Below are 72,089 nucleotides of genomic sequence, written 5' to 3'. Positions count from 1 at the left end.
GGTGACTGGGGTCCAAATTCACTAAAGGGGCGGGGCCACATACAGCCAATCAGATTTCCTTGGTGGATAAACTGCTTCAAATCACACATTTTTGATGCCAGGAACCTGAAAACTCACACACTTGGTCATTGGGTGACTGTGTGTCAAGGTTACAAAAAGTGGGCGGAGCTAAAAACAAATTTCACTGGAAAATATAAACTGCAGCCATTCTTACACCGTTAATAGCAGGGTTCTCAAACTTTGCACAGTTGGTCATTGGGTGACAGATTAGGATTTTGGAAGGTGGGTGGAGCCTACAACAGCCAATAAAAATTCACCTTTTGATTTTCAAAGGGAATGTTTCATCTGCTACCATTCTCTTATACTGGTAATAGCAGATGCCTCAAACCTGGTACAGTTGGTCACTGGGTGACTAGGGTCCAAATTCAGGAAGGGGGCGGAGCCACAAACAGCCAGATTTGTTTGTTTTTCAATGGGAATATGCAAAGTATTGATACCAAGGACCCCAAAGCTGATAAACTTGATGATTGAGTGACTGTATGTCAAGGTTAGAAAAAGTGGGCGGTGCCAACAACTTCATTTTTTACATTGCAGGGTTCCCAAACTTTACACAATTGGCCACTGGGTGACTGGGATGAATATTCAGAAATATGGGTGGAGCCTACAACAGCCAATCAAAATGTACCTATTGATTTTCAAGGGGAATATTTACATTGCTATCATTCTTACACTGTTAGTGGCAGAGGCCTCAAACCTGATACAGTCAGTCATTGGGTGACTGGGGTCCAAATTCACTAAAGGGGTGGAGCCACAAACAGCCAATCAGATTTGTTAGATTGATTTCAGCTATTCTGTTATTGGCAGGGTTCTCAAACGTGACACAGTTGGCCACTGGGTGACTGGGGCTAATATTCAGAAAAGTGGGTGGAGCCTACAAAAGCCAATCAAATTCCACCCATTAATCTTTAAGGGGACTATTTAATTGATGCCATACTTGCACTGTTAATGGCACAAGCCTCTTGCACTGTTAATCACCTGTACCTGGTACAGTTGGCCATTGGGTGATTGGGGTTCAAATTCAGAAAAGGGGTGGAGCCACAGCCAATCAGATTTATTTGGGTGGAGCCTACAGCAGCCAATCAAAATTCACCTTTTGATTTTCAAGGGGAATATTTACATTGCTGCCATTCATGCACTCTTAATGGCAGAGGCCTAACATCTGCTACAGTCAGTCACTGGGAGACTGGGGTTTAAATTCTGAAGGTAGCGGGCCAAAAACAGCCAATCAGATTTGTTTAATTTCAATGGTAAAATGCAACTTATTGATGCCAAACACCCCAAAGCTCATAAACTTGGTCATTAAGTGACTGTATGTCAAGATTAGAAATAGTGGGCGGAGACAAAAACAACTAACTTTTTACATGGGGAAATGCAAACTGCAGCTTTTCTTACACTGTTAATGGCAAGGTTCTCAAACTTCACACAGTTGGTCACTGGGTGACTAGGATTAATATTTAGAAAAGTAGGTGGAGCCTACAAGAGCCAATCAAAATTCACCTATTGATTTTCAAGGGGAATATTGAAACTGCAGCCATTCTCACACTGTTAATGGCAGAGGCCTCAAACCTGCTACAGTCGGGCGTTAAGTGTTTGGGGTTCAAATTCAGTAAAGGGGCAGAGCCAAAAACAGCCAGATTTCTTTGCTGGATAAACTGCTTCCATTAGCACAATTTTGATGCCAGGAACCCAAAAACTCACAAACTTGGTCATTGAGTAGTGACTGTGTGTCAAGGTTACAAAAAGTGGGTGGAGTTAAAAACAGATTTTTCTGGGAAATTGTATACTGCAGCCCTTCTTCACTGTTAATGGCAGGGTTCTCAAACTTAGCATAGCTGGTTACTGGGTGACTGGGATAAATATTCAGAAAAATGCCTATCAAAAATCACATGTCACTTTTCAAGGAGAATATTAAAATTGCTGCCATTCTTGTACTGTTAATGGCACAAGCCTCAAACCTGGTACAGTTGGTCATTGGGTCACTGAGGTCAAATTCAGAAAAGGGACAGAACCACAAACAGTTAATCAGATTTGTTTCATTTCATGGGAAAATACAAATTATTGATGCCAAGGACCCCAAAACTCACAAACTTGGGCATTGAGTAGTGACTTTGTGTCCAGGTTACAAAAAGTGGGCGGAGCCAAAAACAAATTTCACTGGGAAAGTGCAAACTGTAGCCATTCTTACACTGTTTATTTCAGGGTTCCCAATCTTTGCCCTGATGGTCACTGAGTGACTGAGATTAATATTCAGGGAAGTCGGTGGAGCCTATAATAGCCAATCAAAATTCACCTGTTGATTTTCAAGTGGAATATTTAAATTGCTGCCATTTTTACACTGTTAATAGCAGATGCCTCAAACCTGCTACAGTTGGTCATTGGGTGACTGGGGTTCAAATGCTGGAGAGGGGTGGAGCCACAAACAGCCTATCTGATTTGTTTAATTTCTATGGGAATATACAAATTATTGATGCCAAAGACCCCAGAGCTCACAAACTTGGTCATTGAGTGTTTGTGTGTTAGGGTTAGAAAGTGGGCGGAGCCAACACCAGTCAAATACATACACAGGCAACGCCAGGTCATCAGTGGCTGGAGACAAATACAAATTTCACTGGGAAAATGTAAACTGCAGGGTTTTTAAACGTTGCACAGTTGGTCACTGGGTGACTGGGATTAATATTCAGAAAAGTGGGTGGAGCCTACAAAAGTGAATCAAACTTCACCTATTGCTTTTCAAGGGGAATATTTAATTGCTACAATTATTGCACTGTTAATGGCACAGGCCTCAAACCTGGTACAGTTGGTTATTGGGTGACTGGGGTTCAAATTCAGAAAAGGGGGTGGAGCCACACACAGCCAATTAGATTTGTTTCATTTCAATGCAAATTATTGGTGCCAAACAATGCAAAGCTCACAAACTTGGTCAGTGAGTAATTGTGTGTTAGGGTTAGAAAAAGTAGGTGGAGCCAACACCAGCCAAATACATACCCGGGCAACGCCGGGCAATCAGCTATAGGTAATATAATCTCTTATCCACCCTGTTTTAAAAGAACAGGCAAATGTTTGTGATGTCATGAGGGCAGCCATCTTTTTGGTTGAAAAGAGGTGACAGGGAGCATGAGACACAGTTCCAACTGTCCTGTGTCCTGATTATCCCTCCCAGTTGCTAGATAACATGAATAACAACATAGGAAATCCCATCATGCTTTGCACAGCATCAGGGAAAAAAGCCCGGGCAGTTTTCTTTGATGGGCAGAGCTTAAAGAGAAACTCCGACCAAGAATTGAACTTTATCCCAATCAGTAGCTGATACCCACTTTTACATGAAAAATATAATGATTTTCACAAACAGACCATCAGGGGGCGCTGTATGACTGATTTTGTGCTGAAACCCCTCCCACAAGAGGCTCTGGTACCGTACGGTACTCTGGGCAAACTGCCACAATGTAACAATGACACACACAGGAAATGGCTGTTTATAGCTGTCTGTTAAAGCCAGAACAGCTACATAATCTGCCCACAGTAACAATGTCACCATGTAATACATGTCAGAATGTGAATCTGGGAGAGGAAAGATTTTACAATGAGCAAACTCTGACTAAATCATGTATACATAATTATTGTAAAAATTAAGCACCTTTTTATATTAAATTATTTTCACTGGAGTTCCTCTTTAAGAATTTTGTGCAGCTAAAAATAAGGTTTATGTAAGAAAAACAAAGTTCTGATGCTGTGAAACTGTTAAAGAAACACCAACCTTTTCAGTGCTGCTGAGTAGATTTTTAGTCTGGAGGTTCACTTTAAGGGGCTCCCATACACATGCAAGATTCTTGCCCAAGGCAGTCTTTTTTGGCCACCCTGTCTCAATCTAATTCAATTTCATTAAAATGAAACACTTGTACGTGTGTAGCCTAGCTCCAGGCAAAAAGTTAAATTCCATTCCTGTATATAAAGTAAAGCACAAGTGGTAGAATACAGCATCAAGAGAGTTAAAGATGAGATACGCTCAAGTTTTCAACGAGTCATTTTTAAAGTTTAGAATTTTATCTGACTTAAATGTTTCATGTAAATACAAACTGTTTAGTTTTTTTTTTTTTTTTTTTTTTTTTTGTGTGCAATATTCACACTTTTGCAAAGATATAACCTTACTTGAAAATGTGGTTTATGCTTATGCCTGCTGAGTTACTCATGCCCTGTGACTTCAGTGTATTTGGCAAAAAGTGTTTCTCATGCCAATCAGTGCATTTAATGAAAACTTGTTTTGTCATTCTCATATACTTTCAGAAATATTCTCATCTTCTTGAAAATGTGCACATTTTACAAAAAATGGGCATGTTTCTGATAAACAGCTTTTCCCTGCTCTTCCTGCCCATATAACTTTAAAGTAAGTGACTCATGCTGCCAGTTCACATTTCTGGTCTATGAATGTTGTGGAAATGCAGTAGGGGTGAAGCTCTTCCCTACAGGCTAATATTGGCTAATATTGACTCCTAAGGCATGTAAGCCTGTACCTTTTCCAAGGGCCTCATCTGGGCCCTGTATTTGCTGCTGAATTAGTTCTTCATTGCAGTCATAGTGGCAGTGATCACCTCAATATCGTGGTAATTATTAGCAAAATGTTTTCTCTTTCTGCTTACACTTCTTGCTTTGGCTTTTCTTGGAAGGCCGGAAAGCAGGTTAGTGGCCCATATCCTGTAATTGTTTTCAAAAGGAACTTTACTGAACCTAAAGCGGTTGAAAACGCTGACAAAATTTTCAACAAAAATGTGTTTTCCTACTTTTTATAACCCATACAATTATCATATTTGCTTTTGTATTAATATTCATTTAGATATTATAACTTCCCAAAGTTCAGTTAATTTACTTTGAAAGCTGCTGGTGTATTTTATTTATGACTGCTGTCATTCTGTTGTAAATGCTGCCAGCAGTTATTTCTGACAGGGATGAGCCGAAACTACGCCAGTGCGAATTTACGCATCGTAGTTTGCATCTACGCATCGTAGTTCATAGGTGAAGTTTCAAAACTACGCTTACGAATTTACGCGTAGCGAAGAACTGCTACGCGTAGCTTACGCCCACTATGCGTAGTTAAAGAGAGTCTGAAGCGAGAATAAATCTCGCTTCAGACCTCAGAGTTGGCAGGGCATGTGTGCCCCTGCTAAACCGCCGCTATCCCGCGACTTAACGGGGGTCCCTGATCCCCCAAATCCCCTCCGTAATGCGGGGGAGCGCATCCTGGTTGGGGCAGGGCTAACCGCCGCAGCCCTGCCCCACGCGCGTCTGTCAGCGCGTATCTCCGCCTCTCCCCCGCCCCTCTCAGTCTTCCTTCACTGAGAGGGGCGGGGGAGAGGCGGCGATGCGTGGCTGATAGACGCGAATGGAGGCAGGGCTGCAGCCATTAGCCCTGCCTCCAGGAGCGACCAAGTCTGCGACCAAGTGTCGCAGTGGGGGGTTTGGGGGTCAAGGGACCCCGTTTTAGCGGCGCTATTGCGGCGGTTTAGCAGCTCTGAAACGAGATTTATTCTCGCTTCAGAGTCTCTTTAACATGTGTATTGCGTAGTGAACTACGAATGCGTTACTCGCATCTAGTTTTCCACATGCGGTTGTATGCTTACAAATTTACACATTGGAAAGGGGAATGTACGCATAGAAGAATTCCTGGTATAAGCATTTTAACAGAAATTAATAATAAGCATCCGCATACACTACGCTTTGCACTACGCGTAATTGCATATTTTAACGCACAGTCTACAAAATGCATACGAAGCGAATATTTGATTTCGAAGCCGTAGTTTGGTGAAGCGTAATTGCGTAAATCTACACGCAGTTCCAGCATAGTGAAGTTGGCTGACTACGACCATCCCTGATTTCTGATCTGTTTTTCACTTCAGCACTCATCAGCTGAAGTCCTGCACAGCCAGAGAATGTTTACATAAATAAGTAAAGAAGTAACAAGTAAAGAATGTGTACACAAGATAAGATTATAAGCAGTTCGGATGCGGGTTCTCCCTGCAGAAGAAAGAGTCAGCCCTGGGATGTAACCCTTTGAATGCTGTTTTACAAAAAAAAAAAACATTGTGTTACTATATTATATGCTGTAAATAATCTTTTAGAGCAAAGGCGAAATTCTGGGTTATATTCCGCTTTAATTACTGAAGTAGACTTTTTTTGTACGATATTACCTTAAAGCGGACCTGAACACAGAATGTCCTCTCTGTTCTAAAAGATACACAGCAGCTTAATAACCTTTACACAAAAAAATATTTCTTTGTTACAGCTGATTAAAATCCTAAAATAAATCTGCATAGTTTCTACTTCCTGATTCATGGAAGCAGACATATTGTTAACATGCTGTGCTTTCAAATGAGCTTATCTGCCATCTCTGCCATGGCAGTCATGTGACACTGGGAAGAAATCAAATTACAAATTGTGATTAGGCACAGATGAGGGGGATTAGACAGGCTAAACTCTCTAAATACATTCAAAGTGCATTTCTGCATGTTTTCCTTCTGCCCTGTGCAAGAGTTCAGTTCCACTTTAATACTTGTACAATATGCATATTTACTGCTGACAACTGGCAAGGTGCATCATTTTACCCCAGCCTCCGCCCCCCAAATCTGGGGCTGGCCAAATCTAGCGTTTACACTAGGACATATTGCTGTGTAGCTAATAATTACCCAGCTTTAAGGCTGCATTTCCACTTGTGCGGTGCGAATCGCCGCGGTAAAAATTTGCATGCAAATGTGAATTTCGCATGCGGGTCTATGCGAATTTTCATGCGAATTCGCATGGATGACGATGTATTCGAATTTAACCATGGCAGTGCTGGTGTGCTTTTCCATTGTTTCTATGTGAATTCCCATGAAAATTCGCATACCCAAACCTCATGCGAATTTCCTATTAAATACATTGTATGCGATTTGCATAGCGGTATGCGATATGCAAATTCTTATGGCTCTGCCATGCAAATTTTTTCTGCACAGAAAAACGCAAAGGAATCCTGACAAGTGGAAACAGTCCCATTCACTTGTATTGCTATGCGAATTTGCATGCGAAAAACGCATGCAAATTCGCTATAGTGAAAATGAGCCCTAAAAGGTTTAGGTGGGAAAATCCCAGATCTCCAGGATTGGAGGCCCAAGATAATTACCGAGGAGCAAGAGGAAACCCTGCAGGCTGCAGCAACTTCCTGGTTACATGAGCCTCCAGCTTGGAAACTGTGATGACTAACGCTAATGCAAATAGTGGTTATGAGGACATCTTGAGTCCAAATAGCAAAGTGAGAAGAATATGGAGGCTGCCATATTTATTTCCATTTAAACAATACCAGTTGCCTGGCAGCCTTGTTGGAATCCATTAGTCTGCTGTAGTGTCTTAGTCACACCAGAAAAAAGCATGCAGATAATCTTGTCAGATCTGACAATAATGTCAGAAACATCTTCTTTGCTGCATGCTTGTTCAGGGTCTATGGCTAAAAGTATTAGAGGCAGAGGATCAGCAGGATAGCCAGGCAACTGGTATTGCTTAAAAGGAAATAAATATGGCAGCCTCCATATTCTTCTCACTTCAATTGTCCTTTAAAGAGACACTGAAGCGAGAATAATTCTCGCTTCAGAGCTCATAGTTAGCCCCTGCTAAAACGTTGCTATCCCGCGGCTAAACGGGGGTCCCTTCACACCCAAACCCCCCCGCAAAATCAACAACCAAATTGGTCATAGATTTTGCTGCTCCTAGAGGCAGGGATAACGGCTGCAGCCCTGCCTCTAGTCGCGTCTATCAGCGGCGCATCGCCGCCTCTCCCCCGCCCCTCTCAGTGAAGGAAGACTGAGAGGGGCGGGGAGAGGCAGAGATACGCGCTGACAGACGCGTGTGGGGCAGGGCTGCGGCGGTTAGCCCTGCCTCAATCAGGAAGTGATCCCCGGCTGCACGGAGGGGATTTCGGGGGGTAAGGGACCCCCGTTTAGCCGCGCGATAGCGGCGTTTTAGCAGGGGCACACATGCCCCTGCTAACTATGAGCTCTGAAGCGAGATTTATTCTCGCTTCAGAGTCTCTTTAAGACTATTGCGATTAAAATCTAACCCCACTGCCCTTACCCTATATATTAGTGATACTTACCTATCAGGATAAATCATCTCTAATTGCTACAGACACACTGAACACCCTCAAATTCCACTGCTTCTGCCTTCGGAATAGAACCTTTCTTTATGACTATTTTATAATGATTTTGTTGTCACTATATTATTCTTCCTAAACTATCATTATGATTTATTAGTTTGTCACATTTTCCTGAGCCAACCTTGCTAATTTATTCATGAAATGTTGCGGCAGCCCAGAATATTTCCAAACCCATTTCCATGTCTTTATAACACGGTAATGTCAAAGCCATCATGGTAACAAATGCGTTTTGTGCAAGAGAGGATACAAGGAGCGCGACCTCAGAGTGTTTAATATTCTGCAATTCTGGAGTATCACTTCGACATGCTTTGTGTTCACCTGTCAGGAGTGGGGTAAACTGTCACTTTGTGTCACGAGGGCCTGTGTCATTCCGGGAGGTGAATTGTAGGTCACATTACCACTTCAGAAACATCATCAACAATCAGGATATATAGCACAAGACATTTCAGCTTGGTCAACAGTTCTGATTGTTATTAATTCTTTAGTAACTGCGTCCTTTGCAGCTCACTTAAAAGAAGGACGGGACTGCAAAATGGATGGCCAGGAATTTTATCATAACCATCTTGTCAATGGTTGTCCTCCTCAGTCCCCAAGGTTATCGCCTTACCACCAATAATCAGAAGCAGGACATTGTTGCGTCGGCTGCTAGTGGAGGATTTGGGTACCCCATAGGCACTAATGCAAATATCATTAATACAGTGCCCAAAGCCTAAATTTGGGTGCCCAATAAATATACGTTTTTTAAGTATGTTACCATTTTTAAACTTACATTGTTATATTTTTTGTCATAGTATTAAGTTTGTATGTACAAATATGACATTATCAAATGTGTTACCATTTCTACGTTTACAAGGATGTTTGTGCAGGGAGGTTGGTTAGGGTTAGGCACCACCAGGGAGGGTCTTAGGGTTAGGCACCACTACGCCACACCACTTGGGGGGTCTTAGAGTTAGACACCACCATGGGGGGAAGTCTTAGGCTTAGTCACCTCCAGGGGAGGGTTCTGTGTAAGAGTAGAGTTAGGTTAAGCTGTATTTTTGAATTATGAAAGTTTTAAAAATAAGTATCTTTTTGTTTTCATTTCCCATCTACCATAAAACGGTACTGATCATTTACATGTTTTCAGCTTCACTTTGCACCTACTTGAGTAGTGAGATAAGAAATGCCTCTCAGCTCACTCAGGGGTCAGATTACAACAGCAGCTAAAAGCAGCACCTGACTCCACTCATAGCTGATTAATTCAGTTCCTTCAGCTCAATGATTTAAAGAACCACAGTAATGAATGAGTCAGTGAGAAAAGGCACTTGTTCCAGCTCACTCAGTTCCAGCTCACTCAGTCAGGGATCCATCGGAGTACAGCATCAGCTTCTGAGTCCTGACTGATTAAATCAGTTCCTCTCTCTCTCTCTCTCTCTCTCTCTCTCTCTGCTACTGGTAACTCCGTGGATTTAGAGAGACTTAGTGTAGCAGCCAGGCATGGACTGCCCCCCAGGTCGCCTTTCATTCAGTGATTTAGGGCTGGTCCAGTGCCTGGTGTATTCAGGTTTGTTGTTGTAAGGCAATGTCAAACACTAAGCTAGCAGATAAAAGTGCAATTAGAGGGCAGGCAAGCTGGTAAATATACACAACATAATGCAGAGCTTGCCTGGAGGGTCTGTGGGAAAACATCTGTCTGGTCTCTCACCATTGTTAAAATGACTGCCTGTGCAGATAAAGTGTTAAACAAGTGGAAAAATGTTGACAGTCTCTACACTCCAGGAGGGCTGCTTTCTGACTTGTGTGAGAGACCGCCAGGGACAGGAATCCTATTACAGGTAAGTAGTCTCTGTGTAATGTAGGACTGCAATACAGATAAGCTCTCTGCTCCATCTCAGGCTATTCTAAGTTTCTCCACTCCGCCTCTCTCTGGGCTACTGCACAACAAAATTGCAATAGCAATCGCTAGCAGTTTGTGAATGCGACTTTGTGAAGCGATTTTTGAAAGAATCGCTCCAAAAAATTAGAAAAAATCCCAACGCTGCTGTGGGAACACCGTCATAGGGTAACAATAGCCCAGCGCTTTTCAAATCACTGTCGATTTGAAAAGTGCTCAGAAGCACTCTTGGTGTGCACCAGCCTCCTTCATTCACCTTTGTTTCCCTCTTCCCCTAGTGCTGGCTGGCTGTGTCTTCTTGTCATACAGGAAAGCTAAATAAAAGTGCAATCCTGGTAAGGCAAACATCTTCATCCCTCTCTTTCAGCTTTTCTCTCCTCATTATTTCTCTGCATAAGGGATCAGACACACTATAAGGTAGCGATAGCAGGGATTAGTAGAGATGGTGGTGAAGGGGAGGACATAGGTAGGTGTATGTGTGTGTGTGTGTGTGTGTGTGTGTGTGTGTGTGTGTGTGTGTGTGTGTGTGTGTGTGTGTGTGTGTGTGTGTGTGTGTGTGTGTGTATAGTGTAGTGTGCAGTGTGCGTGTGTATAGTGTGTGTGTACTGTGCGTGTGTATAGTGTGTATATAGTGTGTACTGTGTGTGTACGTGTGTATAGTGCTGTGTAATATGTTGGCGCTTTATAAATACAATAAATAAATAAATAAATAATAAATAGTGTGTGTGTGTGTATGTATAGTGTGTGTGTATTTGTATAGTGTGCGCATGTGTATAGTGTGTGTGTATGTATAGTGTATGTGCGCGTGTGTATAGTGTGTGTGCGCGTGTGTATAGTCTGTGTGTGTGTGTGTATAGTGTGTGTGTGTGTGTGTGTGGTGTGGGTGTATAGTGTGTGTCTGTGTACTGTGTGTGGTGTGTGTGAGTGCATGCCGCAATAAGTATATTTTATGGTGAAACGCTCTGCTGCATTACAACTATTTTCTGGTGAACCCATGCCGCAATAAGTGTATTTTCTGATTTTCTGGTGACACGCTGCTGCATTATGATTATTTTTAGGGGTTTTGGGGGTGGGGGAATGGGGCTGGGGGGCAATCACGGGGGGGGGGGCACAGGATTTCCCGCCTGGAGTGACAAAATGGCTAGAGGCACGCCTGCTCCCTGGCATTCAATTTTCCCAGGATTTCTTTGCAAAAAGTGATACAATTTATTTTTAAAACTTTTTTTTTCCAGTAACTTGCCAAAATGTGTCAAGCAAGGGTCTAGTATACAATGCAGGACAGTGTTGATGCGTATGCACGTTTATACTGTTCACAGCATGTTTTTATGGATGGACATTTCTTTCCATACCGCTGGGGAGGTTAAGAAGAGGGGAGCCTTTCAATCTTCCAGGGGCTTCCCATGTCCTCTTGGAGACCACTTTCCTTACCCAGGAACAGCTTGTAAATTTCAACCATTCTCCTCTTCATGCATGGTCAGAAGCTGTGTAAGTATGGACATGCCTGTGTAGAAGCACGGAGCTGCTCATGGATGAGAAGCTCACGATTACTGCACAGGTGTGGCCTTACTAGCTCAGGCACAGTACGCCCATGCTTGTGCAAAAAGAGGAGCATGGCTTCAAAAAGCATATGTTGTATCCATTCTGGGGGTCGGTGTGCAGCAACATTGGAGCCAGGAGGATGTGGGAGGATCCTGTAAGGCTTGGTGGTGTATTCTCCACAGTCAGCATGCAACGCATGAGCTGACGTGGAGGAGGTACACACACTAGCACAAGGAAACAGGCTATCCCTAGTATAGTGGAGGGAAGGACTGACTCCAAAAGGAGATTGTGGCGCACAGAGCCGGTGCAGATCCGACAGCCACAAACAATACTTTTGCGATAATGTCTCAGCGCAAGGTAGCGCTGAGCGCATAAACCAGAACTGAGGAGATCAGGACAGGTAGACAGAATGAACGCTTGCTAGCTAGCCGCTACTTAGTGACAGCAAGCGTCCACAACAAGACAGACTGGAATGAGGCAGCCAATGCGTTTGCAGCGATGGCGTGCCTCACAAAGACAGGACAGGATAGTCAGGAAATAGCAGGATCAAGATAGATGAACGTAACACAGACAAAAATACAATAAGTATGTTTTCCTAGCGTATTACAATTACAGCTATCAATGAAACTATTTGTAACGTCTGACTAACATATGTATATATTGGCAATGAACCGATATATGACATAAGCAGGAACACTGACTTAGACTGGAGCAATACAGGGAACAGGACTCAGAAGGATTCGCTATCTCTTCGCAGAGATGAACGCAATCCACAAATGGTAACAGAACAGGATTCAGAAGCATTCGTTATCTCTTTGCAGAGATGAACGCAATCCACAAACGGTAACAGAACAGGATTCAGAAGGATTCGTTATCTCTTCGCAGAGATGAACGCAATCCACAAATAGAACCAGGAGCAGGGTAACTACCTCAGCACGGGTGGTCACGGTATGCGCAACCTACCAAAACGTGCTGGAAAGCTGACTAACTGCACACAGGATATAAACAGTTCGTGTACGTATACATCAGCGACACTGATGTATCAACGTAACACGAATACAAGGAAAATAATAAACGTGCTGGTATGCATATATATTGGCAATGAACCAATATATGATGCAAAGACCAGCAAAGTATCTTTAGAACAAGAAACACGATCGGGGGCTGAAGCGACAGCAAGACAGGCTTAAACTGAAGCTATGAAAACCCGAGGAGTCCTGCAGGAAGCAGATCTTTATACTGAGGTCATCCAATGGGAGCAGACATGCAGATTCCCACACAGGTGAATGATAATCAGTCACAAGCTGACAGCAGGGAAAGACAGACAAAGCTATGCAGCTTGCATGGAAAGAGATCAGAACTTCCTGAGCTGCAGCACTACTATTTCCAGCAATACCTGCTGCATGACAGTACCCCCGCCCTTAAAAGCGGATTCCAGACGCTTTTCAAAACTGAAATTCCCAACAAAACAGTCTGACTGATAATTCATGATGACCGGGACAGCCCGGCAAGACCGAATTCCAGAATCAGTCCCCACAAGACTGGACCCATCAGAACCAGAACCTACAGAACCATGCCCATCAGTACTACAAGCCCCAGTGTGACACCCATCAGAACCATGATTTCCAGAAGAAAGCCCTCCGAAACTCCCTGAGCGATACCCACCGCCTTCCAGGAACCGTTCAAAAACACCAAAGCCTTTGCAATGCCCACCGGGACTGTCTTTACCAACACAAAACCAACACAAAACCCACTGTTGAACCAGTCCAAGGCACCAGGACAAGTTTTCTCAGAGACCTCCCAGAACACCTTGAAGCTCCAAAGAGATCCCCATAGGTCAGAATGCCCCTTAGGCTCACATGGAGAACTATCAAGAACCCCTATGGAACCTAGGGCAATTCCCGAGTCAGGGCCACAAGGACAAACATCAAGATCAGGGCTTTCAGGGACCAGAACCATCTCTGGGCATGCAGGCAGACTGGCAACATCAGAACATGTTCCCACTAAGGAAGCATCAGAGCATGCTAACACCTTAGACACACTTGGGCATTCTGGCACACAAAGAACATCTGGGCACACTGGCACAAGAGAAACCTCTGGGCATGTCAAGGAACTGTGAGCCTCAGGGTCAGCCAAGACAGGACCAAAACCAGGACTGGCCAAAAAAAAATCATCATGACTAGACTTCGCAACTACTGGACTTTTACACGAGAATGCAGGATCAGATGTCGCTGATTCCAGCAAAGTCAGTAACAAATCAGATTCAGGGACACTAACAAGACAGGACAAATCTTCTGATGTATGCACTGAACCAGATAGGGACTCCACAACTACCTCTGGACTGGACAGAGACTCATCTAATACACTGGATTGGAGCTCATGAGGCGCTGCAGAACAAGTCAGTATTGCAGCAGCCCCCACTGGACTAGGCAAAACTGAGGAATTCCCTGGACAGGAAGGGGACTCTGGAACCTCTGCCACAGCGGCCAGAGAACCAGAATCTTTCAGGATACAGGGCTGGGTTTCAGGAACACTCATTAGACCGGACTGAAATTCTGATATTTCTATTATTTTGACCAGAGAATCAGAATTATCCATGTTACAGGGCAAGACTTCTGAAACATTCAGAGGACAGGGCTGGAGTTCCTCGGCTGTTACAACACTGGAGAGGGACTCAACAACATTGGTTAAATCAGACTGTGTACAGGGCAAGGTATCTAACACACTTGCTGACGAGGACAATATTTCAATGTCTTCTGCTTTGCTGGGCAGAAATTCATCAAGTTTTATTAGAGCAGACTGTAATTCCAAAACAGCTGCTAGACAAGTGAATATTACTGCAACACCAACTGAGGTAAGCAGTGCCTCAGACTCCTCTTCTAGAGGGTTTGAAGTATCCAAAGTACTGGGTGAAGCATAAGACTCTGCGACCACAGCTTCACTGGACAGGATCACTGAACAGTCCATTTTGCAGGGCAAAACCATGGTAGCACCTGCTGGACAGCATAATGATTCTGTGACCTGAGTTTCATTGGAGAGATCTACTGCACAATTCATGGTACAGGGCAAATTTACTGGAACATTTTCTGAACAAGGTAATAATTCTGCGATTTCAGGTTCACATAGCAGATGCTCTGAGCAATTCACGATACAGGGCAAATTTACTGGAACATTTTCTGAACAAGGTAATAATTCTGCGATTTCAGGTTCACATAGCAGATGCTCTGAGCTATTCACGAAACTAGAGCGAGGTGTAGAAACAGGAAGATCAAGACACAATGTTTGTGCATCTGAATCACCATTCATTTGTAAAATTGGAAAATTCAGATGCTGGGGTTCTGAGGTTTCTAGACAGGATTGCTGGGACTCGGAAACTGATGTAGTGCATCTATTGGCATCTGCTGGATCAGACAGGAGTTGTACTTTATTAACACAGGTAATTTCTGCAGAAGTGTTTGCAGAGGCAGGCAAGATTTTTCTGGTGTCTTTTTCACTGAACAAAGACTCATGAGTACTGGCTAGACTGGACTCGGAAGTCAGCAGGACCTCTGGATTCTCTGCTGAGAAATTTGTGCAGGGCAAGGTTAAGAAAGTATCAGTGGCTTCTGTTTTACTGGGAAGTAACACTGAGTTATCCATGGTACAGGATGGAATTGCAGGAACTTCAATTTCACACAAAAAGAGCTCCGAATCACCTGCTGAATCAGCGAAAGGTGCTGAAGCAGGCGGGTCAGAACGCCATATTTGCGAATTCGGAGTCACATAAAAATCATCCAAAATCAGTTCCCACACATCAATCAAAGGAGCCACACAGTCATACCTACACACACCAGTCTCTATTAGGTTATAGGCTGACTTAATGCATGCATTCAATACCATTTCACTTTTTGCACTGTAAAATTGACAAAATGAACTTGAATCATTCTTCCATTCACAGACCAGGGCTTCAATCTCTCCCCTCTCGAATGGAGGATCCCATGCATACTTAACAGTGAAACATTTAGGCTGATCACAGTTGGCAGATATGATTGTGGCAGGCACATGTATAGGGTTAATTAGCAGGTGATTGGCAGATTCCTTTTTCTTAAGAATCTCCAATACCTGTAGCAAGTGTTGAACTGTAGTGTATGCAAACTTCCCTTGGTTCACAAATAAGTTGATTTGTTCAATACTCTGTAATATCTCCTCATAATCATACTTAGATAATTCTTTTAAACAAAAATCTTTATTTTCCCTAGCCAGGGAGGAAAGTTCATTAGTAGTTTCATAAGTCCATTTAACTCCCCTGAAAGACAATTGCATTTCATTATCTGTTAATGGCAGAATCTCATTATAGGTCTCAGTCGCTAAGGATAACGACTCTGCAGATCGGACACGTTTCTTATAACGTTTGCGTTTGGCCTTAGACCCTGCTGCCTTTGGTGATTTATTCAAAGCTGCAGGAAAATTATCAGGACCACTCTCTGCTTGCTGATCATTTTTGCAAACAATTGAAGGGGAAGCTGATTGGCCTGCTGCCAGGAGTTCATTTAGAGGAAAAGGCAATGGATCTATGCGCAACCAGTTATGGATCACAAACGCTAGAAATTCCAGCGGTCTCTCTTTCAAATCGGAATGATTGAGAACATCAAATGCCCACTGAAATAATTCCCCTTTAAACAAAATATAACTTAATTGGAGTGCCCAGGTTGAAACAGGAGTCGCTTGGAGATCGGGATTGGCCAGGAACCTGGCACATTCAGAGAAAAACTCATTTTCTGTTTCAGAGTTAAGTTCTTCAAATTTCTTAAAGGAACAGGAACCATAATTAACAGTGTCATACTTTCTGGGAATCCCCCCCACAATGGGGATTGGTAATGGGGTTTTCATAATGTAAGGCTTGGTGGTGTATTCTCCACAGTCAGCATGCAACGCATGAGCTGACGTGGAGGAGGTACACACACTAGCACAAGGAAACAGGCTATCCCTAGTATAGTGGAGGGGAGGACTGACTCCAAAAGGAGATTGTGGCGCACAGAGCCGGTGCAGATCCGACAGCCACAAACAATACTTTTGCGATAATGTCTCAGCGCAAGGTAGCGCTGAGCGCATAAACCAGAACTGAGGAGATCAGGACAGGTAGACAGAATGAACGCTTGCTAGCTAGCCGCTACTTAGTGACAGCAAGCGTCCACAACAAGACAGACAGGAATGAGGCAGCCAATGTGTTTGCAGCGATGGCGTGCCTCACAAAGACAGGACAGGATAGTCAGGAAATAGCAGGATCAAGATAGATGAACGTAACACAGACAAAAATACAATAAGTATGTTTTCCTAGCGTATTACAATTACAGCTATCAATGAAACTATTTGTAACGTCTGACTAACATATGTATATATCGGCAATGAACCGATATATGACATAAGCAGGAACACTGACTTAGACTGGAGCAATACAGGGAACAGGACTCAGAAGGATTCGCTATCTCTTCGCAGAGATGAACGCAATCCACAAATGGTAACAGAAAAGGATTCAGAAGGATTCGTTATCTCTTTGCAGAGATGAACGCAATCCACAAACGGTAACAGAACAGGATTCAGAAGGATTCGTTATCTCTTCGCAGAGATGAACGCAATCCACAAACAGAACCAGGATCAGGGTAACTACCTCAGCACGGGTGGTCACGGTACGCGCAACCTACCAAAACGTGCTGGAAAGCTGACTAACTGCACACAGGATATAAACAGTTTGTGTACGTATACATCAGCGACACTGATGTATCAACGTAACACGAATACAAGGAAAATAATAAACGTGCTGGTATGCATATATATTGGCAATGAACCAATATATGATGCAAAGACCAGCAAAGTATCTTTAGAACAAGAAACACGATCGGGGGCTGAAGCGACAGCAAGACAGGCTTAAACTGAAGCTATGAAAACCCGAGGAGTCCTGCAGGAAGCAGATCTTTATACTGAGGTCATCCAATGGGAGCAGACATGCAGATTCCCACACAGGTGAATGATAATCAGTCACAAGCTGACAGCAGGGAAAGGCAGACAAAGCTATGCAGCTTGCATGGAAAGAGATCAGAACTGCCTGAGCTGCAGCACTACTATTTCCAGCAATACCTGCTGCAGCAGCGATCATGACAGATCCATGTGCTTCCCTCTTTTAAGGTATCTGTTTATCTCTTTGGTTTTTTCACCTTTAAAGCAAACCTGAAGAGAAAATACACTTATGAGATAAGTAATTGCAACTGCAGAATTAAATTATAAATAGAATGTTTATGAAGTCCAACAGTCTTAATTTTTAGTTTTAAGGGTTGAAAATCTAGATTTGAATTTTAAAACAGCTTTAACATCACACTGACTTGGCTGCTATTACTTCAGCTTCCACACAGAGAGAGGATGACCGATGGTACTTTTAATCAGTAACCTGCATTTATATGTGTTTGCACAGCCATGTAGAAGTTTTATGACTACTAATTATTTTTCAGGAGAGCAGGTCCTGCAGTCTGGCTTCTTTGATTATGGCGGTAAACCATTGGTTTATTGAACCTTGAAGGGAAAAAAGTTAAAACACGAACACAGGCAAGTTCAACGTAATGACACTGCATTTTAGGCCCTTTGCACACTGGCAGACTGCGTCGCACCGCGGTACTCTTCCACACTGCAAGGGCCATGCAAGTCTATGGAGACTTGTACAGTTAACATGATGTGATGCTGTGCTATGGAAGTGCCCAAATTGCCACAATGCCAACGCATCTCAAACATTCAGTGTAAAACTGGACTAAATGTTTGTCTCACCATCCCATGTTGCTTCATGTACCCACAATTAATACCAGGTAAAGTTACAGGGACTATGTCACACAGGCTATGTCTCAGCCATGTGCAATGCCTCCTGAAAGGGGGCATGGCACATACTCTCTCACTTTTTTTCATTTATCTGAGGATTACTTTTACAGCAACTGTCCAGGGAACATTCAGTGGCCACCAAATCTCCTGTAACATGGCAGAGGTTATTTGACTTCCTGTATCAAAACACTGGTTATTAAGGTTCCTGTAACACAACAAATGCCCTGCTGCATCAGAGAGATCTCTCTGCTGCTAGTGCTGGATCTGCCCAACAGCCACCCTTGCACCAAACATATTTCCTAAAATTGTGTGTTTAAGTGTTTAATGTGCTAGTTCTTCTCCCTCCAGACCCCCCATCCCCAATGCATTTCCTTGTGATTCCCTTGTACAGCACAGATTGTCTTGGTTGTTTGCTACATACTGGGTGCCTATGTTTAAAATATATGTGGGCTTATTGCGTATTGGGTACGGTGCAACTAATTAATAAAGTGCATACTGGGTATATTTAGAAATTCTAGTTATTGACAGTTGTCTAATGGTCTTATATTTTGAGTGAATCTGGATGCCAATTCAACAACACTGTTAAATGCTATGATTTGTTGTGATATTTAGCCAAATCCCCTTAAAGAGAAACCGTGACCAAGGATTGAACTTCATCCCAATCAGTAGCTGATACCCCCTTTTACATGAGAAATCTATTCCTTTTCACAAACAGATCATCAGTATGGCTGATTTTGTGGTGAAACCCCTCCCACAGGAAACTGTGAGGACCATGGTCCTGGCAGTTTCCTGTCAGTGAACCTCGTTGCATTGTGGGAAATAACAGCTGTTTTACTGTGTACAGCTGTTTCCAAGTGCCAAAAAAGCAAGCAGCATTTCCTTCCACTGACATCACCTGCTAGCAGTAAAAATGTCGCCATGTGATAAATGTCAGAATGTAAATCAGGGAGAGGAAAGAATTTACAATGGGCAAACACTTTCTAAGTCATTTATGCATAATTATTGTACAAATGAAGCACATTTTTATTACATTATTTTCACTGGAGTTCCTCTTTAAGGGTGGAAATAATATTACTGAGGTGGCCAACAACTGAGGTAATCTGCCAACCAGCAGAGTGTAAGGAAATATCATGGGTCTTTTCATTTCTGCCTGCAATGACCTTGATCATGTGACTTCTTTCTAATTAACATTGCCACAGCCAAAGGACATCCCAGGGCTCCTGAGTAAAACAAAAATAAGTACAACTAGTTCAAATATAACTAATTACTGCAAACTAGGGACAGATACAAGATCTGAAAGAATCATCCACTAAGCAAAGCCAATATATGGTGCTGTGTATGCCCGAACCGCACATTTTGTTCAAGAATACAATTAGACATTGTTGAGATGTATTGGAGAAAAATGGTATTATTCCACTCCATGGTTAAATGAGTGGACTACCATCTATCTGCAATGTTTGATATGGTGAATGCTGTAATATGGGGGAATTTTGCTGGGGAACCCTCGTGATAATTATGCACCCCATAAGAATTACAGTCCATGATCCAATGGGTGACGCCGATTTATTCCACTCTCAAGTTTTTTAATCCAATTAGCAGTTTTTTGGCCACCTCTGATGATCATCTGGATTTTTCAGTGAGATATGGTGGGGGGACAGCATCCGCCATTCCCATAGACTCTCTCCAGGCCCTAGGCAACTGCCGGATGATCCAGTTCTGGCAATTAGATATGTATCTAGTCATAAATATGCATACAGTACATGTATGATGCAATTATATCCATTTCTTAATTAGGGACCCCCGAGCGAGATTTTCTTTTTCACATCTAAGGGGCCATGCTCTTTTTTCTGTGAATGTGAGTAACCTAAGTTCTTTCGGTTTTGGAAGAGTTATGTTATGTTACCATTGGCTTCATGTGAGTTTGAGCTAAGGTCCCTTTACATTTTGTTAAAGGGACAACTATTATTATTATTATTATTATTTATTGCATTTATATAGCGTTAACATATTACGCAGTACTGTAAAATACATAGAAATACAGACAATGATAACAGGGGTGACCGACAGCACAATACAGGTAATAGACAATGGGCTTGATTCACTAACCGGCACTAAGTGTTAGCGCCGGAGTAAAAAAGAGTTTTCCGGCGCTAAGCCAGTTAGTGTGCCTTATCTGAGGTTAGTGTGCCTTATCTGAGTTAGTGTGCCTTAAGTAGCTTTGTGCACACTAAATAGCTTTGTGCACACTAAAAGATGGACAAAGCTACATCTCAAACTGCAGATAAGTCACACTAACCTCAGATAAGGCACACTAACCTCAGATAAGGCACACTAACCTCACATAAGGTTAGCGCCGTAGTTTGTGCCCACTAAGTGATAAGGCACGCTAACCGGCTTAGCGCCGATTAGTGAATCAAGCCCAGTAGATACAACAATACAGGTAATAAAAAAGCAATAAGATACACAACACAATACAGGTAGTAATACAATCAGGGATGGTCGTAGTCAGCCAACTTCGCTACGCTGGAACTACGCGTAGTTTTACGCAATTACGCTTCGCCAAACTACGGCTTCGAAATACAATATTCGCTTCATATGCATTTTGTAGACTACGCGTTAAAATACACAATTACGCGTAGTGCAAAGCGTATTGTATGCGTATGCTTATGCCCGTAAGCAGAAAATTTTATGCATTAATTCCTTATATCGGGAACTCTTCTATGCGTACATTCCCCTTCCCAATGCGTACATTTGTAAGCATACAATCGGACGCAAAAAATTAGACGCGAGTAACACGTTCACTACACAATACACATGTTAACTACGCATAGTGGGCGTAAGCTACGCGTAACGACACTTAGCTACGCGTAAATTCGTAAGCGTAGTTTTGAAACTTCACCTACGAACTACGATGCGTAGATGCGAACTACGATGCGTAAACTCGCACTTGCGTAGTTTCTGCTCATCCCTGAATACAATGACAGATCATAACCTGCAGTGGTAGTGCTAATACAAGTTCACATAATTCTGGGTAGGGTGTACAATCAAGTATGATACACAAGGAGAGAGAGCCCTGCCAAAGGCTTACAATCTAGAGGGAGGGGTGGTGGAGGGGGGTGCATCAAGAAGTTCTCGGCAGAGAGAGTTAGGGCAACATCAAGGTGAGGTACAACAACCCCATTAACAAATAGGACAAAATTTATGATAAAAGACTATTACTTTTAAAAAATGGTTTGCCAGAAGGGTGTAACTTACTGCGCTTACATTGTACACAGTAAGTTAATCTTGCTGCTGCTGTTGCGCGTAGTGTTGCTCGGATAGTGCTTTTTAAAATCCGAATTGATCCGGATCTGGATACCTAGATATCCGGATCCGGTTCGCATATCCGAATCCAGCCTTTTAGATAGCCGCGTTAACGCGGATATCCGGTTGCACTATCTGCGGATATCCGGGCTATTCGGATATCTGGATAGAAAAAACGGAAGTGCCCTTTAAATAGCTTTAAAAGGTATTTTTACGGTAAATGAGGCATGTATCATCATTATTTTGCAAAGGGGAACACTGATGATGTGGGGACTTAAAAAAAATGTCTGTTAATTAACATCAGGCCTAGGTTTTATTCAGCGGTTGTGCAGCCCACATTGTGTTCAAAGTCCAACCGCACAACTGGGACATGACAGTTTTCAGCCAAGACACCTCCAAAAAATTATGCAGCAATTGTGTTTTGGATTAAATATAGGTGGTATCAGTGGCCTGTGGCACCCTGGCCTGGCGGTGGGAGCTGCACAGGCAGCAGGAGCAGGGCAATGCAGCAGCAGCAGCAGGTGTAATGTATGCCAGGAGCCTGCGGGACGTGGCACTTGGCACATGTCACGTGGCACTTGCCAAGTGTCACGTGGCACTTGGCACGTGTCACTTGCCAAGTGTCACGTGGCACTTGGCACTTGTCACTTGGCACGTGTCACGTGGCATTTTCCAAGTGCCACGTGTCACGTGCCATGTGACACGTGCCAAGTGCCAAGTGACATGTGCCAAGTGACACGTGTCACGTGCGAAGAGACAAGTGACAGTCAGACAGCAGAGGAGAAGACACTAGTGCACACTAACACATTAATGAATTAACAATAATGTAGTGATAGTGAAGGGGTTAATCACTGAGCTTATCACTGTGTAAAGCCCTTGCCCCAGCAACAACACTGCAGCTGTGCAGCACACACTCTAACTGTCACACTATGAGATAATCAATCAAGCTAAATAACGATTACTATAGAGTAGTGAGGGGGTTAATCAATGAACAGCTTTAGGTTTATAACTGTGTACAGGCAGCCCTTGCTAGGCCATCAGCACTGCAGCATGTCTCTCAGGAAGCATTCAGCAAGCCAGATCTGTCTCATCATGGCAGCCCTCCTTATTATACAGTGGGGCTGGCCAGTGTTCCTTTCTGTGATTGGTTGCTAGGGCATCTGCTGGGAGCCCTCTGATTGGCTCCAGGACGTCATCACCTTAGTTACAGTATTTCGGATTCGGGTATCCGCGGATATCCGGGTCATGCATCAAACTATCCGCAGATAGCTATGCGGATTTCTATAGCTATCCGGGATCCGGAATCTGATCCGGATAGCGTAAAAATGGTCGGATATCCGGGTTAAACCGGATATCCGGATTCCGGATGAGCATCACTGGTTGCGCGTCTTACAGTGTGCGGTTGGGAAAAGCAGGCAATGGGTCGTGCCACACTTCACAGAATGGCTTCCCCTATGAACATCAACGTGTCTTTCCAAGTGACTTTGCCATTATCCTTATTGCAAACAGTTTTTAAAGGTAATGGCATGATGTTTGTATTATAACAGTACCGCTACTGTCCTTATTGCAAATATTAAAAATGTTGTCCTATTTATTTTACAGATGTTGTCATAGTTATTTATGGGTTTGTACAAAATATTGATAGTTGTCTTTTGCAGTAAGATGTATGGCTAACAAAAGCACAATGGGAGATTTCAATAAAATACAAGTGCAACCTAATGGTATATTTAGTTATTTAGGTTAGACAAGCTTCAAATAAAGGTTTTAAGTCAGAGAAACTAGTTAGGCTCCAGTCTACAGAATCAGACCTCTTTGGCCCCCTTAAAGTGGATTCGAGATAAACTTTTACTCATTGCATAATTGTGTTCCTTTCGTATAGTTTATAGGGCATTACTAGTTTTGTTTTAATATTCTAATTCCCTATAAACTAAACAATCCTTGCCCCCAGCTTTTCACAATGCCTTGGCATTTTCAGATAGTAGCAAGGGCTTATGGGAGTTCAGTCTGGGCAGAAGGAGGGGGAGTTGTTACTAGCCAGAGATTTCAGAGGCAGAGGGGAGGAGGGAGGAGGAGAGGGGACTGAATTTACACACAGGCAAGCTGATAGCATCTCCAGCCCTCAGGCTGTGACAATGTGACAAACAGAACATGGCTGCCCTCATTGTATCACAGGAATAAATAATCATAAACTGTTGAAGCTTTTTGCAGATAAATATGCTTTGTGATCTAAACTTTAGATAACATATATACACAAGTTACTTGCTATAGTTAGTTTTTCATCTCAGATCCGCTTTAAGCCCATATCACACCAAATATCCACTGTACAGAAAGGTCAGACAATTCTGATAAAAGCATTGGGCTTGATGCACCAAACTGTGTGTGTGTGTGTGTGTGTGTGTGTGTGTGTGTGTGTGTGTGTGTGTGTGTGTGTGTGTGTGTGTGTGTGTGTGTGTGTGTGTGTGTATGTGTGTGTGTGTGTGTGTGTGTGTGCGTGCGTGCGCATATACAGTATGTTTGTGTGTATGTTTGAGTGCATGTGTGTGTGTGTGTGCGCGCGTATATGTTTGTGTGTATGTTTAAGTGCGTGTGTGTGTATGTTCATGTGCCTGCATTTATGTGTGTGTGTGTGTTTGTGTACATGTGTGTGTGATATGTGCACATGCATATGTGAGTGCATGTGTGTGTGCACATGTGAGTGCATGTGTGGGTGTGTATGTGTTTGTGTGTGTCATGTGTGTGTGCATATATGTGTGTGTGTGTGTGTGTGCGTACATGTGCATGCGTGTGTTTATGGGTGTGTGTAAATTATACTGTAATTTCTTATTTTCTTGCCTTTTTATGTAACACAGTACAACATACAAAAAAACTCTAATGATCCGCTCAGCTGGCTGCACAGGCAGACAGCTGTTTGACCATTCCTCTAGTCTGTGGGCTGCAGGTCTCTGGAAGAGAGACTTGTCTTTCCTTTGCAAGTTTCTGATCTGCTCTGCTGCTGAGGAATTTGCATACATTGGTTATGCAAATCACCTAGCTAGGCTGGCAGTATATAAGCCATGTTTTTCCCAGAGTCCTTTGCTGGTCATCCTTTCAGGGTTTGTTGAAACACTCCTAGAGTGTAAGCCATGCTATTTTATTATCTTAGAGTAATTCTTGGGACTGCACTAGGCAGCTTCCCTAGTGCAGTTAGCTTGCTATCTGTTTTGTCTGTATTGCCTCTCGGTTGCGATCAGGCATGGTCGGAAGAGCCCATTTCCGTTTCCGGGACAATTCCGCATTCCGTCATACAGAAATTCCGTTACCGTTTCATTCCGACGGTATTCCAGGGCTGTTCCGCGGAATTCCGACGTATACGGAATTCCGTCGGAAAAATTTTAAACTCTCTCTCTCTCTCTCTCTCTCTCTCTCTCTCTCTCTCCCTCTCTCCCTCTCCCCCTCTCCCTCTCCCTCTCTCCCTCTCCCTCTCCCTCTCTCCCTCTCCCTCTCCCTCTTCCTCTCCCTCTTCCTCTTCCTTCCTTCCTTCCTTCCTTCCTTCCTTCCTTCCCTCCTCCTCCTCCTCTTCCTCCTCCTCCTGCACAATTCATTCAGCTGTCATTCCCAATTGCGTTTGAAGCAGAAAGAAATAAGAAAAGGTGATACATGGCAGCGACTGCAAGCCAGATAAGTAGAGATTAAGGTGTTGGGGCGGTTGGGGGCCCTGGGGCACCTCTTAGTGTAATAGCAATCAGTGTGTGACAGCTGGGGTGGGAGGGATGGGGGGTGCACTTTGCTGTCTCAGCCTTGGGTGCTGAAGGACCTTGTCCCACCTCTGACCACACTACATGCTAAAGCCTGGCCCTGAGTGTGGTTGATGGTCTAGTGGGTAAGACAGATACCTACTACCATGCAGTGTGGTTCATGGTCTAGAGGGTAAGACAGATACCTACTACACACTGCGTCCTGGGTTCAAATCCCAGCTATGGTATATAAGCATGCTTTTCAAAAAGTACAAATCCTTAATCATGCTACTTTTTCTATCGAATTGATCATAATGGTAGTATGGTTTATGCTAGGCCAGCTTTAGCATGTAGTGTGGGTCATGGTCTAGAGGGAGAGAGAGGTATAGAAATTCCATTTCGACTACCGGAATCGGAATTAACCTAATTCCGGGCGCAATTTTCCGAGCATCCCTAGTTGCGATTGTCCTGTCACCAACGGTGGTTGTCAGGAAATCGTTCTGTCTGCCTGGGGTGCTAACCAGAGCAGCGGTCGCTACTGGTAGCCCCTTCTGTTAATCTGTCTGTCTTGTTTGGATCGCACTAGCCTCTAGCGGTAGCGGCTGTGGATCCTTCTGATCTTTGTTCTTGGAGTGTAAGCTGGAGCAGCGGTTGCTCCCTGCTATATCTCATCTGTCTTTCGAGCTTGGATCGCACTATCCCCTAGCGGTAGCGGCTGTGGATCCTTCTGATCTGCTTTCTTTTTCCTGAGCTCGGATTGCAGTCGCTCTGACGGAAAGAGCAGTGGCTCTTTCCTCTCGTATTCCTGTTTTCCGTTTGTCTGTCTTGTCTGATACGAACGCTTGCTGTAGGCTCGGTGAGGTAACCGTTAAGTAAGCACTCGCGTTCTTTGTTTCGTGTTTGTCTGTTGGTGGTTAGTTAGGCATGCTTGTCTCTGTTGCGCTTAACGTGCGGAGATCGCGCTGTAAATGTGTTCACTGTTGCGAATGAGTGCGGTGTTCGTGTTTAGCTAGCGTTTGTTATTTTCGTTATTTCTCATTGTCGTTTGCTGTGCCTTTGCTACTCTTGAGTTCTGTTCTGAGTCTTGTTTCACTTCTGGCGATCGCCTTTCTCGCGATCGCGTTCTTGCTTTTGTTTCTGCTGATGTGTGTTCACCGTTGCTGGGTCGCGACTAGATTGGTGAACACACATTCATCCTGTACCTGTGCTCTTTCTCTTTAAGGGCTACCTTTCCCTACCCGGTTGCTAATCGGACACTTCTCCTCTGGCTTCTGTGGCAGCGCGGAGACCTTGCTCCTCTGTGCTCCACAGCTCCACCTGCCGGTGACAATTTTTCTCTACTGGTGCTTGCACCAAAGCTGGGTTCCCCCCTTCATACGCTTGTGGAGGATTTCCGCCGTGTCAGCGCACGCCTTGTGCGCTGATCACGGAGATTATTCCACAACCGTTACAGAATGACCAGCCAAACCGAAATTCCCAGTGTAGATGGTATTTCCGATTTGTACACTTTTGTCGAGTATGGGTCCTATGTCTTTAAGAGCTTTAAAAGGCTAAATTCTGAGACCAAGACGGAATTCCTCTCTGAATGTGTGAGATTTTGCCTGAATCCTACCTTTCAGATTACTGATCCGTCCACGTCAGCTCTCCAGTTAGCCTATGTGCTTTTGCAAGGGGATCTGTTCTCTTGGGCTTATAATGTATTAAAAGACAATTCTTGGAATAATAATCTGTATCAATTTCTTACATTGATCTTCTCTCACTGGTTTAAGCTGCCTTGCTTACCACCTGCTCTGTTTGAGTCTGTAGCTGTTAATAAGTCAGCTGATCTATCCCTTCCATACAAATCCATGCAGTATGACAATCAGTTCAATGTTTCTGTTGCCACTTCAGGTTTTAAGCAGATGCAAGAGGAATGCTTTGATTCCTCTCTTGCATTTAAACAGCAGCCATCCAAAGTTGCTAAAAAGAAAAAATCTAAAAAACACAAACATCTGAATAAAACGTTTCCTATTGATGTTGACAATGATGTTGCTCAGTGTCAGGATTTTTTGCCCCAATCTGAATCATTTGTGGATCCTTTAATAGGCAAAATTATTTTCTATATTAAAGGAGTAAGAAAGTCTATGCGTATTCCTGACCCCAATCCTTATGAGTCCTACTTAAATACCGTGTTGTTTGAGCCCCCATTTGCTCCATGGGAGATTGGAGCGTTGGTTGATTAGTTCGAGATTGATTGGAAGGCGTTTTGCGATTTCTACATCGCAGAAAGCGCAGAGACGCTAAACGCTTGTATAAATTCGGTGTACACTTTGATAGATTCTGATGAGTGTGACAAATGTTTTGTGGATCCAGTGATGTGTGTCTGGCAGACGATCTTGGATGAGTTGCACACACACCAATTGATTCCAATAAAGAGACATCGTTATCGGATGATTGTTCCTGCCTTTCTGGGGTAAAGCATGTGAGTCTAGACATTGTGCAATCTGAAATGAATGGGTGTACCACTGTGGTTGATTCCTGTGTGAATCCTGAAAGATTCTCTCCTGACTGTGTGCAGTCTGAATCTATGCGATGTAATGCCTGTTTCTCAGATGTTCCTGCAGATTGTGATCAACATGAATGTGTCAGTTTTCTCAAAGTTATGTGGGATCCCTTGTCATTTAAAAACAGATCTTTAAGATCTTCCATCTATGATCCTGCTATGGGGAAAATTCCTACACTATGCAGTATCAAAAGTAAAATTAATATGTCTAATAAAGTTTCTCCTGTTGTTGTCACAATTTCTTCTGCAAATGAACCTATGTCTCACTCTGTTCACACCTGTGAAGGCCTGTTGCCGGATGACAGTTGCTCCAGTGTTTCTGTCCTGAACACCTTGCGGTCTGCTCCACAAATCGCGGAGGTTTGCGCTGTGGAAGCGTCAGTTTCACAACCTAAAGCGATCTTGGATTCGCAAGTTTTGCATTCTGACTCCTCGGATTCGACATTGTTGGCCGAATCTAAGAGTGAGACAGCGCTTCGGTTTTGCGAATCTGATGCTGAAGCTTCTTTGCGTTGTCCAGAGAAGCTTTCTCTGAACCTGCCCTGTACCATGAATGAAAACATGATTTCCACTCGCACTGACATTTGTGAGTCCCTCTCTTGCTCTGAGGAAAGTGCTGATTCTGCACCCTGTACTCTGGATGAGTCAATATGGCCTTGCTTAGAATCTCCTGCAGTGACCCTAGAGGCTCGTCTAGGTATTGCTACTATTCTCACCTGTTTTTCTGCAATTTTGGAGTTACAAGCTAATTTGACTGCTATGCAGAATTCTGGGTGCAGTGAGATTGAAGTTAGGGAGTCAGTGTGTGTTCCAGTAAATATTCCTGTACATCCCGCTCATGATGATGAAATTTAGTCTCAGCTTATGGTGGAACCATTCCTGGGACATCTGACCTGCCTGCAAGAGGTATTTAATGTTCAGCCCTGTAACATGGATAGTTCAGAATCCTTCATAGAAAACTTGGAAAATGACATTTCTTTTTTTTTTCAACAATAATTTTTATTAAGTCATATGCAAGATTTGACATGAGATTTGTAACATATCTTCCAACATAATAACACACTACAGGTATTATAGCAAGACAAAAATGTGTGTGAGCAAGGGCAGTATATGCATAGGTAATCTGGGCATTAGAAGTCTGCTGGTGGGGTGTATATTGTTAAATTGCGGAATTGTGGAGTGCTGGAAGTAGACTTCCTATCCAATCAATTTCTAACCTCAGCGGCTGATTGGTAGGGGTAGTTTCCTTCCAGCTGTTTGTTCAATTGACTCAGTGGTCTATTGACCTGTCAATTGCAACAAAAGAAGGGAAAATTCTGTAATGATTCGCCCCATTTACAGATCTACAGTTAATTTATTTACTAGTAACCTAATCATAATTTTTTTCTGGAATGATGTGAATGACGTGGTGAAAGAGGATTGAGCTACTACTTTTATGCTCATTCCAGAGCTAATGTAGTGTGTCTACTTAGGATAGGAGTCATAATCAGGGTCTTCTTGTATATGCTTGGTATGGGTGAAAGTAGTATGTCTAGTAAAAAAAAAAAAAAAAAAAAAAACAGAAACATAACAAAACTAAACTAGACAGACATACATAGCATAACATAACACGTCTTAACCTGTGTTCTCACTTACTATTCATAATAGCTCTGTAATTATTGAGTGAGTCCAATTACTATATGGCTATACTTACACTTATGTATCTTATCTATCTTATCTATTCCGTAGACAATCCTTTGGGCCTTAAATAGTTTTCCATTATGATGTTGCGATTAAATGTTGTTAAGAGGTTGGCAAAATCTAGTTTATCCGTGGACTTCCAGTTGGAGGATATTATGCATTGGGAGGCTAGAAGTAAGTGGCAAATTTGCATACGGTGTTTCGGGTTAATTTTTTCTATATCTATGCACAGTAGTGCCATTTGGGGTGTCAATTGGAACATAGGATCCCAGTTCTGCGTTATATGTTGCTCTACTGAGGTCCAGAGGTCTGCAACTTTTGGGCACTCCCAGAGCATATGAAGTAAGGTACCTGTGAAACTTGAACATTTCCAGCATAATGAGGAAGTGTTTGGAGAGAAGGTTGCCAGTTTCCTAGGTGTTATATACCATCTGGTTAAGATTTTTATATGTTGTTCCCAGTGTGAATTACATTTGGATACTTGTGATAATTCCCTGGTTGCTCTAATTATCTGGTCTGTTGATAGGTTGGTACCCATATCATACGACCATGTTTGAGCATACTTTTCAATGGGGGAGCGTATGTTGATTATAATTTCGTTGTACCACAATGATATTCCCCCTTTGTATGGTAGGGTTGAGTTCAACATTGTAATGATCTGGCTGTTCATTTCAGGGATTTTGATCTTATTTGTTCCTAGGAAACTAGCAATCCTCTGCCAAGTAAAATGATATGTAGTAGGGAGCTTGTATTCCTTTGTCATTTCTACGTAGGGTCTTAACGCGTCATCTTTGTATAAATCATTAAGGTTGTTAAGGCCTGCCAATCTCAATGGGGCTATGTTAAGATCTGGTAATATTATTTGTAGTGCAGTGATTGGGATTCTTGGAGTAATGTTTATACCTTGGTGTGGTGGGTGTTTTAGGAAGTGTTCCCAGGACATGAGTGTGGAGATGATGGTTGGGTAAAGATGTTTAGGTGGTTTATATCCTAGGATCATACTTGAGATGAGGTCCCTAGGGCACAATGCTAAGATATCTTGTTCCATAGACACCCATTTTTTATCTCTGGGTTTGGACCACCATGCTTTAGTAAAGTCAAGGTTGCTTGCGTAATAATACGCTTCCATATCAGGCAGACCTATGCCGCCTAATTTTTTTGGCCAAACCATAGTATTATAATTTATCCTGGCTTTCTTTCCTGCCCAAACCAAGTTATTGACAATTTTTCTTAATTCCAAAAAGTATGTCCTCTTAATGGGTATTGGTAGAGTGCGAAAGAGATAGAGTATTTTTGGAAGTAGAAACATTTTAAAGGAATTTAGCCTGCCTGACCAGGATAGTGAGAATTTTATAAGGTTTTGTGAATCTGCTTTCAGGGTTTCCAACAATGGTACGAAGTTATATTTAAAAATATCCGATGCCTTCGGTGTCAAATGTATGCCAAGATATTGTACTTTTGTAGTTGCCCACGGAAAGGAAAATCTTTGTAAGATGGAGTCTTTAAGGTTTGGTGGTATATTTAAGCCTAATATATATGATTTTGTTTGATTTAGTTTATAGTAAGATGCTTCAGAGAAAGAGGTTATTACTCTAAGGAGGTTTGTTAATGATTCTAAAGGATTAGAGATTATCAATGCTACATCGTCGGCAAAGAGGCTAATTACATGTGTGTTGCTTCCAATGGAGATGCCCTGTATTTCTGTCGTTGTTCTTATTTTTTGTGCCAAGGTCTCCATCAAGAGAACAAATATGATGGGCGATAAGGGGCAGCCCTGGCGTGTGCCATTTGACATATCGAAGGCATCTAATAGGAACCCTGCTGCATTCACTCTTGCCGATGGGTGGGTATATAGTGACATGATGGCCTCCATAATTGGGCCCTGAAAACCAAATTTAATAAGAGTTGCTCTTAAAAATCCCCAGTGAACCCTGTCGAACGCCTTCTCAGCATCCAAGGTAAGGAGCAGAGAAGGCGTTCGACAGAGCTCTATGTGCCTTAGAATATTCAGCATGCGCCGTGTTCCATCAGGGGCTTGTCTCCCTTTCGTAAATCCTACCTGGTCCGGGGAGAGAAGGTCTGGAGTTATGTGCATCAGTCGGGTGGCAATTAGTTTGGCGTACAGTTTTGTGTCCGTATTTAAAAGGGAAATCGGTCTGTAGTTATTGGGGTGTTGGGGGTCTTTTCCGGGTTTTGGTATGACAGCTATTGTGGCTTGTAGATATTCCTTGGGAATGGGAGTCCCTGACATGAAATTGTTAAATAAATCCGTTAGGAAGGGAGTTAGGGAATTAGCATAAATATTATAATATTCATTAATGAATCCGTCTGGGCCCGGAGACTTATTTTTTTTTAAGTTTTTAATAGCCTTGAGTATCTCTGGCTGAGTGAATGGTGTATTGATCTCACTTAGTTGGTCCGGTTTTAAAGCGGGTAGTTCAATGGAAGAGAGAAAATTATTAATTAGTGCACTAGAGGGTTTTTGTATGTTTGGGTCATTTTGGAGGTTGTATAATTGATTGTAATAGTCTGCGAAAGCATTTGCTATATGTTTGGGGTGCATCAGTTTAATATTGGTACTTGGATGAATTATGGAATGTATCATGGACTTAGATTCCTGTGTTTTATAAGATTAGCTAGGTATTTGCCTGCTTTGTTGCTGCTAGAATATTTAGTGGAGTTGGTTCTCCTCAAATTAGCTTCATATTTATACAGGAGTAAGTTCTTTAGTTCTTGTTTACAGTCATATAATTGTTTATTTATGAGGGGATCTTGGGATTTTTTGTGTTGTTTTTCTAGGACCTGTAGTCTGGATAAGATGTTTAGGTAAGTCTGTTGTCTTTCCCTTTTTATTTTGGCACTATGCTGTAAATATAGGCCTCTGATATAGGCTTTGTGGGCTGACCAAATGGTGGATTTTGCTATTTCAGGCGTATTATTGATATTGAAAAATTCCTGTATATGGTCTTTAAAGGTTGGAACAAGGTCTAGCTTGGAAATAATGGAATAGTTCATTCTCCATGTTTTGGGTCTGTTTGTGAAGGTGGCATTCCTGATAGACATTTGTATTGGTGCGTGGTCCGACCACGTTATGCTGCCTATTGTGGCTTCTTCTACTGATTGTAAGATGTTTCTGTCCGTCAGAAAATAATCAATGCGAGAGTACGATCGGTGTACTGTAGAGTAGTGTGAGTAATCTCTTTCTGTTGTATGTAAAATTCTCCACGGATCTAATAGACCATGCCATTTCAGTACTTTGTCTAATAAAGTGAGGTGGGTGGTGGCCTTAGCTGTGGAGTCTAGTTTTGTAATGCATGCATTAAAGTCTCCACCTATTACAAGGTGGCCCTGTTTAATGTTCTCAACCTTGTGTAGTAATTTATTAAGGAATTTTTTTTGTGAGGAGTTTGGTGCATATAATGTTACTATGGTGTATGTCTGATTATTAATCTGACCGATAAATATAATGAATCTGCCTTCATCATCTACAGTAATTGAGATAGGATCAACCTTAACATCTTTCTGAAAGGCTAAAAGTACCCCTCTCTTCTTCTTGTTACAGGTACTATGGTATATGAGAGGGTAATGGGGAGATGTACAATATTTAGAGTCCTTCTGCAATAAATGAGTCTCTTGTGCCATTAAAATCTGGGCTCCTTGTGATTGGGCGTCTTTCCATAACATCCTTCTCTTGAATGCCGAGTTAAGGCCACGAGTGTTAATTGAGTAAAGTTTTAAGTATTGTTCATACGCCATTCTGACCAATTTAAGCTTGTATTGCTTACATATAGTATAGTGGACTGCAGTGTTATCTTAGACAATATGATCTTGCGAGAATAGAAAGTGATGAACATTCTAATAACAACGTATTTAACAACTAAAAACATCAACATAGTAGATAATAGGTAATAAATGTAGAAACAAGTTCACTTCTACACTGTGTGTGGGGAGAGGCAATAATCAAAATTGCGCAATGCTTGCAATTGCAGGCAGTAAAGGAGCAGAACATACACTTGGCCTGGATCGGCATGCGTTTCCGTGCTATCTTCAGGTATTGTTCCTATGGGGGATGATATTTCCCTGGTTGGGTTGCGGTTTGGCCGCATATGTGGTATCCTCTTGTATTTGGATCTTTAGTTGTTTAAGTATTTTCCTTCCAACTTCTGGTGTTGAGATTGTATATTGCTTGCTATGCACTGTGAATAAAAGTTTAGTGGGGAAGCCCCATTTGTAGATGATCTGCGCATCTCTTAAGGCTTTTGTCACCGGTTGTAGCGCTCTTCTTTGTTGTAGCGTGGACTGCGAGAGGTCCGAGTAGAGTGATATTTTGGAGTAGGGTTCTGGTAAGGCACCCATTTTCCTGAGAGCTAGTAGAAGATTTTCTTTGATTTGATAAAATAAGAAACGCACAATAACGTCTCTGGGTATGTGGTCAGCTAGGTGTGTAGGTTTGGCTAAGCGGTGCACTCTATCAATAGTGAGTTCTATTGCTGTTGCTTCTGGTAAGGTAGCTTTAGCAAGAGAAGTGACATATGCTCTCAGATCTCTTTGTGATACTGACTCTGGTATGCCCCTTAATTTGAGGTTGTTCCTTCTAGAACGGTCTTCCTGGTCAGTTGATTTCGTTTTGAGCCATGCTATGTCTTTTGTGTGCTGCTCTGTGGTATCTACCATTACATTATGCTGATTAACCAGATCAGTGATTTTGTTTTCAGTTAGATCTACTCTGTATGTTAATTCAGAAATGTCTCTTTGCATAGAAGCATTGATAGCTGTAAAGTCTGCCACTAAGGAGGTTTTGAAAGATAACAAAAGTTCCTTTATGTATTCCTGTGATGCAGGCTGACTTGTGGCTGGGAACGCTGTGATGTCTATATTGTTCACAGAGGTGGCTGTGCTGCGGTGTGAGTCAGGGCCTACCTTCTGGGTGTTGCTGTTATCCAGACGTGGACGAGATCTAGCTGGGCTGTTTGTTGGTGAGGTTTCCGTGTCCAGCTCCGGTAGGGAGGTGAGTTCATCTGGTGCATTTTCCGTGCTTCCCTTGTTGCTATTTGCAGCGGTGAGCGAGCGGGCTGGGAGCGGAGGCTGTGATGACGCTGCAGCGCCATCTTGATTCCTCTGTGTAGAGCGCTGTGACTTCTCATTGAAGAAGTCTGTTAGTTTTTTGGGTCTCAGCGCTTGTTGTTTCCTTTTATTATTGGTGCCCGCTTCTGTGTCCATCTCCTCCTGCATTTTTGAGCAGTTTGTGTGCTGATAGCACCGCTTTTAGCCGCTTATGATGTGCCGATCCTAGGAGCTCAGGAGTCAAGCAGACTTTCTGGTCTCCGTCGTGGCCACGCCCCCCGGAAAATGACATTTCTGAGGTCTTGGTTGATGTTTTGGAGGTTTCCAAGTCCCTCCTAAAGGGTACAGAACTTCTAGGAGATGCCTCCTGCCCCCCAGATCCGTCTGAGGTTTTGCCCACTTCGGTAGGCATTGCTCTTATGCTGACTACCTTTGCAGCTCTTGTGGAGCTTCACTCATGTGTAGTCAATGATGATATTACAGTCACAGAAAATTCTAAATTTAAGTCCGAGTCCTCTTTTGAAAGACCAGTACCTGTGACCTCTACTCGTGAGGATTTTCTGCCCGGTCCTGGTTTTGGTCTTGTCGTATCGGACTCTGAGGTTGGCAGTTTCCCGACATGTCCTCAGGTTTCTCCTGTGCTGGTGTACCCCAATGTGCTCCGTGACCCAGAAAGCCCACGTGTGCCTCAGTTACCAGCATGCTCAGATGCTTCCTCGGTAGAGACATGCTCTGATATTGCCTGCCTGCTTGCATGCCCAGAAGTGGTCCCTGAAAGTCCTGATCTTGATGGGTGTCCTGGTAATTCTGAATCCAGAATAATCATAGGTTCCATAGGGGTTCTTGATAGTTCTCCATGTGAGCCTGGTGAGCATTCTAGCCTCTTGGGATCTCTGCGGAGCTTCAAAGGGTTCTGGGAGATTCCGGGAGAAATGTTGCTTGGTACCCTGGATAGGATCAACAGTGGCTTTTGTGTTGAAAGGGACACTTCGAACAGGTATTGTGGCAGGTTTTGTATTTTTGGACGCTCCTTGGAAGGTGGTGGGTATTGTCTGGAGGGTGTCGATGGCTTCTTCTCTGGCATTCACAGTCCTGATGGGTGTTACGCTGAGACTTGTAGTACTGATGGGCATGTTTCGGTGGCTTCTGCTTCCGATGAGGTCGGTTTCGGGTGGACTGACTCTGGAATTGGGCCTTGTTGGGCTGTCCTGACTTTCATGAGTCTTCAGTTAGAGTTTTTTGGAAATACCAGTTTTGAGAGACGTCTGGAATCCGTCTCTAGAGGGGGGGGGTACTGTAACGCTGTAAACGCGTTCGCTGTTGCGAATGAGTGCGGTGTTCGCGTTTAGCTAGCGTTTGTTATTTTCGTTATTTCTCATTGTCATTTGCTGTGCCTTTGCTACTCTTGAGTTCTGTTCTGATCAGTCTTGTGTCACTTCTGGCGATCGCCTTTCTCGCGATCGCGTTCTTGCTTTTGTTTCTGCTGATATGTGTTCACCGTCGCTGGGTTGCGACTAGATTGGTGAATACACATTCATCCTATACCTGTGCTCTTTCTCTTTAAGGGCTATCTTGCCCTACCCGGTTGCTAATCGGACACTTCTCTTCTGGCTTCTGTGGCAGCGCGGAGACCTTGCTCCTCTGCGCTCCACAGCTCCACCTGCCGGTGAGAATTTCCCTCTACTGGTGCTTGCACCAAAGCTGGGTTCCCCCCTTCATACGCTTGTGGAGGATTTCCGCCGTGTCAGCGCACGCCTTGTGCGCTGATCACAGAGATTTTTCCGCAACCGTTACAAAAACAAGATACTGTATATAACAAGGATGAGAAAAAGTCTTGCCATATTTTATCCAATTCCGTAATTTATTTTGAGTACATTTTTGCAAGTTGCAAGCTATTATGTGGAAAAGGAGTTATATAACTGCTTTTCCACATAATAGCTTGCAACTTGCAAGAATGTACTCAAAATAAATTACGGAATTGGATAAAATATGGCAAGACTTTTTCTTATCCTTGTTATATACAGTATCTTGTTTTTGTTAAAAAGATAATAAGCAATAATATATGTTATAAGTTGAGTGCATTAGACATATGTCCCAAATAAGTAATATAGTTCACTTACCATATACTCTGTGTGTCTTTATAGAAATATAAAGATGTCTACATGATGACAATGTGGGTGTCAAAACAGTAGGAAATTATATTTGTGGAGGAAAATATTAATTACATTGAAAATTATCATCGTAAGAATGCAACATTCAGATATGTTTACACAGAGGTGTCTATTCAGCTAACAAAGGCAGATGACAGAAAGATAGGAAGTGTAAACATGGAAGAAATGTTTAGTCAGAGGTGTTGATGTGCTGATGAGCTAAGTGAACCCCCCCCCCCCACACACACACACACACACACACACACACACACCTCCTCATTTGTAGTTAAAGAGGAACTCCAGCCTAAACAAACATACTGTCATTAAATTACATTAGTGATGTTAATTAAAATAGATAGGTAATATAATCTCTTACCCACCCTGTTTTAAAAGAACAAGCAAATGTTTGTGATTTCATGGGGGCAGCCATCTTTTTGGATGAAAGGAGGTGACCAAAGAGCATGAGACACAGTTCCAACTGTCCTATGTCCTGATCACCCCTCCCAGCTGCATGCGCTAGCGAAAGAGAACAACATCAGAAATCCCATCATGCTTTGCGCAGCATCAGGGGAAAAATGCCCGGGCAGATTTCTTTGATGGGGAGGAGCTTAGCTTCTGTGCAGCTAAAAATGAGGCTTGGGAAAGAAAAACAAAGTTCTGATGCTGTGAAACTGTTAAACTCCAAGCCTTTTCAGTGCTGTTGAGTAAATTTTTAGTCTGGAGGTTCACTTTAAACATTTATCTCACAATTTATTGACTAGCCAGAAAGCTTGGGGAACAAAAGTTTACAACTAACAGCTGTAAGGGCTCTTTTCCACTACACTGCGTTTTGCAATCTAATTCCAATCACTAACGGACCACAAGACGCAGGGTACAGTAAAACTAATATAAAACCTCAGCGGCCATTTCCATAAGTGCGAACCAATTGCGTTGTGATTTTGGCCCGAGCGCAATCCTCATCCTGTCACGTTTTGAGGGTGATTGACCTCCTTATACTGAGTGTAGCAGCTGAATCGCAATTGCATTGGAGAAAAATAGCTTGAATCGAGTTTGCAGCACAATATCAATTGTGATTGCGTCGAGTGGAAAAGAGTACTAAAAAGGATTAAAAACATTTAAATCCAGGAGTACCAACCAGGGTGCAATACTGAAGGTGTGCCAAAGTCCTCACCCCGGTACCAAGGGGTCACTGCAATATGATCCCCAAAGGACCAGTACCACACTGTAGAGCTGTAGCTCAATTACTTTATTGCAGCATCAAAGCAATAACGGCAATGACAGCTCACTGTTTCGGCCTTCTAGGCCTTAGTCAAGTTGCTCACAAGTCAATGACTTATGAGCAAATTCACTAAGGCCTTGAAGGACGAAACAGTGGGCTGTCGTTGCCCTTATTGCTTTGATGCTACAATAAAGTAATTGAGCTACAACTCGACAGTGTGGTGCCGATCCTTTGGGCATCATACTAAAAAGGATTAAAATAAAAAGGACTAAGTCTAATTTACATCTTTCATTATTTTTCCAACGTCGTGTGCAAGGCACAGAGTTCTCCTTTAAAGATGGCCTACCCAATAATAACAGTTAGACACCGAACATTCTAAAATGATCATCAGCTCAGGGGTCCTACGTATGTTCATAAACTGTACTTTTTATTTTGTTTTGTATTCTATATAAGCAATAATTTACTTCACACTGGCTAGTGGATGGTGTGTCGGAGCGAAATCCCATCGTTAGTTTGGTGCAGTCATGCGTTCTGTTACCACTTCCAGGAACGGCTCTGCGGGCTTTAGTTTATTGTCAGTTTGTCAGTGAGTCATACGATGTATGATTGTCCTTAATCTCTTTCCATCGGAGACTTGCAGCTGATTACATTACCTGCCGACACACTTATGCATGCGCAGGACCCTCCTGAAGTGGATGTTGAAACCAGAGGAGAGAAAGGAAACCAGCTTCTATTTGTCTTGGTAAGCCGTTGCTCTGATGAAAATTCATGATGGAGCTCATTACCTTGTAATCCTTTGTCACTAACAGTTTGTGTTTAGTAGAACACTTCAGTGAATCCCAGTCATCTTGTGAGCATTCTTCACTATTTGAGCTTTGATTGTTTAAAGAGGAAGAAACTCATTCTGGATTAATGAATAAACCATGTTTTATCAACTTCATAAATGTGCTGGAGTTCTGTAGTACTGTTAGGAATGTTTCCAACGCTTATCTCTTTTTACAATGGGCTTGATCTACTATAGCTGCCCAAGACTGTGGGGAACTGGAGAATAGGGACGAGCGAGAACGTTCTTGCAAAAAGTAAAAACATCCAGGGCGGGTTCTAGACTTTTTGCAAACTTGTGAGGATTAACCCCCCCTCATTTTGGAATCACTGCATCGCACCCAGAAATGTTCACCCTCAGTATAGTTAGGTAGGTAGTCATGTATAGGTCCCCCCTATATACGGTAGCCAGGTATAGTTGCCCCCAGTATAGGTAGCCAGTAAAGGTGACCCAGTATAGGTAGCTAGTATAGTTTCCCCCAGTATAGGTTAGCCAGTATAGGTAGCTAGTATAGTTGCCCCCAGTATAGGCAGTATAGTTACCCCAGTATAGGTAGCTAGTATAGTTGCCCCCAGTATAGGTAGTTTAGTTGCCCCAGTATAGTTAGTATATTTTCCCCAGTATAGGTAGCTAGTATAGTTGCCCTCAGTATCGGTAGTATAGTTGCCCCAATATAGGTAGCTAGTATAGTTGCCCCTAGTATAGGTAGTATAGTTGCCTGGCATGATGGGCCATCTGCCCCGAGAACATCCTACAATGTGCAGTAGACGAGAGCAAGGTATGCGGGGGTTAACTCACCTAGCCACTACTTTCGTTCTGATGCGTTCTATGCTGCATTCCATCTTCTTGCCTTTCTGCCTTCTGAGCCTGAACTTCCGCTCTGAAGGCAGAAGTGTAAGAAGAAGCAATGCAGCATAGTGCTCATCAGAATAAAGGTGGTGGCTTGATGAGTTAACCCCTGCATACCTCACTCTGAGCTCTTGCAAAATGCAAGATGTTCACTTTTTGAGAATGTTCTCACTCATCCCTACTGGAGAACATACACTAATAAGCCAAAACATTTAAGGAGACCTATTGCGGGGGAAAAAGTTAGCCACTTACCTTATTATTTGGAAGCCTTTGGATGGTCCACTGGCTTTCCAGAGCCTCCTTTAGCCCACGGTTCCAGAGCAGGGTCCATCTGTATTGCTGTGCACATAAAGCGTTTGTTTTGTACACATTGCAAACTGTATTGATAACACTTCCTGTTCTACCAGTAGGAGTGGGGTTGCTGGCAGCCATTTAAGACCATGGTGCTTCTTCCGAGGCTGTCACAGAGGCAAATATAACTGCAATGTAACGTCTGCCATCAGCACCCACATTACCCCGGCTGCCGCTAAAGCTGCAATTAACACTGTGGGTTATGCAAAGCCCATTTTACCGAACGGCCGCTAGTGCCCATGTGGGCCCCTTGGGTGAAGGTGCGGCTGCAATCTCTGCAGCTTATGTTGCTGCACAACTACTGTGCATTTGGCCTCAGAGACTAATAATATGACTGTTCTGATGTTTTGTTTTGATTTCTATATATATATGTACATATATATATATATATATATATATATATATATATTTTGTGATTCTAAAATTTCCATATAAACGTTTTGTATGGATTCCAAAAAGTCAAAAGTAGCTGGAAAATGAAATCGGAGTACAGCAATAAAGTACATATTAGATAAACATTATGTTGTAATGATACATAAAAAAAGTGGTAAACAATTAGAAACAGATGGCAGTCTTGAAGAATGTAGTGCATTTAGCCACTTCTATAAAGTAAATAACAATGTATGTGTTATATTTATCTTAAATGTCTACATATGACAGTTTTTGTTTAAGTGGAAAAATAATGATGTTTATGAGGACAGAAGTGCTATTTTGGTGTTCCCACAACAACATGTGTTCAGTTTACAAATTAATTAAAAAGAAGTTCCTCTTACACATGTAGACTTTTTGTTATTTGTTACTATAGTTAGCATTCCTGATAGCTGGACAGCCTGTACGTGAAATACGGGCGCCAAGGAAAATCGGGCACGGGGAAAGTGTCGATAGTAGAATGTTGATACATTTAACAATATTTTACTATAGCTCAACCTAACCCTACTATCACACAGAATTCCCCCCTGATGCCTAACCCTAACCACCCCCCTGCACAAACACCTTTCCTGACAGCTAACCCTAATGCCCCCCCACCTGCACAAGTACCCTTCCTGATGCCTCACCCTAGCTACCCGTCCCGCACAAACACCCATCCTGCTGATTATCCTGATTCGAACCCTAACCCTACACCCCCCCACCCACGAACAACCTTTTTTATTTTTTACTATAGCTAAACCTAACCCTGCTCTTACACAGAACACTCCCCCATGCTTAACTGCCCCACAAACACCCTTCCTGACACCTAACCCTAAAAATGGTCAAACAGCCAGATAGCTGTTTGACCATTTTGTAAATCTGAGTGTGGCAGGTCTCTGGAAAAGAGACCAGTCTCCACTCTGCAAGCTGCAGAGTTGCTGTTCTGGGGAGGAATTTGCATCCACTTGTCATGCAAATTGCTTAGCTGCTTCCTCTGATGGCTTGCTGTATAAAAACCATTTCTTCCCAGAATTACTTGCTGGTCATGATGGTTTGTCCCTGCTAACTTACCTGGAGTCTCAGCCTTTGCTAACTGTTTGCTAAGATTATCTTAGATTAATTCCTTGGGAGTGCACTAGGCATTCCTTCTAGCGTAGTCAGGTTGTATTATCTGTACTGCCTTGTATTGTCTATCTGTTGCGATTGTCTTGTCGCCAGCGGCGGTCGACAGGAAATCGTTCTGTCTGTCTGGATCGCATCTGCTCTAGCGGTAGGGGCGGTGGTTCCTTCTGTGATCTGTCTGGGAGTGTAGGCCAGAGCTGCGGTTGCTGCTGGCTACTCCTTCTCTCTGTCTTGTCTGGTACGAACGCTTGCTGTAGGCTCGGCGAGGTAACCGTTTAGCAATCGTTCGCGTTCTCTATTTCGTGTTTGTGTTACATTGGTTAGTTAGGGTGGCACGCTTATCACTGGGCGCCTAACGCGCAGTGATCGTATCTTTAACGCGTTCATTGTTGCGAATGAGTGTGGAGTTCGCGTTTAGCTAGCGTTTGTTATTTTCTTTGACGTTCTGATCACTGTTATTTGCTATGTCTTTCTTGCTACACTTGTGCTCTGTCTAACTCAGTCTTGTATCACTATTGCGATTGCGTTCCCACTTCGTTTCTGCTGTTGTGTGTTCACCGTCGCTGGGTGGCGACTAGATTGGTGGACACACATACATTCTGCCTCGGTGCTCTCTCTCTCTAAGGGCTATCTTGCCCTGCATTGCTTAAAGTCGTACAATTCCCATCTGGCATCTGTGACAGGGCAGAGGCCGTGTTCCTCTGCACTCCACAGCTCCATCTGCCGGTGGGAATTTCCCTCTACAGGTGCATAGTACCATAGCTGGGTTCTGTTAAATTACTCGATTGTGGAGGATTTCCGCAGTGTCAGTGCGCATCTTGTGCGCTGACCACGGAAATAATTCCGCAATCGGTACAGAAAAAAACAATAATTTCCCTTTTGGCGCCAGCTTGCCAATGTTTCTGATGAAAGTCAATGGCGGCACCCGATTAGTCCAGGAATCGCATGTGCCCGATTTGTTTGATACCCTGGACAGCATGCACAGAGAATCCTCATCTCCTGCAGCCAAGTGGCCAGTTCTGGATTGTTGCCTTAAGAAGTGGTCCTTCGCAGCTCTGAAACATGACATTGAACTATCTGGAAGAAGTAAACATTGTAACTATATAAATAATAGTGTACTGAACTTATCTTGATCTGCAACTTCAGATTGCCTCTCCTCATCATTTGTTTACACACTATTTCCGCAATTTGACTTTGTCGGAAAGAAATGGAACCATACTCTCACTAATTAACTTTTATTTCTTCAAACAGAAAGAAAGAGATAGGATAACAGAGACATCCACTGACACAACTCACAAGTGTCAGGCCTACAATCTGCCCTGTAGTCATAACTTCCTTGACTTTGTTTTTGTTAAATAAGTAATGACAGTGGGGGCTTCACCTCAGACCTCCAGTTCTGCTGCTACTGTGGCTGTCACAGGCTGTGTGGCCGCCTGTCACTGTGGCCTCTCTAAGCAAATCTACTACCCTCTAGTGATGGTCAGATCTGTGTGATGAGGCTGCTCTGCTGTCACCTGATGCCCAGCCCTTTCTTGTAATTGCACTATTTTAAGCTCTGCCATCACCACTGCTGTGGCCCAGCCATTTTAGGCAGGACACTAAGGAGAAACAGCTGAAGGAATTTTGCTTACTGCCATTCGCTACACCATACAATACAATAACATTTGTGAAGCGCTTTTCTCCCATAGGACTCAAAGAGCATAGATATGTCTCAGATCAATACAGGGTTGCAGGCTGGATTGTGTTGAGCCCCATACACATGCTCAACAGCGGTCTTTTATGCGGCAACTTTTGTTGTGAAACAACCCCAAAAAAGGTTGCTTGTTATTGTTCACACAACTGATAAGACGTCAATCCAACAGTTGGATTAACGTCTTATCAGTCTTATCAGTTGTTTGAACAATAGCAAGCAACTTTTTCTGGTTGTTTCAACTTGTTTCACTACAAAAGTTGTTTGATAATTGTTACACAATTAAGTTACACAAAAACTTTTAGATAGATTTGAGGTACAAAAGGTCTTCTTGTACAATCATCAACCACTTTACAATACAACACCTTTAAATCACAATATCATTACTGAGGTATAGGGGCTTGGGCAGGGACAGGTCTACTGAGCAATTCAGTTCTTACACAGTCTCAGTCCCTTGTAGCCAAGTCCAAGCTATATGGTTCAGCAAAACTTTAGGGGACTCGTGACTCTCTTCAATATGGTACCGAACAGTTTCCACAGTCCGTTGGTTGGCAATATGGCATCAAGAATGTTCACTTTACTCAGAAGATCTCTCAGACTTTTGCTCTTTATACTGTATCTCTCAACTCACAATACTCTTATGCACCACTTGTTTGGAGAGGGATTCCCAAAATAATCAACAAAATAAAGAAAAAATCAAATAATCAAAAAAAAGGTTAGAGAAATAAAAGAAAATCAAATAAAAGCACAAAGTTGACCAATGCACCCAGGTATACCATCAATATCTCACTCCTTTAATATAACTCTTTTCTTATGCTATTTGAACTTTAAGCTGAATAAGCTCTAATTTTGTTATGTTGCAAAACTTGTAACTCCAACTCTGTTGACTCTTTATCTCTGCCAAAAGTCACTCCACTTTTCACTGTAGTTCACTTTAGTAACACAAGATGCAGTGAAACTCCTCCTCCACTTCTCTTCTTTAATGCTGACAGATCAACAGACTCAGTTATCTCTCACTGACAGGTTCTCTTTATCTCCACGGCTTTTGTTATTTTTCTCTCTATCTCAGGCCCTGCACTTAGGTAACACATAAATCACACTTTGGCGCACTTCTCATATCAGGCTTTTAGCAAACACTGCAGTGCAGAACACATCAACTGATGAACTATGAACTGATGACTTAAAGGGAACCAGAAAGGAAGCTGAATGAAAAATAGGAAATGGTAATGACGAGACCCGGTAACGGCGGATACAGGCAGCGGAAGACGGCGGCGTGGGAGCGATCCATGCGTATGGGGCTGGAGGAAGCCCCAGGTATGTATAAAAGCTTTCCCCCAACGTCTCTGGTTCCCTTTAAAGAGAACCTGAACTGAAAATAAAAAGTAAAAATAACCATACACAGGTCATACTTACCTACTGTGTAGTCTACTACTCAATCTCTTTTTCTTCTCCTGCGCCCCATTTGTCCACTGTGATCAATGGAATTCTCTGTCCTTCATTTTGAAAATGACCAATACCCATAGCAGCTTCCTGGTCAGCACACTGTTAAACTGTAATATCACCCACGTGAGCCATAGGGAAACATGGACATTACTTTGCACATTACGTTGTAACTGACAGCTGCTGATATATAACTGACAGCAACTGGTATATTTCAGTTCTGACAAAATATTGTCAGAACTGGAAGGGATCACTGTAAGAAGAAAATGGTGAGCTTCTGAGAGGAATTGAGGGTGAGATTAGTATTTAATATTTATTTGCAGCTATGTCATGTGTTTATTTTCAATAATTTTACTCGCTTCAGGTTCCCTTTAAGAACTGATGACTTGAAGCAGATTGATAGCAACAATGTCTCTGAATCAGGATCACTGCGAATGGCTAACTGTGTCAGTTCTGAGGGGGCTTAATGAAGGCTGATCACTTTTCTGATGACAGAAAGGCACTTGCTCTTAATATATTCGGCTGCAGGTTCTATTCGTTTGGCTGGGCAGCACTATCTTGCATCAATAAACTGATTATAATCACAATGTCACTTTATGTCACTTTGTCTTTAAGGCTCTATCAAACAGGCAGTCTTTAGTCACACCACTTTCGACAGAATATGCCCCTTCAGTAACTTGGGTCAACTGTCTCTATACTTAGCAAACCTCCACTGAACGCTGGCCCTTTTTTGAACACACACACTGTGGCGTGTAGCTGGCACAAGGCCTATAATCATCTGGCCTGTCAGAGTCTCTCTCCTTCCGCGCTAGCTCAGATCGTGCCTGCAAACACTGCACTTGGCCTCCGGTAACTGTCTGGCTCTATTACCGCTGCCCTCCTCTCCCTGCTGGTGGTCTCTGGGTCCCCTCTTTTCCTCATGGGGTGACTGCTGTGGACGTTCTCTCCACAGCCTCCTCTCCCGCTCACCGCCACCTCCTGACTTCCTTAGAGCGCTCTGAGGGAAACTGGTTAAAACCGGTTCCCTCTGGCTGTGTCTCATGCGCTCTGCCCCTCTGCGGCTGCGCTGTGTTCTCTGACTGGCCGCGCGGAGCTTCCAGAAGGTTCCACTGCTTTGTCTACATGATTGCCTTAGCAACCAGTCTATGCGACCATCTGAGCGCTTAGGCTTCTCTCTCCATGCTCCGTTTTAGTTCCACCATGCTAATTTCTAAGGCGAATTTCCACCTTAGATACTAAGTTCACTTTACACACACAAATACATTACACAGTATATTATCCTCTTTTAGAGGGTCACAATACTACTACCTGTCCTTACCACCGCTCCCCCGTTCTCCCATCTGCCCCACGTACATTTAGCTCACCTAAAAGCCCCCCCCAGGGATCCTCTTCCAGTCAGCCGAGCATTGGGACATACTACGCAGATGCCAGTTGGGCTGCGCACGTCCTACAGCCCGCACCCATGGCCCGGAGCACACTGTAAATGGATATGATGTAACTGTGTCATGTGCATACGCATGCACAGTGTGCTCCTGGCCATGAGCACACGCTGTAGGACATGCGCAGCCTGGTCGGTGCCTGTGCAGTAAGTCCAAACCTGGCCAACCAGAAGAGGATCCCGGAACATATATATTAGTATGCTGCCAGGCAGTTAGGTACAGGTTTAGCCGAATGACAGGCGGTGGGCAAATAAAATGTGTAGGTTTTATTCACAGTCGCAAGTTTTAAAAACTATAATGGTTGAAAAAAACGCAAAATAATGCACTTTATCACTTTAAAATGCATATAAGTGTAAAGAATTCCTAGCAAGCATTACCGCCCAAAGATAGCCCAGTTTGTGGTGAAAAAAGCAATGTATAAATCATTTAGTTAGTGATAAGTAGTAATAATCTTATTGGTGAATGAACGGAAAGAGTGCAGAAATGTGAAAATTGCTTTGGTCCGTAAGGGGAAAAACACCTTAGTGGTTAAGTGGTCAAAGAATCCCCAACCACACCCCCACCCCTGCCTAAAAAAATAAATCAGAAGACTCCTCATCATAGCATTTATAGAACCCGTAAGAGATGCAGTTAATACCTTAATACTGAAGACTGCACAGGGATTTGTATGAATATATTAATGATCATCTTGATGTTCAGGTGCAATTCCTATTTTAACAATAATTGTCTTTTCCATATGTAATTTGCAGCGCAAGCATAAAGGAGAAGCGCTGACCACTAATATTAAGGTGCACTGTCGTTTAGATCTGCAAATTATACTAATTTCCCACTTCTTCCTTTTACCAACAGTCCTTTTTATAGAATATGCTCATGCAGAATTGTTAAGGAAATGCTGACATATTGATATGCTTTTACTCTCGTTTATGGAATTTAAGTTCATCTGCTCTTTAAAACAGCAGAAATGCACAAATATGAGATTATCCGAGACATAAAAAGTCAACATTCCTCATTGTCTGACCTTTTCATGCTCTCTTATTTTAAAAGCTAAACACAGCGAGTCATCATCAATAGGATGTCCAACACTGATTAAATGAAAATCTAACAAATCAGTTTTTTTCCTATATCATTGAGCCGGTCTGGTGAAATTATCATGCCCTTAGTTTGAAAAGGGTATGAGCAAGCTGTTTTAGTAATAGCTCTCTAAGCTCATGGACAGAACCGTGTCTAGGTACTGAAAAACGCAAAAGCAACCTGGTAGTGAAGAGTGCTGCATTGTTGCCTTAGGGGCTGATTTTTTTTTTTCTCTTGAATAAGCATACGTTTTTATTTGAAGGCAATTTAATTTGTGTCTGACCACCATTTGATTTCCAGTTGACGTGACATTTTATCTTATATAGGGTTTGCTCATGTCTGCTTATTGCAATCAGCAACAATAAACAAAGCATCCAAACACATCATAATAGGACAGACTGTTTAGGAAAGCACAAAACAAAGCCTTTCAAATGCAAATACAAAAAGCATGCTTACACTGTTCCATAAAACCAAAGTCAAAGTTCAAACACTGTATCTAATGTTAGCTCAGAATGCTTCAAGGCGGGGAGAGGGTGTCAATATAAGTATAATATTGTGTCCATCTATAAATCTAGTTCCCAGCATGCCTGTTGGATATGTGGCATCAACAATCTCATTTATTTTGATATGTTGTGTTAGCTGCTGGTGATCTGTGAGTTTGGAGCCCCGGTCCCTTTACATTTTGCTTTGTGTATTTGCCTAGCCTTTTGAGCTCCTCTGATGATGACGAACTCAAAATGATGGACGGTTATCAGCCTAATTGTGTGACTACCAATTTTTAGCAGTCATAGATGGCCCTCAATATCAGCCAGCACTCATCTGTAGACCTCAATATCAGCCAGCACTCAATGGTACCCTTAATATCGACCAGCGGTCATGGGCACCCCCAATATACTGTAGTCATAGGTGGCCCTCATTATCAGCCAGCACTCATAGGTATCCCCAATATCAGCCAGCAGTGCTCATAGATGCCGCTAACACTCATCGGTGCATCCAATATCAGCCAGCACTCAGGTGGTTCCCAATATCAGCCAGCACTCACAGGTGCCCCCATTATCAGCCATTGGTCATAGATGGCTCCCCATAGCAGTTATAGGTGGCCACATTCTCATTTAGTCGAGGGTTAGCAAATACTACAAAGCCGTTAACACGCTGTGGGGAAAACTAGAAACCTGTAGCAAACTCCCAAGAAAACGCCTTAGAAAACACAGGAACTTTGTCATGACATACTTGTCACTTATGTCAACACCCACTTTTTCAGCACTCCTCCTTCTCCACCACCCTCCTCCAAGGGCCACTTAATTGTGTTTGTAGCCCAAGTCAAATGATGACAGTCAAGCACCAAGCACCACAAAATGCTGGGAATCAAGGCTGAACCCCTAGACTAACTTTCTTGCAGCTCCCCTTCCATGTGTAGCATCCACCTCCTAATCCTTGTGCAGCCCCTTCTTCCATGTCTAACATTCATGTACAGCAGCCTCTTTCAGTTCTATACAGGTTCCTAGGGCAGCAACTCACTATTTCCATGTGTTGCTCCTTATTTGCAACCTCTGTATTCTATTTGCAGCCCCTTCATCCATATGCAGCAATCCCTCTTCAGTGTCCAGCCAACCCTTGGTCAGCTACCACCCAAGGCCTGGGCCTTTCCAGAAATCCAGCCCTGCTGGGAATCACCTACTGTTTGATCAAGACCTAAAGACTGTTACAACGTTCTGCTGTATCCGTGTTCTTCCTCCGCCACCCCGTACCTTTATTATGCCCAGCCAAACTCACCGGGCCAATTATAAAAATGATGTCTTTACCACATTACTGCCAAGTATTAGTGGTAAACACCACAAGGCCAGATTAGGAAGCTGATCTTTCAGCTTGTCGGCACAGCACAGCGCTGTTTAACACAGTAAATCCTTATGCTAATAAGCATTAGGATAAGCGATGAGGGCTATCCGATATTGCCAGAAACGCTGAATCAATCAATGGGAGATTTTATTTACATATCGCCATTCCCTGCAATTCATTTGTTACAATGGCTGTTGATGCTGAAAGCAGTGGAATGAATTAATGTGATCCGGGTAGAATGTTTATGTTACCAGGAGCTGGAGAGATGAAAAAGAAATCAGATGAAATAGCAGACCTGTGAGTTTTTTTTTGGCTTATAATTTATACAAAGCAGTACAGAACATCACTCGCCTCGGGTCACAGCAGTCCTTGCTGTCGGAGAATGGGAAGGAGGGAGCTCATAGGGAACTTTTCGGAGGCACTGTAATTAAGATAAGTGTTCTGACGCTTAACCCACAGAGATTGCTAATGATTTCAGTACGCGTGTCTGCTGTTCTCAGCACTGTGCCATATGATAAAGGCATGTAAAGGATGCAATACGAGTCTCCAGCATGTAGATGGACAAAAACGGCTTCTAATTGCTTATTAAAATGAGATTTCCATTAATGCAGCCTCTGCTCCTGGGTCATCATACTGACTATGGTACTTTTTTTTAACAAAAAGCCTATAACCACCATTTACAGTGGCTAAAAACATGTATCATATGACTATACCTAAACTTTTGACCACACCCCTCCCTACATGTCTGGAATATGGGGCAAGGCCAGGGCCTAGGTTGCCTTCTCAGAAATCTGGGCTTGAATGTTGGCCTATTTACAGGGAACATGAAACTTGGGTGCTGGAGGCACCAAGTAAGTTTTAGTAGCCATTGTTTGCATAGCGGGTTGCCCCGGAGCCTAAATTGCCCCTTATAGCCACAATTTGCATGGATGCCTATGGCAGTATGCAAATGTGCTCGCCACCTGATATGTAATATATTTAATTTGTTTTGTGTGCCAAACAAGGCAAGTATATTGGCTGGTGTTTGGTAGGTGGGGGGGCAGTCAAGATAAGGTTAAGCATGAGGCGTCTGTTAGGGTTAGGCATTGACATAGGGGAGAGGTCAATTAGAGTTAGGCATCGGCAGAGGGGTTGGTTAGGGTTAGGCATTGGCAAGGGGTCAATTAGGGTTAGGCATGAGAAGAGGAGAGGCTCTGTGTGAGAATAGGGTTAGGCTAAGTGATAGTAAAATACTGTTACATTTACCAATATTTTACTATCGTAATTAGCACTGCACAATAGTAGAATATTGGTAATTTTAACAATATTCTACTATCGGTTGTCTCTAGTGAGCAAATTTGCTTGAAGCCTATTTTTACATGTATGCCATTTACCTCTTCACTAGTCTAGGGTGGGGAGGCCCTACCATTTATTTTGTATTTAAAGTCATTGGGAGTCATAAAAAAAAGCCAGATACTTACTGGGTCCTATAGAGCCTTACCGCTCCACTTCTGGTCCCCGTTCCAGAGCTGACTCCCCTGTAGCAGTATTCAACCAATTTGGTCAAATACTGCCATTTCCGCCGCTGAAGTTAGACTTCAAAAAGTCTTCAGGAGTACGAGTGCTCCCAAAGACTTGCTGGCGGCTGCTCCATACTGCCCACGGGCGAGTGCCCTCTCTTGAGCGCTTGCGGATGTGTAGTATGGAGCCACCTGTCTTTAGGAGAACTCCTGCTCCTGAAGACTTCTGAAGTCCCACACAGCGGGGGGATTCAATCAGGGAAGCTGGTAATTAATGGAGGGGACCGGGAGAAGAGGACCCAGAGCCTTCCCTCTCCTAAGTAGTGTTGGGCGAACACCTGGATGTTCGGGTTCGGGAAAGTTCGCCGAACATGACCGCGATGTTCGGCATGTTCGGGCCGAACCCCGAACTCCCCGAACATCCCGCTTTTGGCGGCCCTATGGGGTCGCAGGCATATGGGGGTAGCATGCCCCGATCGTGGGGGGGGGTCGGAAATTCCCCCCACCCCCTCCGCTAGCGCTCCCCCCTCTGCCCGCTTCCCCATACAAAAGTTTAAGGAAAGTACCGGTGGTAGTGGATGGCCTGGCAGTGGCACTGTGGAGTGAGGAGGAGGAGTCCGGAGAGTGACACGTTGAGGGAGGCCGGGCAGCGGGCGGTTCAGCGGTAGTACCCTTGTGGTACTTCCGCCCTTTCTCTGACCTCACGCCCGCTGCCCGGCCTCCCTCAACGCGTCACTCTCCGGACTCCTCCTCCTCACTCCACAGTGCCACTGCCAGGCCATCCACTACCACCGGTACTTTCCTTAAACTTTTGTATGGGGAAGCGGGCAGAGGGGGGAGCGCTAGCGGAGGGGGTGGGGGGAATTTCCGACCCCCCCGCGATCGGGGCATGCTCCCCCCTTATGCCTGCGACCCCATAGGGGGGCCGTATTCGGCCGAACAGGGCCCTGTTCGGCCGAACAGGGGCCCTGTTCGGCCAGGTTCGGCCAGGAATTGAGCCGTTCGGGCGAACGCGAACAGTTTGGCCGAACACCACCAGGTGTTCGGCCGAACTCGAACATCACCCGAACAGGGTGATGTTCTGCAGAACCCGAACAGTGGCGAACACTGTTCGCCCAACACTACTCCTAAGTATCTGGCTTTTTTGTTTAATGACTCCCAATGACTTCAAACCTGTGGAGAGCTTTGAAGTTTATCTTTTATGGGGTCTAAACATATTTATGAATTCTGATGGCAACTCTACTCTGTGAGGAAGTGTTACCAAGAAAGGGAGTCAGATCTCGCCTGGCAAACCAGCACTGAGGAGTCTTCACTATATGAAAACGCATAGAACTGTTTTTATAAGGAGCAATTCAGGGTATTGCATATAAGAAGCATATCCAAGACTGCACTGCTACATTTTTGCAACAGGACATTTAGAGTGAGTTAAAATGTTTAAAGCTCTTGTAATGTGACTTATCCCTATCTACTAAACTATCACTTTCAGTAAACTGCACTAAAACACACAGGTGCCAAAATTGGATACTTAAATGGAATTAGGTAGTTTTTTTTTTTTTTGCTGTGGGACGGGTCCTTCACAAGTGTCACCTTTCACTGGGCATGCATGATTCAAAAAGTCACCCATGCCCAGTGCGTGTGTGCTCACACAATGATGCCTTCTGGGCAACTGGCTGTAAGTTCAATTAGCCAGATTAAACAAGTGAACAGGTGAAACCCTGTAGCCCACAGATAACCTCTTACTTCTAGTAATAATAAGGTAACTTTATTGAATGCTTCTTGGTCTTATAAAACTTACTTGTGCAGTAACATTTAAAAATGAGGAAACGGTCCTCAAATTAAATTTACTCATTTTCCAAAAACATAACTGGAACGGAATTTAGTACCGCCCATCTCTAGTGGCTAGCCATAAATATAACATCTTACTAAACAATGTAATAGTGATGAATTGTAGTAATCCGTGCAATAAATGACATGAGTTCGCAGAATACATCATGTTAAAGTACTTTGTGTATCCGGTAATCACATTTCCCCCCCCCTTCAGTACCGATCATCTACCTAAAAGCATCATTCTATCCATCTTGATTAGAATAATCAAATAGTAAAATAGCAGCCTGCATCTGTCATGAGATCAAATATGGAAAACTTTACTGAAATCTAATGGAGTGGATACCATCATGTGATGGCTGAGTGAAAACCACAATAAAATATTTTAAGATTGGGTGAAATGGTATGCTTGTGTAACCAGGAGACATAATAACAGTGTTGTCTAAACAATAGAGAACTAGATACTGCTACCAAGTAGAGGGCCATAAAAAAGAGGAAGAAAAAAAACATAATTACCAGTATGCACAGTGCCCCCTTACATTTCTAAATATAAGTCTTATCCTCACAAAACCCATACATAAGACAAAATCCACCCTTAAATTTATTAGCATAATTAGACAAATCTTCTACTTCCCCCTTCCATAACTGAAACAGCCCAACTCCCCCCTCCCCAGAAATAAAAAATAAAATAAACAAACAAAAAAAAACACATGATTAGGCAGAGTCTTTCTCTCAAATATAAATGGTTATAGCAATGTAAATTGTGGTTATGGGCGCTCCTCTAAATACAATAGCAGCAATTATAAGTAAATATATATCAAATGTAGAGCTTTCTATGGGTCGCCACACAATGGGAGGGGATCAAACAAACAAACACAGAAGACTTATATCGCGCTTTTCTCCTGGCGGACTCAAAGCACCAGAGCTGCAGCCACTAGGACGCACTCTATAGGCAGTAGCAGTGTTAGGGAGACTTGCCTAAGGTCTCCTACTGAATAGGTGCTGGCTTACTGAACAGGCAGAGCCGAGATTTGAACCCTGGTCTCGTGTGTCAGAGGCAGAGCCCTTAACCATTGCACCATCCAGTCAGGTATGACCACCCTAAATTAAAATGAATCAAATAAAAAGTGCGCAGGCGCTCAACATATACACAAGGTAGTTCAATTAGTATCACAGAAAATTGTTACAGTCTCTGGAATCATTAGAATTCACATAATAGAAGTCCCACACTTGCAAGTTCATATAAAGTGCCCCACCAGGTACTCTCACCAGATATGATGGCTGATCAAATTACAATCAGCATAGCCAGCATTTGAACAATATTCAGTCTTCCTCCATAACTGTGATTTTCTAGGACTCAAAGATAGAAATGCAAAAAATAGCGTAATCCAGCTAGGTTATCAGCACTTCACACATTCCACGTGCTCCAGAGAACAGTATAAGTGTTCACCACCACCGAACAACAAAGGCTGTTATCAGCCCGCGCTCACCAGATATGAACGCTGATCCCTCTAGTAATCAGCAATGTGCACTTGTTAACAGATCCTCCCGATCTCCAGTTTGCATATGATCCTTTAAAAAAACTAAAATAGACGCCCCATAGCGTAATCCTGCATTTATTAAAACTTTAGAAAACATAAAATTGCACTCACAAATTCCATATGATCATATAGCACATAGGATAAAAACATCAGCGAATCAGGGGCGTAGGAATAGACCCTGCAGCCCCTGCAGTTGCAGGGGGGCCCCTAGCAAGTCAGGGGCCCGGAGGAGGAAAGGCTGTCACCACCGGCGTACCTACCGGGGATGCGACTCTCTCAGCCGCTCTGGGGCCCGCTCACTGTCCGTGGGGGGAGCGCTGCTCTGGACCCCCCAGCAAGGTGCTCAACTGGCCGCAGCGTCTAATAGACGCTGCGCCAGTTCATTCCCCGCAGCCCCGCTTCAGCAGCCTGCATAGTCTCCGGCAGGCAGAGCAGGGCTACGGCAAGATGGCCGCCGAAGAAGCCCTGCACTGGAGACTATTTGTGTCTCTAGTACAGGGCTTTGGCAGCCATCTTGCCGTAGCCCTGCACTCTGCCTGTCAGCGCGGGAGATGTGCTGCAGGAGGACTCGGGGAGCTGCGAGCCAGATGCCGGGAGAGGAGAAGACTTCTGTCAGGTAAGTGAATTGTTTTTTTTTCCACAGGTGCATTTTTTTTTCTAGTGTCTGCTGCCCACATTATGATTTTCTGGTCACTGCTGCCTACATTGTGATTTTCTGGTCACTGCTGCCCACATTGTGATTTTCAGGTGTCTGCTGCCCACATTATGATTTTCTGGTCACTGCTGCCCACATTGTGATTTTCAGGTGTCTGCTGCCCACATTGTGATTTTCAGGTGTCTGCTGCCCACATTGTGATTTTCTGGTCACTGCTGCCTACATTGTGATTTTCTGGTCACTGCTGCCCACATTGTGATTTTCAGGTGTCTGCTGCCCACATTATGATTTTCTGGTCACTGCTGCCCACATTGTGATTTTCAGGTGTCTGCTGCCCACATTGTGATTTTCAGGTGTCTGCTGCCCACATTGTGATTTTCAGGTGTCTGCTGCCCACATTACGATTTTCAGGTGTCTGCTGCCCACATTACGATTTTCAGGTGTCTGCTGCCCACATTACGATTTTCAGGTGTCTGCTGCCCACATTATGATTTTCTGGTGTCTGCTGCCCACATTGCGATTTTCTGGTGTCTGCTGCCCACATTACGATTTTCAGGTGTCTGCTGCCCACATTGCGATTTTCAGGTGTCTGCTGCCCACATTGCGATTTTCAGGTGTCTGCTGCCCACATTACGATTTTCTGGTCACTGCTGCCCACATTGCGATTTTCTGGTCACTGCTGCCCACATTGCGATTTTCAGGTGTCTGCTGCCCTCATTACGATTTTCAGGTGTCTGCTGCCCACATTACGATTTTCAGGTGTCTGCTGCCCACATTACGATTTTCAGGTGTCTGCTGCCCACATTACGATTTTCAGGTGTCTGCTGCCCACATTATGATTTTCTGGTGTCTGCTGCCCACATTGCGATTTTCTGGTGTCTGCTGCCCACATTACGATTTTCAGGTGTCTGCTGCCCACATTGCGATTTTCAGGTGTCTGCTGCCCACATTGCGATTTTCAGGTGTCTGCTGCCCACATTACGATTTTCTGGTCACTGCTGCCCACATTGCGATTTTCTGGTCACTGCTGCCCACATTGCGATTTTCAGGTGTCTGCTGCCCTCATTACGATTTTCAGGTGTCTGCTGCCCACATTACGATTTTCAGGTGTCTGCTGCCCAAATTACGATTTTCTGGTGTCTGCTGCCCACATTACGATTTTCTGGTGTATGCTGCCCACATTAGGATTTTCTGGTGACTGCTGCCCACATTGCGATTTTCTGGTGACTGCTGCCCACATTGCGATTTTCTGGTGACTGCTGCCCACATTGCGATTTTCTGGTGACTGCTGCCCACATTGCGATTTTCTGGTGACTGCTGCCCACATTAGGATTTTCTGGTGTCTGCTGCCCACATTACGACTTTCTGGTGTCTGCTGCCCACATTACGACATTCTGGTGACTGACTGCTGCCCACATTAGGATTTTCTGGTGACTGCTGCCCACATTAGGATTTTCTGGTGACTGCTGCCCACATTACGATATTCTGGTGACTGCTGCCCACATTAGGATTTTCTGGTGACTGATGCCCACATTGCAATTTTCTGGTGACTGCTGACCACATGGCGATTTTCTGGTGACTGCTGCCCACATTGCGATTTTCTGGCCCACATTACGATTTTCTGGTGAACACTGCCCACGTTACGATTGTCTGGTGAATGCTGTCCACGTTACGATTTTCTGGTGAACGCTGCCCACATTACGATTTTCTGGCCCACATTACGATTTTCTGGTGAACACTGCCCAAGTTACGATTGTCTGGTGAATGCTGTCCATGTTACAATTTTCTGGTGAACTCTGCCCACATTACGATTTTCTGTCCCACATTACGATATTCTGGTGAACGCTGCCCACATTACGATTGTCTGGTGAATGCTGCCCACGTTACAATTTTCTGGTGACTGCTGCTCACGTTACTATTTTCTGGTGACTGGTGCCCACATTACGATTTTCTGGTGAACTCTGCCCACATTACGATTTTCTGGCCCACATTACGATTGTCTGGTAAAATGCTGCCCACTTTACAATTAATTTACAGTGAAACGCTGCCCCATTACGATTATTTGGCACCTATGGGGGGGCCCCATCCAAATATTCGCAGGGGGGCCCAGTGATTTCTAGTTACGCCCCTGCAGCGAATCCTTCGTACTCTCCGTCGCGTCTCCCAGTGCGACTTCCGCCAGAGGCCACGCCTTACTAGTTTTGTCAGAATGACTCATCAGAGACTCTGATGAGTCATTCTGACGAAACTAGTAAGGCGTGGCCTCTGGCGGATGTCGCACTGGGAGACGCGACGGAGAGTACGAAAGATTTGCTGATGTTTTTATCCTATGTGCTATATGATCATATGGAATTTGTGAGTGCAATTTTATGTTTTCTAAAGTTTTAATAAATGCAGGATTACGCTATGGGGCGTCTGTTTTAGTTTTTTTAAAGGATCATATGCAAACTGGAGATCGGGAGGATCACTGCATATACCTACCTTTTGTGTTGAGTTAACCAACCTCATCGCTGCATATACCTACCTTTTGTGTTCAGTGAACCCACCTCATCACTGCATATACCTACCTTTTGTGAAGTTTCAAAACTACGCTTATGAATTTACGCGTATCGAAGTACCGCTACGCGTAGCTTATGCCCACTATGCGTAGTTAACATGTGTATTGCAAAGTGAACTACGAATGCGTTACTCACATCTAATTTTCTGCATGCGATTGTATGCTTACGAATTTACGCATTGGAAAGGGGACTGTACACATAGAAGAGCTCCCAGTATAAGCAGTTAAAGAGATATTAATGCGTAAAATTTTCTGCATACGGGCATAAGCATCCGCATACATTACACTACGGTTTTTACACACCAGGAATTAGTGGGATTGCTTTCAAATGTTATTTTATGTAATTAAGAGAATAGTTACTGAAATATTTTAGTTTCTGAAACATAGTCCCACATTAAACATCCAATTTCCACCCAACCTTATCGCATTGTGGAGTTTATTCATCAAATGTCCAACATCTATCACTCTACTTCTTCCCTCTCTACAAAGAATAGCATAGCGTAGCGTAGCTGTGTGGAGTTCTTTCACTGGGTCCCCTGGTGTAAAAAAAAACAACCGCCACTGAACGTCAGTGCTCAGCTTTAAAGGAATACTTAAGGGGGAAAAAAAATGACATTTACTCACCCGGGGCATCCCTCAGCCCCCTGAAGCTGGATGGTGCTCCGATCGTCCTGTCCCCGCCGGCGGCTACTTCCGGGTGCGGCGACAGCCGCCGACAAGCTGGGAACGTGGCTGATTTTCCGCGTTCCCACTCGCTATATGCTGCTATAGCGTATATAGCTACGCTATAGCAGCATATAGCGAGTGGGAACGCGGAAAATCAGCCATGTTCCCAGCCTGTCGGCGGCTGTCGCCGCACCCGGAAGTAGCCGCCGGTGGGGACAGGACGATCGGAGCGGGGCTGCGAGGGCACCATCCAGCTTCAGGGGGCTGAGGGATGCCCCGGGTGAGTAAATGTCATTTTTTTTTTCCCTTAAGTATTCCTTTAAGAAAAGATATGACCTGAGACACGTAACAGCCCTATGAAAAGCAACAGTCACCAGTCTGACAGGAACACTGCTGACAAGAAGTCCCGGCACTACATTCTGCACTCAGTTATGGAAAACCAAACCTACCCCGGGAAAAGGTTTGCTCTTCTAGCTGATGACAACTACATCTGAAAGGTAAAACGATCTGTTTGCCTGGAGCTCAGCTTCATGTCAAGAGTTTATTGAATAGAACGACTCGGAGTCACATTTCTTTTCTTTTCTCATTTTTTATTTTTTTACTATTATTTTTTTGAAATGGTGGAAAAAAAAATCCTAAAGCTGAATACTTAGTTGACAAGTTTGAGTTAATTAGAGAGTAGTTCAGAAACAAATGTGACATTCTCTTTTGGAGTCTGCAATGTTTATCGTCTGTGCGAATTCTTCGGAGGGATCATTAAGTTAACATAGGTTACTATTTGCTTGTTACCCAGTGAAAATACTGCTGTAATGTGACAATTAATTAAACCGATTTTAACTAACACTGCCATCTCTGTGTGAAGGTTGCGTTATTTTATTCATTAAGCCGTGTATAATGAAGCTATAACAGTGTTTTACTGGTGCATTTTGCCACGAAGAAGGCTTAAAAGTTTGATGCATTTAAATTCTATGCAAATGAGTCATTCAAGATATGTTCATTATTCATGTAGCATCCGTTACGGAGTAACATTAGGATGGAATTGTTAAGGGAAATAGCATGAAAGAAATATTTACTCTGCTCCCTGTACTCCTGTTCACAGCCAGTCCTCGTCCTACCCCCACACACCTTTCCCCCCAGTGCTTATGCTTGTATAGTCCTCTCCCTGTCCCCCGATAGCAAGTGCCACTACAGGTAGAATGTTCAGTGTCATGGATCCTTCCTTTCAGTAGCCTGTAGTGATAAGTGAAAAATGTCTCTCACAAGCAACTTGACTTCACTCAAGAAAACGCTTTAGCAAATCAATGAGCGGTTAACGTTTTAGTAGCCAAATAAAGTAAAACTTTATTTGGCTGCAGCTGCAGGGCCAAATTTTTCCTGCCACTTGGGAAGTGTGCCTTCCCAAGCTAGGCAAGCTTGGGAAGGTATGCAGAGCAGGTTGCAGGAACCTTTTATAGTAACCTGTCCAGATGGCTGAATTGGCTTCTTCTCTCCTTCTCAGCACCGATCACATGATATGACATTTGATCGGGATCCAGAAGATCATGTTAGCATTACAGCACCACCCGGTGGTGGAAGAGGGGTGACGTAAGAGTTTCTTCCATCAACCTTCTTCCACCACTGAGTGGCGCTGTAACGCTGACACGGTCTTCTGGATTCTGATCATTTGTCATATCATGCGATCGGATGAGATTGGGTCTCGGAAGACATGTGGAAAGCTCAGAGCTGTGGGTGGAGGAAGAGGAGAAGCCGTCTGGAACAGGTAACTAGAATGGCTCCCTGCCACCTGCACTAGGCAGCCAAACGAGATATGCCGGCAGAAGATTAGAGTGCTGAGCAGTTTTCAAATAAAAACATTTGTTTGAAGCTGCTAAATCGTTAATAAAGCTGCTGGTTAAAGCAAATCTGTAGTGTGGAGAAAAAAGATACTTACCTATGAAGATGAAGAGGAAAGGCTCTGAGTCCTATTGAGCCTTTCTGTCTCTTCTCAGTGTTCTCATTCCCCTACTGTCCCCCGGTGATTGTTAAACTGCCTTCAGGAGCATTCAGGAAGCTTCAGGAGCACTCATGTCCCTGAGTGGTCCCGAAGATGGGCAGCTCCGTACTGCAGATGCACTCATGTGTGCTCGCACATGCGCAGTATGGAGCCACCTATCTTCGGGAACACTCGGGGACAAAAGTGCTCCTGAAGCCTTCCAAGGGTCTCTGAAGTTGTATTCACCACTTGGGAAAATACATACAATAGAGGTGACAGGGGAGGAATATGGGGACTGAATAGGGACAAGGAAGTATCTGCAGGATCCAGAGCCTTCCCTCTCCATAGGTAAGTATTTTTCCCCACTTCAGTTTTACTTTAAATGGATAAGCTTCTAGAAAATCCCCATATCCTAACTTCTGCTTTGGCTTGGTAATAGAGCTTTAATCTTGGTTTTATGAGCTTCTCATCTATTATCTTCTTCTTAGTTCCTAACCCTAACTTCACCCCTGTAGAAAACCACTACGTAATGTGTAACTCTAATCCTTCCAATGTAAATTCCATCCTAATGTCTAACCCTTAATCCCTGAAACCTAACAGGCTACCCTAACCCCCCCTTTCTCAGGAAGGAAGATGGTAATTTAGGTGCATTGTGTGGCTGGTAACCTGGGAGTTGAGCTATAGACTACTCTGTAAATTGTGTCTTTGGTGGCACCAACTGTTTAATTTGGGTGCCAGAGGTGCTGAAGTTAGACCAAATTATAGCCCAACTCTGGCTATTGTTGGAGGTGGGCAAGTGACGTGCAATTATAAATAACTAGCTAATGACCTGGCATTGCCTGGTATGTATTTGGCTGTAGTTGGCTCCACCCACTTTTTCTAACCCCAACACACAAACACTCAGTGACCAGTTTGTGAGCTTTGGGGTATTTGGCATCAATAATTTGTATTTTCCCAGTGAAATGAAACAAATGTGATTGGCTATTTGTGGCCCCGGCCCTTTTTTTGAATTTGAACTCCAGTGACCCAATGACCAACTGTACCAGGTTTGAAGTTTGTGCCATTAACTGTGCAAGAAACGCAGCAATTTTAATTTTCACCTTGAAAATCAACAGGTGAATTCTGATTGTACACCCACATTTCTGAATATTAATCCCAGTTACCCAATACCCAGTAACAAACTGTGCAAAGTTTGAGAACCCTGCCATTAACAGGGAAGAAGGGCTACATTTTCCCAGTGAAAATTGTATTTGACTTTACCCAGTTTTTGTGACCTGGACACACAGTCACTCAATGGCCAAGTTTGTGAGCTTTAAGGTTCCTGATATAAAAATTGTGTGAATGGAAGCAGTTTATCCAGCAAAGCAATCTAATTGACTGTTTGTGGCCCTGCCCTTTAAGTGAATTTGAACCCTAGTCACATAATGTAGAAGGTTTGAGGCCTCCGCCATTAACAGTGTAAGAATGGCAGCAGTTTCAATATTCCCCTTGAAAATCAATAGGTGAATTTTGATTGGCTGTTGTAGGCTCCATCCACTTTTCTGAATATTAATCCCAGCCATCCAGTGATCAACTGTATCACGTTTGGGAACCCTGCCATTAACAGTGTAAGAATGGCTGCAGGTTATATTTTCCCATTTAAAAGGTTAGTTGTTTTTATCATCTCTAACCTTGACATACCGTCACTCAATGACCAAGTTTATGAGCTTTGGGGTCCTTAGCATCAATAAGTTGCATTTTCCCATTAAAATTAAACAAATCTGATTGTCTGTTTGTGGCCTGCCCCCTTTTCAGAATTTAAACCCCAGTCTCCCAGTGACTGACTGTTCCAGATTTCAGGCATCTGCTATTAAGAGTGTAAGAATGGTAGCAATGTAAATATTACCCTTGAAAATCAAAAGGTGAATTTTGATTGGCTGTTGTAGACTCCACCCACTTTTCTGAATATTAATCCCAGTCACCCAGTGACCAACTGTGTCAAGTTTGAGAACCCTGCCAATAACAGAATGGCTGAAATTAATTTAACAAATCTGAAAACCTGTTTGTGGCTCCACCCCTTTAGTAAACTAGTAATAACTAGCAGACCCGCAGCGTAGCATATGCCACATAAGAGGGTAGAGGGCAGGAAGGGGGTGTTGGGCACAGCGGTGGGGAGGGGGGTTGGACCCCCCCTCAACTGGGTCACCCATGTGTGCTCTACATCCAGCTTAAGCTCAGCAGGAACCCCCCCCTCACCTGGGTCCCCCATGTGCGCTCCCCCTCCTGCTTAAGCACAGTGGCAGCTGCCACTATTAGTAAGAGGCAACAGGCGGGGATGACTCACCTCTTCCGGTTTCCATTATGCATTCCACCATCGTCACTTCCTGCAATGCTGCACACTGTATTGGTGTAATTTGCCATTATAAAACAGAAGGAAATCTGCAATAATTCAGCTATTAGTGAACATTTGTGGCTACCCACAATGCACTGCTACAAAATATGCAAATTACCCCTTTTCCCTCTTGGTAAGCCAAGCAAGCATACAACTTTACACAATCATATCAAACCCACGTGTAAACTGCCTGTTTCAGACTTTTGGTCCTCATCAGGACAGGGATAGATACGGCTGTATGAGACAGGGCTTGGACAAGTACAACAGAGTAACTAAACAGCTCAGGGTGACTCAAACCACTTGGAATGTATAGGGGGATAAAAGCGACCAAAAAGACCTCCTACTAAAAAAAGCAAAGCTTGGTGTAATTTGCCTTCCTAAAACAGAAGGAAATATGCAATTATTCAGCTATAAGTGAACATTTGTGGTTACCCACAATGCACTGCTACTAAATATGCAAATAATTCCTTTTCACCCTTAGCAACTCAAGCAAGCATCCAGAACCACTGGTGTATAGCAAGCCTATAGCTTTAAATTTTACACAGTCATATCAAACCCACATGTGACTAGTGTTGGGCGAACAGTGTTCGCCACTGTTCGGGTTCTGCAGAACATCACCCTGTTCGGGTGATGTTCGAGTTCTGCCGAACACCTGACGGTGCTCGGCCAAACCGTTCGGCCATATGGCCGAACTAAGAGCGCATGGCCGAACGTTCCCCGAACGTTCGGCTAGCGCTGTGATTGGCCGAACGGGTCACGTGGTTCGGACCCGAACGCGCTCTGATTGGCCGAACTGTCACGTGGTTCGGGTAAATAAATACCCGAACCACGTCATATCTCCGCCATTTGTCTGTGGGTTTAGCTTTGGGTAGGCAGGCAGGGTAGTTCGCGCTCCAGCCACGCTAGCCAGGGTCCCCCCCAGTCATTGTGTGTCGCTGCTGGGAACAGTAGTACACCGCTCGTTCAGCCACACTATATAGCATTCTGTGTACTGTTCTGTGTCTGCTGGGAACAGTAGTACACCGCTCATTCAGCCACACTATATAGCATTCTGTGTACTGTTCTGTGTCTGCTGGGAACAGTAGTACACCGCTCGTTCAGCCACACTATATAGCATTCTGTGTACTGTTCTGTGTCTGCTGGGAACAGTAGTACACCGCTCGTTCAGCCACACTATATAGCATTCTGTGTACTGTTCTGTGTCTGCTGGGAACAGTAGTACACCGCTCGTTCAGCCACACTATATAGCATTCTGTGTACTGTTCTGTGTCTGCTGGGAACAGTAGTACACCGCTCGTTCAGCCACACTATATAGCATTCTGTGTACTGTTCTGTGTCTGCTGGGAACAGTAGTACACCGCTCGTTCAGCCACACTATATAGCATTCTGTGTACTGTTCTGTGTCTGCTGGGAACAGTGGTACACCGCTCGTTCAGCCACACTATATAGCATTCTGTGTACTGTTCTGTGTCTGCTGGGAACAGTGGTACACCGCTCGTTCAGCCACACTATATAGCATTCTGTGTACTGTTCTGTGTCTGCTGGGAACAGTAGTACACCGCTCGTTCAGCCAGACTATATACCATTGTTTACTGACACTATATAGCAGACTATATAGCATTGTGTGTACACCGCTCAGCCAGACTATATACCATTGTTTACTGACACTCTGTGTACACCGCTCAGCCAGACTATATACCATTGTTTACTGCCACTCTGATTCTGCTGGGAACAGTAGTACACCGCTCGCTCAGCCAGACTATATACCATTGTTTACTGACACTCTGTGTACACCGCTCAGCCAGACTATATACCATTGTTTACTGCCACTCTGATTCTGCTGGGAACAGTAGTACACCGCTCGCTCAGCCAGACTATATAGCATTGTGTTTACTGCCACTCTGTGTACACCGCTCAGCCACACTATATAGCATTGCGTACTCTGCCAGTCAGTGTGTATATTGCTGGGATCAGTAATACTCCACTCACCGTCAACCACTATATGAGCTCAACATGAGTTCCCCAGAGACCTCCGCTGTGAGCAGCACTCCCAACAACAGCAACAGCCAACGCCCCACGCAAGCTATAACATCCACCCCAGCAGCCAGTGGTCAGCAGCAGCCCTCCCCGGAGGAGAACGTTGTGTCCATCAGTCCGTCGCCAGAGCGATTAATGAGGGCTGCCATTGAGGAGATGATGGGGCCTGATGTGGAGGAGGAGGTCTGGCTCAGGCCAGCATCCCAAGTTAATGTTGAGGACGATGAGGGGTCTGTGTCTGGGGATGTTGGGGTGGCAGAGGTGGTGGGTGGGTCAGACTCAGGAGAAGAGTTGTATGATGAGGATGATGATCGGGACCATCTGTATGTGCCTCAGAGTCCGACCCCGGAAAACATGTTGTATTGTGTGTTTAGGTACTAAAATCTGCGATCCCTCCCAGTAGTGTTGGGCGAACAGTGTTTGCCACTGTTCGGGTTCTGCAGAACATCACCCTGTTCGGGGTGACTATATAGCAGACTATATAGCATTGTGTTTAATGCCACTCTGTGTACACGGCTCAGCCACACTATATAGCATTGTGTTTACTTCCACTCTGTGTCTGCTGGGAACAGTAGTACACCGCTCACCCGCCACTGTATAGCATTGTGCTCTGTGTCACTGCTGACAATAGTGGTACACCGCTCACCCACCACTGTATAGCATTTCTGTACTGCCACTGTACTGCTGCCAGTCAGCGTGTACTTTAAGGATAAGTGAAATGAGGAAGAAATCCGGTGAAAGAGGGAGGGGCAAGGGAAGAGGTGTTTCCCCTGACGGTTCACGTACAGGCCACAGGGGAGCACCCAAGAAAACCCACTCAATACTGCCCATGTTGTCCAGGACAACAACCCTCACAGATCCAAAAGAACAGGACCAGATAATTACTTGGATGACCTCTCAAGCGTCCAGCAGTGGGTTAAGCAGCACCAGCACATCACGCACGAGGTCCGAGTCCTCAGCCAGTTAAAGTCTGGGCTTTCTTTGAAGACTGCACTGAGGATGTTACCATGGCGATTTGCAAGGTGTGCAAGACCCGCCTGAGCAGGGGGAAAAGTATTAACAACCTCTCCACCACCAGCATGAGCCGCCACATTCTATCCAAACATCCCACTCTGTGGGCAAACGCGGCAGGACAGGGTACCACCGTACCACCAGCAACACTGCCTCCCTTGGGTTCACCAGACTCACCACCAGACCCGCCTCAGCAGCAGCAGTAGCCCAGCCATTGCGTGGTTCACAACATTCACAAACATCAGACGATGCTGACACTGTCACTTTCCGGACTAGTGCTCTTGAGGTCTCCCAGTGTTCATCAAACACAACAACCAACAGCCCTTCGGTGTGCAGCGCTACGGTTGAGTTGTCTGTCTCTGAGATGTTTGAGCACAAGAGGAAATTGCCAGCAAATGACCCCCGGGCCGTGGCAGTAACAGCCAGCCAGCATAGCCAAGCTTCTGGCCTGCGAAATGCTGCCATATCGAGTGGTGGAGACAAACAGCTTCAAGGGCATGATGTCAGTGGCCATCCCACGTTACGTGGTTCCCAGCCGCTACCACTTTGCGCGCTCTGCAGTGCCTGAGTTGCATGAGCACGTGGTCAGCTAAATAACCCGAAGCTTGAAGAATGCCGTTGCCTGCAAGGTTCACCTCACCACTGACACCTGGACGAGTGCGTTCGGCCAGGGTCGATACATCTCCCTTACCGCGCACTGGGTGAACCTTGTGGAGCCTGGCAGCGATTCCTCACCTGCTACGGCGCGGGTGTTGCCCACGCCGCAAACAGCTGCACCGCCGTCCCTCCCACTGGATAACAACAGCAGCACCTACCTCTCTGACTCCTTCTCCTCCAACGCATCTCAAAGCTGTACCTCATCCGGAAACGCTAACCCAGCACCAGCAGCAGTAGGATCGTGGAAGCAGTGCAGCACAGCTGTTGGCATGCGTCAGCAAGCGTTGCTGAAGCTGATCTGCCTTGGGGATAAGCAGCACACAGGGGAGGAAATTTGGAGGGGAATAAAGGAACAGACGGATTTGTGGCTGGCACCGCTGGACCTGAAACCGGGCATGAAGCTAGACACCTGGCACGAACTGGCAATGTACGCAATAGAGGTGCTGGCTTGCCCGGCAGCCAGCGTTATGTCGGAACGCTGTTTCAGTGCTGCCGGAGGCATCATCACAGATCGGCGTATCCGCCTCTCCACAGAAAATGCAGACCGTCTGACTCAAATTAAAATGAATCAATCCTGGATTGGAAACGACTACGCAACACTCCTGGACCCCAACCAAGTAACATGACCGATGAACATCTGGGATGGTTTAGCGTTTCCGGTCCCTGTTTATTGAACCTCTCATCTGTATTACATTTATGACTGCATGGCGGCAAAAAGCATTGCTGCTATATCCGCACGCTTTTTGTCCTCATGCAAGGCCTGGGTTGTTGTGTCTCACAAAGCGTGGCCTTCTCCTCCTGCGCCTCCTCCTGTTCCATCACGTGTGCTGCTGCTGCTGCTGCTGCTGCTGGGTTACCGTTGCCGGTCCCTGTTTATGGAACCTCTTATCTTTATTACATTTATGACTACATGGCGGTACAAAGCATGCTATCCGCACGCTTTTTGTCCTCATGCAAGGCCTGGGTTGTTGTGTCTCACAAAGCGTGGCCTTCTCCTCCTGCGCCTCCTCCTGTTCCATCACGTGTGCTGCTGCTGCTGCTGCTGCTGCTGGGTTACCGTTGCCGGTCCCTGTTTATGGAACCTCTTATCTTTATTACATTTATGACTACATGGCGGTACAAAGCATGCTATCCGCACGCTTTTTGTCCTCATGCAAGGCCTGGGTTGTTGTGTCTCACAAAGCGTGGCCTTCTCCTCCTGCGCCTCCTCCTGTTCCATCACGTGTGCTGCTGCTGCTGCTGCTGCTGCTGGGTTACCGTTGCCGGTCCCTGTTTATGGAACCTCTTATCTTTATTACATTTATGACTACATGGCGGTACAAAGCATGCTATCCGCACGCTTTTTGTCCTCATGCAAGGCCTGGGTTGTTGTGTCTCACAAAGCGTGGCCTTCTCCTCCTGCGCCTCCTCCTGTTCCATCACGTGTGCTGCTGCTGCTGCTGCTGCTGCTGGGTTACCGTTGCCGGTCCCTGTTTATGGAACCTCTTATCTTTATTACATTTATGACTACATGGCGGTACAAAGCATGCTATCCGCACGCTTTTTGTCCTCATGCAAGGCCTGGGTTGTTGTGTCTCACAAAGCGTGGCCTTCTCCTCCTGCGCCTCCTCCTGTTCCATCACGTGTGCTGCTGCTGCTGCTGCTGGGTTACCGTTGCCGGTCCCTGTTTATGGAACCTCTTATCTTTATTACATTTATGACTACATGGCGGTACAAAGCATGCTATCCGCACGCTTTTTGTCCTCATGCAAGGCCTGGGTTGTTGTGTCTCACAAAGCGTGGCCTTCTCCTCCTGCGCCTCCTCCTGTTCCATCACGTGTGCTGCTGCTGCTGCTGCTGCTGGGTTACCGTTGCCGGTCCCTGTTTATGGAACCTCTTATCTTTATTACATTTATGACTACATGGCGGTACAAAGCATGCTATCCGCACGCTTTTTGTCCTCATGCAAGGCCTGGGTTGTTGTGTCTCACAAAGCGTGGCCTTCTCCTCCTGCGCCTCCTCCTGTTCCATCACGTGTGCTGCTGCTGCTGCTGCTGCTGCTGGGTTACCGTTGCCGGTCCCTGTTTATGGAACCTCTTATCTTTATTACATTTATGACTACATGGCGGTACAAAGCATGCTATCCGCACGCTTTTTGTCCTCATGCAAGGCCTGGGTTGTTGTGTCTCACAAAGCGTGGCCTTCTCCTCCTGCGCCTCCTCCTGTTCCATCACGTGTGCTGCTGCTGCTGCTGCTGCTGGGTTAGCGTTGCCGCGTGGTCCCTGTTTATTGAACCTCTTATCTTTATTACATTTATGACTACATGGCGGTACAAAGCATGCTATCCGCACGCTTTTTGTCCTCATGCAAGGCCTGGGTTGTTGTGTCTCACAAAGCGTGGCCTTCTCCTCCTGCGCCTCCTCCTGTTCCATCACGTGTGCTGCTGCTGGGTTAGCGTTGCCGCGTGGTCCCTGTTTATTGAACCACTTATCTTTATTACATTTATGACTGCATGGTGGTACAAAGCATGCTATCCGCACGCTTCTTGTCCTCATGCAAGGCCTGGGTTGTTGTGTCTCAAAGCGTGGCCTTCTCCTCCTGCGCCACCCTCCTCCTGTTCCATCACGTGTGCTGCTGCTGGGTTAGCATTACTGGTCCCTTTTCCTGGAACCTCTTATATGTATTATACGATAGTAGAAAGAAAGATGGAGCACCAGCTCTTGCAATTTGGATTTATTAGCGTTCACATAGGCATTACAGGTAAACCAGTAGTGAGGGTAGGAGTACCGGCCTGACAGCCGTTTCGCGGCAACTGCCGCTTTCTCAAAGGCACAAAAAGGTATCAAGCATTGCAGGACAATGTAATCAATATATACAATATGTTAACACTTACCACACCCCTCTGTCTCTGCATCACAGATTGGTACCGCGCCGCCCGTTACAGCGTTCGCGTACGCTTCCGGGTAGTAGCCCGCCCACTTCCGGGATCATGTGACTCACCCACCAATCGGCGCTCAGGAACGACGGACCTATCCAGAGCTTAGGATAGGAGGCCAATCCGGCGCTGCGCTTGGTCCACGTCACGACGAGCGTCCGTAGCTACCCTGGTAGCTCCAATCATGATGCAGAGATTTGCTTGGGGCGGGTACCTGCAAGCAAAATGAAAATAAAGATTAAAGAATTAAAAGGCTACCTGCATAAACAGATTAAAAGCAATTAAAAGAACATATAGAGAGGCATGCTGAGTACAAAGCTTAGGAACTCCAATTAGTATGCATCTAGAAAACAATGTAATTCATTGCGTTCGTTAAGTCCTTGTGCATAACAGGCATCAGTTATTGAGATAATTTTTGCTTCCTCCTGCAAAAGAATTTGCTTACGATTACCACCTCTATGGGGAATAGGTACATGTTTCAGGCCCATAAATTTTAAACCACCTGATCTCCCATTATGACATTCCCTCATATGCAGTATAAATCTCCCCGCTCCAACACCTGTCCGTATAGAGTTGACATGTTGCTGGAATCGGGTTGCTAATTGCTCGATGATAGCTTAATATAGTCACCAGATGTTCCCTCCAGTAATCTCAAAGCTTCCCTAACATAATATTCCCGAGACATCACAACGAGATTCCCCCCCTTATCTGCCCTTTTAAGAACCAAGCTATTGTCGCTGCTTAGTTGTCTTAGAGCTTTTAGTTCTCCAGGGTTCATGTTTAGTTCATCTTGGGGGTAAATGAGAGCTCTCATATCTGCTTTTACTAACAGTTCAAATTTTTCTATTGCGGATCCGGGAGCGCTAGGAAAGTCTCTAGTGGATTTCCTGGGGCTATATACAGAGTCCGGATGGGTTATTTCATCAGGTATCAGTTCCAAGGTTGAAACATCATTGTTTTCCCTACATCTGGTGACTATATTAAGCTATCATCGAACCCTATAGAGCAGTACAGAGGCAAATTACAGTCTGTGCTGCGTATAGGTGTTGAAACAGGCCAAATTTCCAAGAAACTGGGAGAAGGGTTGTTACCACCATTTCCTCGTAAGCCGGTATGGTATTTTCTCCCTAAGGTTCACAAGGATGTACAGCAGCCACCGGGGCGACCCATCGTGTCTGCCAGAGGCTCACTTTCTGAACCTCTGTCCAAATTTTTGGACCACACCTTGAAGCCTTTTTTAGGAGCGATACCGTCCCTACTTATTGACACATTAGATGTCTTGAGAAAAGTGTCTGATATACAATGGAAAACAGAGTATAGACTGGCCTCAATTGACGTTGTTAGCTTATATACACGCATCCCACAAGATCTTGGTGTAAGAATGGTAGGCGACTTTCTGCTGGAGCATGGAGGGGACCATGCAAAGGTAGAGTTTATCAGTAACTGCCTAAGATTCGTGCTATGCCATAATGCATTTCTATTTGAAGACAGATGGTACCAGCAGGCGTCCGGAGTTGCGATGGGGACAGCTGTGGCCCCCACATTTGCTAACTTGTATTTGGCTAGATGGGAGGAATTGATTATCCACAATGCTTCTAACCCCTTTCGCGACTCTGTCGTCTGCTGGTATCGATTTGTGGATGATGTATTAATTGTCTGGAGAGGTGACCAGGAAGGTTTTGAAGATTTTGTGAAATACATCAACGTAAATACCTTCAATATGCAATTCACGGGAGTGTGGGGGGGAGATAGGGTGGAGTTTCTTGATCTACAACTATTCATTAGGGGAGAAGAACTTGCAACTAGAGGATATCGAAAAAACACCGCTACCAACTCTCTCCTAAAATACAATAGCTACCACCCTAGACATACCCTTGAAGGGATCCCATACGGACAGTTCTTGCGACTCAGACGAAATAATAGTCTCGAAGAAGACTTTGAGTCACAAAGCTTCGAACTGGGTATGCGATTCCTAGCCAAGGGATATCCCTCAGAACTGGTGATTAAATCCTATCAAAAGGCAAAAAGTAGAGATCGCATGGACCTTATTTTAAAAGAAAGAAAAATAAGACAGACATCACGTTCTAAAGGTGGTCGTGTAGCGATGGTGTTTGATTATTCTCCAATGGCTACACAGATACGAACCAGTATCCTTAAACACTGGTCCATCTTAAAATGTGATCCCTCCTTAAACTGCATTACCAAAGAGAAACCCCTAATTACTTTTAGGAGAGCCCAAACAGTGGGTGATGTTGTCACATCTAGTGAGCTACGACCGATAAAAAGGGAAAACTGGCTTCAGCATCTCTACCCCAAAGGCAATTTTAGATGCAGAACATGTAATCATTGCGACCAATTCCTACCTGGAAAAAATGTACGGTTGGGCGGTACAGATATCGTCATTAGGGATTATATGCACTGTAGGTCCACTTACGTTGTATATGCAATCATGTGTCCCTGTAAAAGATTTTATGTTGGCAAAACTGAACAGCAATTAGCAACCCGATTCCAGCAACATGTCAACTCTATACGGACAGGTGTTGGAGCGGGGAGATTTATACTGCATATGAGGGAATGTCATAATGGGAGATCAGGTGGTTTAAAATTTATGGGCCTGAAACATGTACCTATTCCCCATAGAGGTGGTAATCGTAAGCAAATTCTTTTGCAGGAGGAAGCAAAAATTATCTCAATAACTGATGCCTGTTATGCACAAGGACTTAACGAACGCAATGAATTACATTGTTTTCTAGATGCATACTAATTGGAGTTCCTAAGCTTTGTACTCAGCATGCCTCTCTATATGTTCTTTTAATTGCTTTTAATCTGTTTATGCAGGTAGCCTTTTAATTCTTTAATCTTTATTTTCATTTTGCTTGCAGGTACCCGCCCCAAGCAAATCTCTGCATCATGATTGGAGCTACCAGGGTAGCTACGGACGCTCGTCGTGACGTGGACCAAGCGCAGCGCCGGATTGGCCTCCTATCCTAAGCTCTGGATAGGTCCGTCGTTCCTGAGCGCCGATTGGTGGGTGAGTCACATGATCCCGGAAGTGGGCGGGCTACTACCCGGAAGCGTACGCGAACGCTGTAACGGGTGGCGCGGTACCAATCTGTGATGCAGAGACAGAGGGGTGTGGTAAGTGTTAACATATTGTATATATTGATTACATTGTCCTGCAATGCTTGATACCTTTTTGT

This window comes from Hyperolius riggenbachi, chromosome 1, assembly GCF_040937935.1.
Source record: "Hyperolius riggenbachi isolate aHypRig1 chromosome 1, aHypRig1.pri, whole genome shotgun sequence".
In the NCBI taxonomy this organism is placed as follows: Eukaryota; Metazoa; Chordata; class Amphibia; order Anura; family Hyperoliidae; genus Hyperolius; species Hyperolius riggenbachi.
This window is presented reverse-complemented; position numbering follows the sequence as displayed.